Source organism: Mugil cephalus, chromosome 3 (genome assembly GCF_022458985.1).
Source record: "Mugil cephalus isolate CIBA_MC_2020 chromosome 3, CIBA_Mcephalus_1.1, whole genome shotgun sequence".
Lineage (NCBI taxonomy): Eukaryota > Metazoa > Chordata > Actinopteri > Mugiliformes > Mugilidae > Mugil > Mugil cephalus.
The window spans coordinates 19891851-19953807 of NC_061772.1; the positions used below are offsets into that span (position 1 = coordinate 19891851).

Here is a 61957-nt window from a genome sequence, read left to right on the forward strand (position 1 = left end):
TATGAAGGAAATCTTTTTCTCATTATTCTGCTTATGAACTGCCATGTATTGTGTGTACCCCTAGTGATGGATACCCTCTTAGGTATGAGTCAAAAAGGTCAGTTTTATTCACAGACTACAGGCCTCAGCGATTTATTATTTTTTTTGAAATATGAAGTGGTTATTGACGCCTACACATTTGATGCTTGAAAAACATTTGAAAGATTCCAAAAAATCATTACTTAAAAGGAGAGACTGAGACTTTCTCAATTAAAAACAAAAAAAAAAAAACTTGCCGTGTACTCTGCATTTGGAAACTAAATGCCCAAAGGATTCTCAGCACAGTCACAGCCTCTTCCTTGAAGCCAGTGAGCTGCTTCACAGTTAAGGAGTAAGAGCTGCTCTGAGCCATTTTGTGGTGTTCTTTATTGATTCATTTTTCAAGATTTTTCAGCCTTTCTACTTGACAAGTCTGTTTTTTTTCTCTCTCTCTTGCAGAGCTTTGATTTTTCCTCCCTGATTGCAGCCCAACTTGACCTGGCAAGATCATACCATGCCTGTGACATCCTGCTTCTCAGCAATCTGTTTATGCACAGCAGCTCTCCAAAACAGTTACCACCTGAGAAAGTGACCACGTCCTCGCAAATCTCAGGTATGTCACATACAAGACTCGGGATCTGACTCACGCGGTGACAATTCATGCTCATCAAATGGTAAATGAAGTCAGTTTAAACGCAGTCGAGAATAGTTCACATGGGACCGGGCTCGACTATTTTGGAATCAACCGAAACTCGTCGCCATCTATACCCAATTACGCCCCCGCGAATTATGAGTCAACTGCAGTACCTAACATACAGCTGCTCTCCTAAATCTGCATTAAGAGCACTAGCAACCACATCACTATGCAGTCCGTTTGAGCCTGCTGACTCATAGCTGCAGAACTAGTAAAGCTGCAGTAGTGAGGAGGACACACTGTTTTTTTCTTTTTTTGTGCAAATCAGCTGTGCAAGGATTTGAGACTAATATTAAATAAATGATTGCAGCATTTCCACTGGAAGCTTTTGAAAGAAAAAGATTTCTCACTGGCACAAAGATACATTTCCATTAAGGGAAAAAGAAAAAAAAATGCACAGGAAAAATGTTCTTTGGGCTCTATTAGCCGGTGCAAGAATAGGAGATGCATTAAAAAATGTACACGGACAAGACGGTATAGTTGTAGGGACCTGGAAGACAGAGTGGATGAAAATAAGTTCAGTATTCCACAGTGGATAAAAAAAAGCATTTATACATTTTACGTAAGATCAGAAAAGGCATTTCTAAGAAAGAACAGGAGTTTTTGAGAAACCCATCCCACCCATGACTGGTTAAAAACTCAAAAATACAACATAACAATAAGAGAAAGGATTCTAAGTCATTTCTAAACAGCGTTATATGACTTGCTATTTTGTTTCTCCTTTCCCTTTTATTTTTATAACATTTTCTTGTCGTGGTTATAGTGACGTTGAGGTTTCCAAAAGGCACTTATAAATAAATGTATTATAGTTTTTTCATTATATTTTGCAATAATTCTGTTCTCTGTTGTAAAAAAAAAAAAAAAAAAAAAAAAAAAAAGACTTTGACAGTGTTTTTACTGTTTCCATCTTCAACAAATACCAGTGAGGTCAAACCAACCGTGCTATATTCCTGCTAATATGCATGACTAAATAAAGGTTTGTGTTACATCTCTCTCTCATCGTGCTGCCTGAGAGTGCCTGAACAACCTTTTCTCCACTGTGATCACGTTTTTCATCTTCAAGAGCACCTTAAGGCTTCCTGGATTCAAAGAAAGTCACAGTGAGCACTAGGTCTCCTCTTTTGTCCTAGTACCAAAAAAAGAACTGTTTGATACGCAGGCTTATTCGCTCTGAATAATTACCTAATAATATTCAAGAAGTTTCCTGGAGGGGGGATGAGAGTTGCCACTCATTTTAGATAGCGGTGATGTTGGTGGTCTTCACTTGGCATGCTTCCAATTAACAAATCGCAGTCAATTGCTAATCTAATGGTCTTTTACAAAATAAACAGCTGTTCGGCCAAAACGCGCTTTTGGCACACATCAAAACTGAGGTTTCTAATGATAAATAATTATGAGACCAGCTAATCTACCATGTTGATGTATACTGACGTACATGGGAGCCATTAGACTTACAAGAACAGAAAGCACAGAAATGTCAAAAATGTGTCTGAGACAATTTAGAAATATTGGCCCCAGATTTTCCAACCATAAGATGTCCCACACCATAAAATATATTTACAGATACAGAAAAAAAAATCCAAGAGTCTCAATATGAATCCTTCATATTGAGATTTATTTATTGGTTTGTTTAACACACACATGTTAAGGTAATGTTCAAGAAACATAATGGCACATAAAAGCACCATGGATACAAGGTTAACAGAAAAAAAAATGACTGGTGACCACTGTTACATTGGTCATGTCCAGAAACCTAAAACTGAGCTGAACTGGGAAAATAAGAAAAACTACAGCCTACAGCCTACAACCCAAACCAGACAAAAAGTGATGGTTTATATCATAGACTGTATAAATATGGCCACTTCTTGAAGTCTTGACATCACCCCTCAATTTGTTCAATACCAAGTATGTGAAGTACGGGGACACGGCCAATTCTTTCTGTATTACATCTGGTAAGAAAGAATGAAACAACAATTCATTTTCCTTTTTTTTTTTTTTTTTTAATTTTGGGTTGTCAGTGGAGTATCAAATGAACAAATGATACATGGGGCCAGTTATCCTTTTACTTAGAACATTTACTCACCGGCCACTTTATTAGGTGCAGATTGCTAGTAAAAGGTTGGACCCCCTTTTGCCTTCAGAACTGCTTTAAATCTTCGTGGCATACTTTCAACAAGGTGTTGGAAACATTCTTCAGAGATTTTGGTCCATATTGACATTATAGCACCACGCATTTGCTGCAGATTTGTCGGCTGCACATCTATGATGAGAATCTCCCGTTCCACCGCATCCCAAAGGTGCTCTACTGGATTGAGATCTGGTGACTGTGGAGGCCATTTGAGTACAGTGAACTCATTGTCATGTTCAAGAAACCAGTTTGAGATGATATGAGCTTTGTGACATGGTGCATTATCCTGCTGGAAGTGGCCGTCAGAAGATGGTACACTGTGGTCATAAAGGGATGGACGTGGTCAGCAACAATACTCAGGTAGGCTGTGGCCTTTAAACCATGCTCAATTTGTACTAAGGGGCCCAAAGTGTGCCAAGAAAATATCCCCCACACCATTACACCACCAGCAGCCTGAACCGCTGATACAAGGCAGGATGGATCCATGCTTTCATGTTGTTTACGCCAAATTCTGACCCTGACATCCGAATGTAGCAGCTGTAATCAAGACTCGTTAGACCAGGCAATGTTTTTTTTCCAATCTTCTATTGTCCGGTGTGGTCTTCTGCTGCTGTAGTCCATCTTCTTCAATGTAATGTGCATTCAGAGATGGTATTCTGCATTCCTTGGTTGTAACGAGTGGTTATTTGAGTTACTGTTGCCTTTCTATCATCTCTAACCAGCCCATTCTCCTCTGACCTCTCACATCAACAAGGCATTTTTGTTCACACAACTGCCGCTCACTGGATATTTTCTCTTTTTCAGACCATTCTCTGCAAACCCTAGAGATGGTTGTGCGTGAAAATCCCAGTAGATCAGCAGTTTCTGAAATACTCAGACCAGCCTGTCTGGCACCAACAACCACACCACATTCAAAGTCACTTAAATCCCCTTTCTTCCCCATTCTGATGCTCGGTTTGAACTTCAGCGAGTTGTCTCGATCCCCTCTACTTTACCTTGTCTGGCTTTAATTTAGAGCTTTGTGACTGTGTCCCCCTGCTAGTGCACATGGCCAGAGACTGGTGGGCCACTCAGGACATCAGTCTGGTGCTTCACCCATTTTGCCAAATTTTCTTGTAAACAGTACACAGAGCATTGTCCATCAAATTAGCTGACTCACCTTTCTTATTAGTTCTGAGCTCAGAATAGTCTAAACCAGGGACAAGACTTCCTGTCTTCATCACATTAAATGTACCATATAAATTGAAGTGTATGTTTTTTATGGTGCTGAAAATCATATCTTTTGCATGAGTGTGATATACCTTAATACTGTGAAACCCTCAGTGTCTGTTCAACGTTCTTCAGCTTCACAGACGCAGTCCTGAAATACACACTCTGGATAAATACTATGTGGGAACCATCTGCCCCAAAATAGAATCTAATTTGATGCAATCTTTCGAGTGCCAATCAGTCTTAACAGCAAAGTGCCTGTACAGGGGTTTCTGTTAACATCAAACGTCCCCTCATTCCATACTATGAGTTTTTTTTTTGTTGTTTTTTTTTTTTTTTTTTTTTACCACTTGCTGAGTTTCCAATCTTTTCACTCTGCCACAACGCTAAGTGAGCACTCTCTTGCCAGGAAGAGAAGCCTGTAGGGTGTGTGTATATGCGTCTTGTGTGTGTGTGTGTGTGTGTGTGTGTGTGTGTGTGTGAACGTGCGTTGAGGGCGCATTTGTTTGTGTTGCACATGAGGGAGCATGCTGTCTTTCTCAAAGGACCTCCCAGTTTAATGGAATTGTGTGCGGTGAATGTGAGACAAGACCAAGAAATGAGCCATAAGCAACCCCACGGGTATCACTTTTCCTTTCACTGAGCTGTGTGTGGAGACAAAACCAAATATAAATGTGAAATGCCGCTTTTGTGAAATGGCACTAAAGCAGAAGCTTGCTCATTTTCTATCAAAAGATAACAAAAAAAATATATAAATTTGTACCTTATGTTTCCAGTCAATGCAGTCACATCACAATTGTGACACTTGGAAAACGTGAAAGGATAAACGATATACACCGCTTCTACGTTTCACATAATGTATAGATAATGGTAGCATTCATCCTGAAACACTTACAGGGCAATTTAAAGGTTGTATTGTAGTTATAAATCGATGCATATGATGCCAAATAAAGAAACATCTATAGCAATTGACGTCATAGCAAGCACTGGGGTCAACTCCCACTGTTTTGTGTCACAACTCTTTCAAAATTCAAGGAAAAAATCCACAGTAGATGAGTAGATCTCCACTGACACTGACTTTAACAGAGATATTGCAAATAATAAAAATACAATATGGCCACTCGACACTTTAGTAAGGGGCTTGGCTTGACTTCAAGAACGTGTAGGCGAGTCAGTTATATCACACACACCCACCTTTGATTGAAATGAATAAATTCATGCCCCCTTTTCTGCAGGACATTCAGTAATTTTTGGCGACAAAAGAAATCACAAAGTGATAGAAATCTATCAGCCAGGTCAAGGGGAGGTTTTTGCGCCGCAAAATTAAATTACAAATTTAATCACTTCGTCTCAAAAGTAAATCAAGAAGTTCATTGAATATCTCGAGGAGGTGAACTTTGTCAGAGTCTGCGGGGGTTGATTTCTCATTTTATAGGCAAATAACCGCAGGGGCAATAGCAGTTGCTGCTTTGCTAATGGATTAATGAACACTGCTTTTGTGAGGCATTACGGCGAGGAAAGTGGTGACATCCTCTCTGTGAAATCACAATAGATTTCACTCCAAGTCATATAAACCTACACTACTCGAATAATCTCATCTCATCTTCCGTACCACTTAATCCTCACTAGGGTCGCGAGGGTTGCTGGAGCCTTTCCCAGCTGGCATCGGGTGAGAGGCAGGGTACACCCTAGATGGGTCGCCACTACTCATAATAACTAATAATAATAATAATAATAAATAATGAATAAGTAGATGAGTTTGGAGCCAAACACTATCTGTAATGTGGACACACCTGTCCATTCAAAGAGTATTCCCTATTCAATTTCAACCATACTAAAAACAAACTTTAAAGAACCATACAGAATTGTGTACACTGTAAAAAGTGTATTTGTGTAGTAGTTGACGTAATGTAATGTTTTGCATGAGTCTCGCTCAGTTTTCTGCTTTAGTCATGACAGTGTACTCTTGTGGATTACATCAACTTAAAATTACACTTTGTTCAAATAGCCTACTATTCTTATTCAAGTTAATGTGTGTGACTTAAGTTTCTCTAGGTTTTCTTTTTTGTGCGTCTGACGTCATCATTATTTGTTTGAATTTTTTCCTCAAAGTCATAAATACATCAATTTATTTGGTTTAAAAGAATTTTTGCCTCATTAGATTAATATACTGAACATAATTTTCAAACACACTTTATAGACACTACAATTGCTCCTTTGGGCCAAGAAATGGCAATGTGCCATGTTATGGAAGCACATGGAGCGTGTAAATTGACTTTTTTGGATATTGGACCTTTGGACCTCCAGGTACTCCAGGTTTCCTCTCACCTCCAAAGACATGTTTGTAAATTGACTTTTTTGGATATTGGACCTTTGGACCTCCAGGTACTCCAGGTTTCCTCTCACCTCCAAAGACATGTTTGTTAGATTGACTGGTGATTCTAAATTGACCATAGACGTGAGTGTGAATGGGTGTCTCTGTGACGGACTGGTGACCTGTGCAGGGTGAAGCCTGCCACTCGCCGGATGACTATAAAAGCTACCTTTCCTGAAACCATACTATTAGGTTGTTAAGCAATAGCATTTTACATTTGGGTAAAGCAAATAATTGAGTTGAAAATTAAAAAGTTCTAAGTGGATGTGCTTCAAATTTAAGTTGCATTAATGTAAACTGCTGGTTTCAAAGCACTCGGATTATTAACTGTATCTGTATCAAATCAATTGTGTTAATCTAACTCAAATTTAAGTTGAAACTGTGTGTTACCAATTGTGCAGCAGCTCATAACCTTTTTAAGAAAACCTCCACAAGAAAACAGGTACAGACGAGAATTCATGTTGACCAATACCCACAAAGAAGGTGAACTGGCGGTACTTGTATGTGCGGTTCCTAATGCGGAGCATGCAGGGGAAGCTGTGATGGAGTGGGAGCCAGCATGGCAACCAACATCCAGCAAGAGACCAGCATTTATAGTAATTCATGAATGAATTTCATTTCATTCCTCCCATCATTTCATTTTCGAGATATATATTTTTAAAATGTGACTGATAAGACTCCAAAGCCTCCAAGCTTGTGTTTCTGACTCCATTTATTAGTATGAAAAACCGCATTCATTCATATCTCCGTGCCTGGTAAATTCTGCACATATCTTGCAAAACAGGAATGATTGTGCATGAATAACAAAGGGCAGTGTAACAACATGCAAACACACACAATTGCTGCGGTGGATTATAGTTAAATGGAGGGACACACTTCAACAGAATCTGCTCTCCTTGGGTTTATGAAACATTCTCCCTCTCTAAAGCATCTTGTTTTCTTACGTGGGCTCCTATTCTGTATTTAATCATCTGCTATATTGGAATGTTTGTGCACTAATGTCTGCAAACACAATGAAATCCCGTTCTCGTTGATGATAAACTCCCGATGCCGGTTGTATACAATCTAATAAAAAAATCTCCTCAAATGAAGTGACTCTGCCAACCAGTGCATCCGTCTCATTCTGCCACTGTGCTGTCTGCTAAAGAAGCGCTTGCTTGGGAGCACAATTAATTACACCATGGTATTTTTCTAGAGGGAAAAGCCGAAATAAAGTTTTCTGTGTGAATGACACCACCTCTAATTTGTTATGACCTATGGGCATGGAGCATTTAGAAATGTAGGCTTCATGGCCGCTGAGCATTGTTATGAATCAGTTTGGCGGACATGTTAAGGCTTGATGACTTTATATAGTTTCACATTAAACTATTCATGGGACGGATTTGTCGCTGTGTAATGACGGCGGCAACAACGACGACGTCTGAAGCTGCATGTGACATTTTCGGTCACATGCACGGAAAATACTTTAAATCGCCAAGTATCAGACGTGGCTCACGTGTATTCTCGGACTGTGGGCAAGACAAATGGCAATTGCTGGGTTTCTGGTGTCAAAGGCCACTGTTTACTGTTTTAATAGTTTATTAAGAGAGTACGAAAGGAACTAAATGTGATAGGGCTTAAGTCACTTAACCTCGGAATGATTTAATGACGGGCACGAACTGCAGAACAGCCATCATTTCTTCGGGTCATTATGCCGCAGTACTTGCAATACCTGCTACGTGTTCTGTTGTCAGGTCCACTGCACAATGTTCCCTGTCTGGTTTTCTTGTTTATCGTCTACCACCATAAATTAAACAGAACAACTACTACTATTACTACATGCATGTGAAGTCTGTACAATAAATGACACTGTTTTGCATTTCTGTACATTAATATGCTCATGAATGGATGGATATAATATAGATTAAGGCTGAAGATGGGTGCTGGGGTAGTTTATGAACTCTCAGCAAGCAATGCAACAATGCCACTGACATAATGTTTGACTGGATTGTATGCCAGTATTTTAGACTCAGTCCTCAGTCCTAATGCAACAAAAAACGGTTTGGGAAATTACATTTTTTGACATCTATGTGCAATACCTCAAGCCAAAGCAAAGCCACTAGCGTGCTTCCACACATTAGAGACTGAGACTCATCCAATCCACAAGATAAATCACCTCAGCATGTTCTAAATAGCTTGTGTAATTTCACAGCTTTCACTACCTTTTACACTGTCATTTAACTCCATATGTGAAGTGAATAACGGATAAGAGCTGGTGTGGTTGGTCCAGGAGGCTACTTCCTGTGTTTGGAAAGACTAATATAAAAAAGGATATTTATTTGGAAAGCTGTAGGATGCCATGGAAAAAGTACACCTGGCTGAAAGGAACTGGAATTATCCTTTAACCACCGTAATTTCAGAAATACCCTTTGTGAGAGCGAAGTGATTGACACACTCAACAGTAGCTAAACGTATCCGAAATATGGGATTAAAAGGCCTCTGCTAAAAGGCCAGTCGTTGAGCGTATTGCATGTATTTGCAGTATCTCAGACTGACACCTGAGACACTCTTACTGAGTGTCTGAGGAAAAGTCAAGAGACCTTCAAAGTCATTAAGTGAGGCTAGTAAAAATTGCAAGTTAATGAATCACAGTAACTGCAAATTAGCAGCCTGCAATGTTACAGGTATTTCCCTTCACAACAGTTACTGGCATGTTTATTGCATACATAAGTAGTTTTTTCAATTTTAAGTATAAACGCCAATAAAATACAAACTATGGCAACAGAAAAATCGGTGGAGAGATGAAACTGCGTGGTGCGAGTCACTTACACGTACCATAAGATTCTCAATCTATATAAAATATTTTCCGGGGCTGCATAAGGAAAATGATTTTCTATTTACGAACACCACACTGCCATTACAGATGAGAGCATTATTGTTTCATTATTGTGTGTGTCACAAACTGAATGCTGCAGATCACCTTAACTGATTATAAATCACCAAATGGCTCTGTTATCACCGAAACCCTTTGGTGGATTTAATTGGACCGAATTACCCTGCACCCTTTTCTACACGTTGTCCACTTTTCCTTGCCCCATTTCCTTCTGTCTTTCTCCACTGACAATGATCCAATAAAAGGAACGAAAGGCCTATAACCAAATGACATAGTAAATCTGCAAAGTCATTGTAGTTGGCCGCAGATGGTCGTTGTTTTAAGAAAAAATAAAAGCTCTAAAACCCCACTGTACACTACCTGCTCTGGACCAAACCGGCCATAGCCAGTGAACAAAGTGGAGCATTTAACAGCTAAAGGGGCAGTTGCTTCCCTAAAGTGTTGGTAGGGAGCCAAAACGGAGCTAGAGAAAAATACATTCATCTCCTGGTCAAAAACAACACCGGCGTAGTCAGTGAATTTACCATATCTATGTAAAATACTCAATTGTGTGGTAAAATCCCTACAGCCCACACTCCCATCTCATTAGTGTCATCGCAGGAAACCACACCAAATGCTTTAATTTGCTTTTAACCATAGTGTGTTAAATGGAGTGCACGCGTTAATATTGTGAGACTATTGCCAAATTGGTTTGTTTGCTTGGGCGCATTATTTTTTTCAGCCTTTGAGTTACCCTTCCTGATGAGAGAGGTCATGACCATGGGTGGAGCAGTCATAACTGGTGGAGCCGGCTCGTCAGGCTACCCCTTTATTTAAGCTCCCTTGTGTGTCATTGGTGTTAGGTCAGTTTACTTAACTCACACCTTGTTTTGTTGCTTTAATTTTAGTATATTTGTTGACTTCTTTTATTGGCCTTTTACTGTTTTTGTTAAAGGTAAATAAAACCCACTTCCTGAATCAAAAACTCCAAGCTACCTCCCTGAGTGATGCCCAGAACTACAGGTCAGGTCAAAGTTGAGGCCCACAGATTGTTTCTGTTGCTGAAAGAGGAAACTGCTGACCTAATACCAACCTGGTGACGACATAAACCGAGGCTCTATTGACCATCAGTACCTATAGAACAGCGATTCTCTGTATCAGCAGAAGCAGGGAGGGATGACAGAGGAAAGTATGAAGGATGGCAGAGAGTAGTTTATTGTATATACTGGGTCTAAAAAAATCAGTGAAGAAAAGATGCTTTATGTGGCAAATAATGAATACAAATGTATAGTTATTCTAATGGTTTCTGGAGCCTGGGATGGTGTGTATATATAAGGTGATTTGGTGTGGTCAGTTATTATAGAAGCCTACACATTAGATAGATAGATAGATAGATAGATAGATAGATAGATAGATAGATAGATAGATAGATAGATAGATAGATAGATAGATAGATAGATAGATAGATAGATAGATAGATAGATAGATAGATAGATAGATAGATAAATAGATTTCCATTTTTGTTGTGGCTGATACAGATAAGTTAACCACTGATCTGTGAAGTGAATTAACTGCAATTATCTTGCCGCAATCACATTCAAGTCCATTTTTGGATTGATGTTTATTGCAAAGTAATTTCCTCCCACCGTCGAAAATTAAATGGATACAGTGATTCAAACTGTAGGAGAACATCTGCTGTCTCCTTAGCGTATTTACACAGTGGTACTCAAGCTTGAAACATCTGTGTATGCGCATCCTCCACCCACGCTTTGAATTCCTCTGGCATTTAAAATAAGCTTTAAGTGTTTTGAATTAGATTTAGAGCAATGCCATTGATATTTTTCAGATCTGATTTTAGCACCTCAAAAATGTGCCTGTAAAAAGTTTACTTTTACAGACAATTTATGAAACTTAGCTGAAATTTTTATTCCCATCTCCTGCGCCCAATTTACAACTCTAAATGGCACCTTCCTCTCTCGCGGTGCCTAATATCACAGCGATTTCTTCGTGACTGTTTTAAGACAGTAAACCTATTTCGGCTGATGAAAGTTCTGGCCTTGAGGTGCTCATGCGTAAAATTATCGCTGCTGAACCCACTTTTTGTGGTTATCCTCCAACCCACCTAAATTCCCCTGCATATTATTCAAGCTAAATCCCTCAAATGGGTTATAGGGTCCGTGGGGCTCTGGTTTACTCTCTATTGTGAATGACTTCCCCTTCACTGATGGCATTCCTGATTATTTGAAGAAGTATTTGGCCTTGGTCTCAGAAAAACAAAAAAAAGCAGCCTCTATCAGCCTTGATCTTGTAACTTCATAATAACTTGACACCTTTTACCCATTTTATCTTAAAAGCTTCGGACAGAGTAATACAAAGCAATGTCAGAAGGTGATGGGATGAAACAAAAAAAAAGGAGTAAAAACACCTTTTTCCTGTCAAGAAGATAAAACATCCCGGCCTGCATTGTAACATGAGTTGCTCTTTTCTCATTCGGTGTGTATCCTGTCTCCAGTAAAAATGGTTGAAGTTTGCCATTTCAAAGTGAATTTCAACCATGGCATTGACAAGTAGCTTCTAGCTTCTGTCTACTTTGGCCAAAAGTAAACTACTAACGCGAAGGTCACCGCCTTTAAACACAACAAATGTAGCTTCTTCTATAATATTATGATTCAGGACTATATATCCTTGACTACATCAAATAGAAAGCTTCCCTCATAATAAGACAGCAACCGTACTCCACTTTACTAGAGCTCAGCACATTGATCGCTTAGTCACGCCTGACTTTGCAGAGACTCACCCATTCAGTTCTTTCCCCAACTTACTTAATTTGGTTCAACATATATTACTCAACATCAAGCTACAAAATGCTCCACGTGGATGTATTCAGTATTGATGCAGCTCCGTTCACGCTTGGAGGAAGCTTTATCCTCACACAGTGTTTTAGCTCACAATCTCCCACTGAGAATCACTTCGGTATTTCAATTAATGTAAACCATTAGTTTTCTTTTGTAGAGTCAAACAGATTTACTGGCATTTCCTGAGCGTTATAAAGAAATGTCTTTGGTTTTTATAAACACGCTAATGGTTTGAAGCAAAAGAAAAGAAATGCTTGCTGGAGGATTTCGGTTTTACAGCAGGATTGCTTTTCTTGCGGTTAAAAACAACAACTGTTCAGACCATAGAATGTATCTAAATATGGACAATGCATCCCCACTTCTTTGCATTGGCCAAACTGGCGCTCTTTTTCCAGGGATACGGGCAGCACCATCTTGTGACTTTGGAGCCAGAGTGTGCGCCGTGGAGACACACTTCTGCCAGACTCCCTCGCATTTTTGTTTATTTAATACTGAGCTCTGCTCTACCTCCACCAGTTACAAGGAAAAGTTGGATTATTCACTGTACTCATTTTTTATTTTTATTTTTAATGGAGAGGTTGGTATGGCAACTGGTAGACATCACATCCTGTTTCTACATCAAATAACTAGAATAAATAACTGACACTTGAACATGCATCAGCATTATATTAACTACTTAAAATGACTGAAACTTTGAAAAAAAAATTAATAAAATGACGTGTATTTTAGTGTTTTAGTTTGACCCAGTCCCATCCATGGTCATCGAGGAGGTGGAGCTTATGACCTGCACTGCAGCCAGTCACTAGGGGGAGCTCTACTTGCTTTGGTTTCACTTTTGGGGAGAAGTTCTGTTATCTGGTACAAGCAAATAACAAAGATGCACCGGTACAGTTTCTCAGTCTGTATTATATTTTAAAAGTTAAAATTAGGCTTGAAGTGTTACATAAAACAAAAAAAAAAAACAGAAAGATTGAAAAAAAAAAAATACAAATCATATTTTATACGTATCCTTCCCTTTCCTCAACAACTGCAGTGCAGTATATTTGTTTGTTTTGAAACCTCTTATCGTGATCTGAAAATGTGGTCTTCAAGAATTCAGCAGCCCTGTGAATACATGCAATTGGATTGTTCTTCAGAGTAACCAATGGTTACATACGATTTGAAATGCCCACAACTGCGTGGTCAAATCTAAGAAAGGTCATAAATTAGTCATCAGTGAAAGAACCGACCTAAACAAGTGCACATACACTATGTATCCACCCAGGGCCGCGTAGAGACCTCTGAAGGGGCAGGTGCTCAAAGTTAAAAGTCGGTAGATTGGAGCACAAATTTGAATTGCAGCAACCCATATTAATATTGAATGTACGATGTAATCACAACATACCATATAACTGTCCATACCCCATATCTTTGTTAAAGTGCAGTGCAAAGCAGAAGTAGTCTTTGCCTTTCAGAGCCTCACGCAGCTCCTTTTTCTTTCAACCTCCTCCCCTTACGAGGTATCTCTGCAAAATGAAATGTGACTGATAAGCTAGAAGAATTACACTGCATATCCATGAATCTAGCCATCAGTAAAAAAAATAATTAAATTATATATAAATAATGTATTCAAATGTATTTGTGCTTTTATTCAGTTTCACTATCCACTTTGCGCAAGACAGCAAGGTTATTTAAAAGTTATATATTAATGCACATTGTATTTAATTTGTGTGTACTGTATATATACACGTTATTAATAAGTACTGATATGTTTAATGAGAGGTTGAGAAAATCATAATTCAAATTCTCATAATTACTATTGTTGTTATCTTTATACTGTAATAGTCGACAATTATGTGAATATGCATGCATATTTCATAGTTTTAGTGAAATAACATAACCTATGCCTCATTGCCTCTGGAAACAGAAAAAACACAGCGACTTGCTTGACAGCAAGATGATACATCCTCCTAATGCACTTTGCCCACGACCAAAGAAACATATAGAAACAAAAAGAAGTCTGAGATACTTTTTTCCCCTCAGCACACTGTGTGTGGTTAATGACAAGATTTATTAACGAACTTATGAGAGGTATGTGCAGAATCAGACGCACAACAGCACACACAGGAAGGATGCTCATTTCACATTGTCAGTCGTTGTACTACAATACACCGTGCACAAATGAATACTGCTGAAAAACCTACTCACCGGGACCTCACTTTTTAAATTATGGCGTCTTATTCACTAGCTAGAGGGCACTTTGATAAAAGGGCAATAGATCAATGTTAAGGACATCGCAAGTTGATCCTTAGACTTGGGGCAATGCTGGCATGATTCAGTGGATTGAAATACAGCAACTCTGTGAAGGCTTTGCTCCAAATATTAAGAGCGTGTGTGATTACGCGATTAACAACCAATGTGGTGGATGTGGTATTGTCATGGTTCCGACTTGGTTGATAGTCGTGATTTCGAACATGTAAGTAATGAAAATAAAGCTGAAAAAAAAGTATAAGAAAGAAGAAAATGAAAGTGAAAAATCAAAAACCAGAACAGGTGGACTTAATAAGTAGACAAATAAATCAAATGCAAAAACTGTTTCCACATGCTCGATATTTGGTGCGCTGAAGGATGGCCGAGTCTCACCACGATCGGTTTTGGTCTCTCGCCTCCAGGCTTCCCTGTACAATAAGCCCTCTCCATCTCAATCTCTTGTTTTAGCTACAGCTTTTCAGTTAGCATCTTCTTCACCTTTTCCTCTGACTGTTGCGTCTGAACTGTCCCTCCAGATACTCCATGTTATCCGTGACAGTCAAACAGACTGTCACACATTTTGTACACGTCTGCCTGGGTCGTGTGGCAGCGTTCGTCTCGTTTGGCATTATGGATTTTAACGTCATTCACATCTTTCTGAGTGTACTGCAGGCTTGTCTCAATGTTCTGCAGTTCCCTTCATCTAATCGTTTGTTAGTCGAGTCCATAATGTCTTTCACAAATCCTCTGAAATTGTCGCTTTGTTGCTGTAACAGCACCATGAAGATCTATTTCTGCTGGAGCAGTAGGTCGCTCGCGAGAGAGAGGGGAACGTGCTCCTCATCCATTGTCGTCCCTGCCTTTGACCCTTTCACTGTAATTTTTACTTAGGATCATTTGCCAGCCAAGTGAGCAAGTTATTTGAAGTTGATGCGGCAGTTGCTGTCTGCTGAACAGCATTTAGCTCATCAGCTGTTTGCACTGCTGTTAGCTCCGTTGTTTTGCTAACACCAGTGAGTCTGGAGGAAGTGTGGCTGGGGCATGGGGCTTGGTTTTTCTTATTGTCTGTTTTATTTCAAAATGGTGTCTTTCAGAGAGTTGTACTTCCTGTCTTCTTTGTTTCCTCTGGAATTATTTGCTTCTGCCAGACGGGGTCATCCCTATGTTCCCCACTTTGTATGTGACCGGGGAGCATAGGACCCTTTTTTTAAAAAAGGGTTTTGGGTTAGGGTCCGTGCCAAATTCGTATCACCTGTGCCTGGTTGCTTGTGGTTGATTATGCAATTTGTAATTCAAATTCTGTGAGAAAATAAGGATCGCTTAAACCAAAAAAATGAACAAGTGAGAAGCCTGAAAATATCAATACATGGTTTTTGGTCCATATTACCCAGCTCTGATCCTGAACCCAAACAGTAAAGCTAGGGCCAGGACAGCTAAGGCATGGGTCATTTGATGCAATGTTATCTTAAAAAGAATGGTTCAGATAAAGAAGCTTTAAAATAATAAGAGCAATATCCACAATTTAAATGCCGGTCTCAAGACAATAGATATAGTTACTTAGGGGTCCATTATATTACAGTTTTTGTCATTGTCATTGTCATTGCTCCTGTAGAATGTTCCCATATTCTGTGGTATTACACAACCATACAGAAAGACATCATAATGAACCAAGGCAAATGACTGCCCATATAAAAACTATTACACCTCCAGCATGTGCATCCATAAATGCATTCTCCGGGAAAACTGAATTTTGCTCCAAATATTACCCTCACGCAAATATCAATTTGCGGCATGCTGTTTTTACACCGATAAAGAGGTTATTGGAGGAAGAAAAAGGAGCTGAAGTAGCTGCGACAAAAATGTGCCGTAATGATAATAATCACACAAGCAAGAGAAGGTGGTCAGTGGAGAAAGACGGCACGCAGCAATTAACGGAGATAAGAAACTGAGCATTCAGACGATAACAGAATGCAGCACACAGATAGCATAAAATGAAATATAAGACCATAACTGATTTGAAACCCTGTGAACCTCTGATGAAATTAAAAAGTAAAGCATGGCGCATGTATTGTCGGTGGCGTAAGTGTGTTTATTAGCATCTGATCCTCTTCCAAATTAATTTGCTTTTCATGTTTATCTGGAAATCTTTTATTCATCCTCAGCCCTTTGAGATTTCACAACAGACCTGTTTTGGTTTTGATTTTGCCGCAGGTTTGACTAAACAGGTGAACGCCACAGCAACACATGAGTGAGAATGAACTTCACAAAAACGCATTATCGCGGTGGTGGGTTTCGGGAGGGTGGAAGCAGCGGAGTTCGAAAAAGGAACTGTCTCAGAGGTGTTAAATCAAATGGACTAAAAGGAAAACAAGAGATCTAATCAAAATGTCGTGGGAGATGACCTTGGTAGATGTGAGAGACAGGAAGGCTGGAGCTTCTCTGGACGTCTCTGAGTTTGATTGTAGGGAGGAGGATTCTGCCAATGCAGACTTTAACTAATCACTTTTAGTCTGTTATATTGTTATCATTGCCCACAGTATAGCTAGTGGCCTATCTTTAATGGTTATTCTATTCCATTTGTTTTATGCTCTGACTATAAATAACTTTTTACTTCTATCTGACCCTGATTACCCTGGTCATGAATTGTGTCTTTCGGTGGGCCTGCCCAAATTTCTAAAAAAAAAAATTACTGCTACTGAGTGAATGACTCACATGGCCTCTGGGAAATATACAGTAATTCACTTATTTACTTGCACTGAAACTGTGGCTAACAAATTGTCCTTGTCGAGTGTTATCAGCTCTAATGGCCTGTGTGTCAACCTAAAGCTGAACCCCCCTCAAATACTATGTCTGTGATTAATCAGATTTGTTTTTATTATTACTAACTGCGTGCCTTCTATACGTTTGTGAAAAACATGCTATTTAAAATGCATTAAAAGTAATGTCTTCAAACCGCTGCTCATTTCATTTAGTATCGTGCGAGACGAGCAGCAAATCATCACTTTTGAGAAACTGGCGCCAGTGAATGTTTGGAATTTGCGCTGGAAAATGACTCGAGCAATTAATTGATTATCATAATCATTCCTCGTAATTTTTCTATTCAATGTGTTCTTCCAGCTCCCGACCCAGTAAACCAAGGCTGATTACCAAAATGCTGGAAAGCACACTGTAGCGTGCCAGGCCAGTGTTCCAGATAACCACTGCTTTGGGAACGGCTCTGAAACGGCACTGCCAGCGCTGTATGACTGAACAGATTGACTAATCAATTAATGACAACTCTGGACTTACCCGAACGATATTTTAATCCCGTTTTTGGGAGAGACCCCAGCCTGTCTATTCATCAAACACAGAGAGACAAACCAAACACCAATCCTCTCAACCCCTGGTAAATCAGTAAGACCGCCGCAGTGTTGATATACTTAGCTTCTAAAATATGTTAACCATCTAAAATATTATTATTAGGTAAATACAGGCTGAAAAATGTTCCATATTTTATTTTTTTTAACTATGCTCTAACTGGTTTGTTATATAGTAATATTTCTCAGCTCAGCTCAGCGAAACAAAAACCAAGAAACCAAAGAAATATTTAGAAAATCAAAGTTCGCGACTAACAAGCACGGCGCCGCTCACCACCAAAGAATCCCAGCCACCAGTGAGACGCGGGGACACCAGAGCGGCCCGCTTTTGACAAGCATTTAGTTTCCGTAATTGCACACAAGTCTCCTCAGTTTCGCTCTGCAGAGGGAAGGAGACACAGACCTGAGAATGGATTTGACCGCAAGAAAACGAGGTAAGGTAAGCAGCAGCGGCAGCGACTCCCCTCTACACAAGCAGACAATTTGCACTTGACGCTTCTTACGTTACCGTCTCACAGATGACGGTCTTAGGAAGCCGTTGAGAGGGATAAAGTCAAATGTTTAGTTTTTTGTGGAAATGCTCACATTCTTGCACGTTTCTTTCCAGTAATAGTGTGTTTTGTGTAAATAACACCCAAACTACTTTTAGTTAGGGAAAAAAAAAGGTTATCAATACCTAATATCTCCTAACCTATTAAGACTCTAGAGATCAGTTCAAAAAGGCTAAATGGTGACCTGTAACACTGGGCATTACATCAGTACAGGGTTGATTTATTGTTCATTGCCAGAACCACATCCTGAGTTTATATTCTTTGTCCTATTTTTGCACCATTGGTGTAAACACAGATGTACAAAGAGCTTTGAAAAATGACCAACCCAGATGTCCCATACAGTATGTAGATACGCCGCAATAATAGTTAATAATATTACATGTTGAACAGCTTTATCCCCAATCCACTATTTAGCGCCTTAATTCCGGCAAATACAATCTAATCCCTCTGAGGAAAAATGCTGAACACCAGGGCAGAGTTAACTGAAGAGACAACACAGCATCCGTCACTTCCTCTGTCATAATCCGTCCCCCCCACGTTTGAGGTTACAGTGGATTTAAACTCAAATAACATTCACTACCATTCTCTCCATCCCAAGCCTGTGCATCACCATTAGGGTAATGGCGTTGAGCTCATATGCACGCTTTAACAAAAAAAAAAAAAAAAAAAAAAAAAAAAGGATTTAAGATCCATTAGCTTATTAGGTGCAAAATGACATTATCTTCTCACAATGTGAACTCCGTCACAGCCATTTGGAGATAAATCATATGCCACAGCAACACCCTCCTGATCTGTCAATCAATCCTGTTATCAGTTTGTCTTGCCTGGGGATAGCAATTGCCCATTTATCGCAGGATTACAATAAAAGTAAGTGCAGTGGCCGAGTGTTTGTGGAACGGTTCACGTCACATTAAGAAAATTCTGCAGATGAAAGTCTTGCAGAAGCTGCACAGACTATGGACTGTGAACTCACTTGCCAAAACATTAGGTACTCTAGTGAAAATATGCATGATCATTTCGGAGGATGCAGGCTGCAAAAAGCGTTTCTGTTCAGTCAGCCTAGCCCACTGATTACACTGGGCTTGTCAAAGCAATTGAAACGCGTGTCGGTACAACACAATACAGCAGCTCTCACAGTTATTTTTAACCAAACAAAAAGCAACGCAAAATGTTTAGAGTGGACCATTTTCACTAGCGTACCTAATGAAGTGGCACGCGAGTGTATTTTCGTCCTTACAGTGTTCCCCATGCAATCAGCACACGCCCAGAAAGCTAATATCTCATCACGATTTTGCTCTTTTGTTGAAAATGTAATTAGGATTAGTCAATTTCTTTGTCTGAATACGTGGAACTGCTTTTTCATTGCCGAAAGTTATTCATGATACAGTTGCTCACATAATTGTTTCAGCCCTGGCGAGTATACAATACATAATATGCTGTATATAAATTGCTCCCAGACACTGGAAGTTTGTTATTATTATTATGTTTTAACTACTTTGGTTACGCATTCACTACTTAAATCTTTACATTTTGATGATAGTCACACTATAGCTTCCAGTGTGGTCTGAGGAAGATAAATTAGGAATGAAATGGTGTGTCTCTGAAGGGTTAGCCGTACACAAATCTAGAATCTCTCCCCTCTTCGCTTCATTATCACGACTTTCTCTTTGTGCCTGCTTGGAGGCTAATTAAGAGGGGGGAGTGGAGGGTGGAGGAGGGGGGGCAGAGAGAGAGCAAATGAACAAGACCCCACTGATGGAGATCAAATGAGAAGGACAGGAATGGGAGAATAGAGGAATCATCGGCCGTCTGATGACTGCTTACAGTGCTCTTGATGAATGGCGCCAGTGCCGCTGTTAGAGGAGAGGCAAGCAAGACAAGTGGCAGGGACAAACTAGAATTTGTTCTTGCAAGAAAAAAAAAAAAGCTGACTGTTGGAAGAACCAAGTGTAAGTAGAATCAACTTAATTTACCGGCTTGTGTCTTAATTGTGCCCCCTGCTTCCTCACAGACAGACCACATAGCACAAATTAACTTGCCAGGATTAATTCGCTCTCCTTTCTTGCAGTTTACGCTGCTGAAGTTTGTAGGCCTGCCTACTCTTCTCTTTCAGTGTCCAGTGCACATAGCTTTAACCTCACCTGTAAGTTATCGCAGTTCATGATTAACGGGATCTTTTCCAAACGATGCTCCAACTTGACGCGACTTAAAAAAAAAAAAAAAGGGAAGCAAGTCGGACCTGAGGAGCCAGAAGTTAGCTGTCATTTCGAGCTTGAAAATGAATAGTCAGTTATGAAAGTAGCAGATGATTCATTTTCTGTCAACTGACAAATAATAATTTATTAACTAATGGTTTCCGCTCCACATAGTTTAACGGCTCAGACAGACAGACGGTTTGTGCCTCTCCTCCTCCGTCTCCCCTACTCTGGGAGGTCAATCAATCACTTTGAGTTTCCTTTAAATCCTTTGTGGCAAGTGACCTTGCAAAATAGCTTTTGTCAACATCTCTGCATTGTAATTCATGCTAAACGACAGAGCTATGACTGTGCCAGTGCAGCATCATTCAAATTGGTCATCTAATCTAATACAAAAGTCCACTTTATTAAATAAGCCATGCCCCATGCCATGTCTGAACGGAATAAATTCTCTAAAGCCGAAGGAAAGTAAAAGTCAGGTCATAAGTGGGAGAAATCTTTTTGTCTGTGGGCAGTGCTCTGACTGGACTGGGTATTAGTTTCCCACTGGGCCGACGTGAGGCAGGTGGGCATTTACCTTCCTCGATAGGCTATAATTTTAGAGTATGCTTCCTTTTGATTGAGATTTAGATGGATGTGCCCGATTCTGTTCTTGTAAGCATTCCTAGACATGACTAACACGCAGTCATGGCAAAAGCGTGGCAAGTCCATTTCAGAACCTCAATTTAGTCAGCATCTGATTTGATAATGAATTTGAACCATGTGGAGGAAAAGGATGCAGTGTGTAGATTTGGAGGGTAATTGCTCCAGGTTGAACTATGGGAAATAGGAGGGCTTATTTATCTATTTATTTTTTTCCAAATCAGAATGAGGACAAGAAAAAGTCCACATCACAAATGTTCCCTCTTCAGAGGTATACCTGGCCTGCCAACAATTTAGCTGGGAGCATGCAGTTTTGATAGTGTTACCGTTTGTGAAACGCGACTTTACAAAACCATCACCACCACCGCTCAAGAATAGACGACTGTCTTGAAGATACAAAGAGCTCCCGCGCTCCATAGGGAAAACATGGGTTATATATGAAGGCAAAATAATTCACACTGTCACGCGATGCACTGAGCACCACGGTGGTTGACAAAAAAATGTGTTAAATTATGCTTCGCGCACATGTATAACCTTTACAAATGCTGTATAATACTGCTAATAAAAACTGTGTCAGTGTGCATGCTCTTTTACGGACAGATTTAAGACACAAAAACTGAGGGAGTGAACGAAATGTGTAGCTCAGATTAAAATAGAAATACATTTTTTTTTTCTATGAAAGACAAGATGACAGAAAACATGAGAAATGTGGATCCCACGAAAACAAAACAAACACAAAAGACAGCTTTATCTAAGAAGGATTGCTGGGTCTTTGCTAAATGTGACTCCATAAAGGAAGTACTTAACTGACTGTCTGCATTTATTCAATTTTTTCCAACGTATATTATATTCTAAATTATTATCTCTGAATTAGGTTTCCTTTGTTACTAAATAGGACAAAGAAAAATAATAAAAAAAAGAAAAAAACAGCTGCTGTGCAGTTTCTTGCCAATAGAGCTTGGGCATGTTGAGTGATTCTTATCTGTTTGGCAGGCAAACAGCTTCTACTCCGCATCATGTCTTTACATAATCTCAACAATCACAGTGAGGGGGATTTGTATAAATGTATATCTGACTGTGCCCTAATATGTGCACAAGTACATTGATTCATTTAGTTGTCTTTTGAGCATATAAAAAGACTATAAATGGAAATTATACTTTCATATGTCCCAAACAGCCTATGAATATCTTTAAAGTACCCGACGAGAAAACCTACGACTCTGTGACAGTCGATAACAAAATAGAAAATATACAACGGGAATAGCGCCTCACATCCTCTTGGCGACCAAAAGTGGCGAGACTGGCAGTGACAAGAAGCCATGAATTAAAGGCAATGTTGATTAAAGCTGGTAAACAAAAAGAAAATGTTGGCAGAGTGAGCGGGAACCAAGTTGGAGAAATCTCATATTTGAGGTGACGACCGGTATGAGACACTGATATACTGATATATGACATCAGTACTGCGAGGAGACTCCGTCCATGACTTTGGTCCCTACCGTCAAATTCCCCAGGCTTGCAGTATTGGGTGAACCAAGATGATCAAGGGGGTTTTGGCAAACTCAAAGAAAGAGTGGTGACAGCAACAAAAGCCGCTTCTTGCCTGTTTATGTCCCGCTTCTTCTAAACATCTGGAGTGGAGAAGGCAACCAGAGCCTGGAACGTCCATGAGCTACTGGCTGCTGGCAGCTCCATCGAAATCAATGAAATATTTTATTCATACAGCAGCAAATTGTCTCGAGACACTTTACAGAACCTAGAGCCTGATATGCATGTTACATGAGAGATTGATCATGACTATAAAGAATGGATAGAGCAGGCATTCAAATTATTCAGTTTCCAGTTACGACAAAGAGATGGGTGACGAGTGAATCCCTTTATGTGCGTCTTTTTTATGTTGTGTTCTGCAGCCAGAACAATTCAGCAAAGCTCCTAGCATGACGGAACAGAGTGTATCTGCAAAAACGACATGGAGAAATGATCATTTCTTATTCTCATTTCTTATGCCTTTTTAATCGAATAAATTGGAAAAACGGCATTCCTGCAGAGCCTGATTCTCATGATTATTAAAAAGGATTCAGTAATGAAATATGCAAAGCGTTTAAATACCAACTCCTTTTGCATTACTAGAGCCTTTTTTAATCCAACAATACAGGAAGTTTGGTCAGGCTCTGTGGACGGGGGCAACATGAGTGGTTGTTTATTATTTCCCATAAAGAATAAAGATTTTCCATTACAACCCTATCTTGACCTTCAACAAATACCATTTAATCAATATCACAATCGTTTCTTAAGCTTAATGGAGTGGTTTTGGTCCCTGAGACAGACTAAAACATAAGCATTGTTGCATTGCAAAATATATTTTCTCATTTTGCTTGCAGACCAAACGGACAGTGTACCAACTACAGATGTTCATATATAGACAGGTGAATTATCATTTGTCTACCCAATGAGTTGAGACTACCTTAAGTGACTCGATCTGGAGCTTATGCTTGCATTTAGTTTCACTAAGGCACAAAAACTGCTCCATCAGACTGAGATTGCATTATCATTGCAATTGCAACGGCTGTACGGACGGCTACTTAGATGACCCATTAGAAAAAGAAAAAGAAAAAGAAATAAATATATATATATATATATATATATATATATATATATATATATATATATATATATATATATATATATACACACACATGCACACACACATATATATATTCTGACAGCTAAAATGGACACAGATGCAGGGATACGTGGGATAAATTATGAGCTGAACACCAAGTACGAAATTGTTATGATCAAGATTTTTACTGTCTCATAGCACATAATGATGATCATTTGTCTGGGAGAGGATGACAGGTTTGATCAGCATCAATGACTCAACAGTTACTTTGCCAGCAGCTGATATTTCTGGCTTCTAAACCTCCATTTTAGAACCTGTGCAGAAAGATAAAAGTGTTTATGTCTGAGTGGAAAGCAGATTGCTAAAACTTAAAAACTGGCATGAATCAGAGTGAACATAGAAGTTGAGTAAGGAACTTAATGCATCTTAAAGATATATCATCGAGGCCATTTTAAATCCAACAGTCACAACTAAAACAAAAGAACCTGGGGTTTAATTGCTGGTAAATTTACCACGTGTTGTGGTGCCCTTGAGAAAGACACTCGAGGTACTCCCAGTGCTCAGAACTGGTGTGTGAATGAATGGGCAGATAGGCGCTATTTAAATACAAGACCATTTTCTCTAGCAATCCACTAATATCCAGGGACTAGGACTAAAGGTAGGAAACTTTTAGGTGACACATGTTAAGATTTTGTTGTAAATGGGTGATAAATGATATCGTAGGTGGACTGTTGAATCATGAGCTGATAGCTGGCTCTCCTGTGTTCATCCATGCGTTTGAGAGTCATCGATAGAGATTAGAGAATCAGCTTTGGGACCGTAACGTCAAAAGTTCGCAACCCTATATGTCCGTGACCAAAGTGCGTTGAGCAAGAACCAAACCCCCAAAACTCACCCACGCAAGGCAGCCCAAAGCTTCACGCAGCAGTGTGAAGGAACTAATGGGTTAAACGCAGAGAAAGAATTTCCCCACGATGGATCAATAAGGAATCAATAAAGAGAGGTTTTTTTTTGTGTCTGTGCATTCCTCACTGCACTGAACTGTATAAACTGCACTGCTCTGTTTCTGGCTCGGTGCTTTGTCTTTGGTCTGAACAAGTTTCTGCCTCAAAGGGTGCAGGGGTATTTATTGAAACACCCCCTTGAGTATCTCTGATACTCCTGCCACATAAGGGATAACAATGTTTTTCCTTTTGTTGTGCCTTTGGCCGTTAATGGGTCTTTAGAAAACCACTGACTGTGAAAAAAAAAAAGGACCAAAACAAAATCCTCCAATTACAGGTGAGTATCTATTGTATCTATCATGAACAGATCCCAGTCATGTGAGATGTCAGGTGGGCACCACCTTCACATAGTTTCTGATTGTAGAACTGAAGAAGTGGCAAAAGATCTACGGGAAAATCCAGTGAGTCCAGTTTTCGTAGTTTTTGTTCAAATTCTTGGATATACTACCACCTTGATTAGCAAGAACCTTAACAGATATACGCCTTTAAGCCCTTGCCATTGCATTGGAATACAGAGCAGTTCATAGTTTGGTGGTATCTCTGCATGTTCGATGGAAGCAAATTGCAGATTAGATTATAATACCTGAGGGAAGAAATTTGCAATTAGACATTTTCCCAGAAAATGTTCAGTTCTTACATGGACAGAATTAGTTCACATGTAATAAATGGTTTCGTTTGAAGTATTTATTGCTTTATTCTGGATCCTCCAACCATTGTCGCTCATTATTGTCACAGTGAAAGTGAAGAGTTCATATGCTGAGCCGACAGCTGGCTGTAATGTGTTCATCCATGCGTTTGAGAGCCATCGATAGAGATTAGAGAATCAGCTCTGGGACCGCAACGTCTGTCCAGTTCCTAAATGGACAGAATTAGTTTACAAGTAGTAAATGGCATTGTTTTATTTATTTATTCCTTCATTCTGGATCCCCCAACCATTGTCGCTCATTATTTTCACCGTGAAAGTGAAGAGCTCATATTAAAATTTAGGGTTGTCGTTATAGTTAATGAGGTCACATCAAGTGAATTGTGGCACAGATCACCATCTCTGCCTTGTTCAGATGTGCAATATCTAATGGTAAAATACCTTCAACCCTTTTATCCGCCTTTAGCCTGGTGTGTGAATTCATCCACCTCACTGTGACAGATCGAGTGTTTTGTCTTGATTTTTTTTTTTTCTTAATAACATAACCTGCTGAGTTGAATCAGACGGAGAGGCAGAGTATCTCTGTCAGAAAATCCCCTTATAAACCGAGTTAACTAAGCCTTTCTTTAGTGTTTCTAGAAATGCTGAGGGTTTTTTGTGTCGCCCATTCAAGCAGAAATCCCTAATTTCTCTCCTATTCTCAAGAAGCCATTATTACAAAAGGAAACACTGCATGGGACTATTCTAAATGAGGGAAAAAAGGATAGTAAAGCATTATTTTAGAAGCCTGGAACATTGTTAAAACCTCTGTTCCTTTAGACAATAAATTCCTTTTCAGTTTTCGTGTTTTGTTCCACTTACAAGCCTTACAGTTCTATTAGATTACTCGCCTCTCTCCTTTCATCCAACAAAAAAGAATGGCTGATTGCTTTGGGGCGGGCGAAGTCCCACAGAGTAGCTCAATTATTGACTTTGCTAAGTCAACCTTTAACGTACAAATCCTGCTCAGACTCTCGTCCTTGTGGTGGCCAAGGGCCCACTGAAGGCATGCATTCAGCTCACAGTCCACCAGACATTAATTCCTCTCAATCTTCACACTCAATTTAGTCTTGAATGTTCCTGCCAATATGGCTGAGCCTCGGAATTAGAAGTGGTAAATTATACAAATAACCCCTTAATAGCATGCCGTGCCCGAATGAAGTGAACCCGCCAACATGGCAGCGATTTGCTGCGTGGAAGGGCAAGTCCAATCATGTACGTACACGTGCTTGGCGGGCACACTACAGTGAGATAATGAGGACTGGTGTCCGCCACACCCAAGTATCTGTCCACAGTGTCTGGTTGTTTGTTATTGTTTGAGGCTCTGCATCCTCACAAAGCAGCGAGTAGCAGAATTGTATGTAGTTAGCGCTGAGAGACTAACACAAAATGCGCCCGCGGGGACAGGGGAATATTATAGTATGAGAAGATTGACTCAAAGGGAGTTGAAATGTAGGTCATGTGGTTACAACAAAAGTTCTTGTCAATACGGAGAAAAAAGGGTATCTAAACAAGATAAGCCCAGTAAAAATGGACAGCATAAGACCTGGGAATATGGGAATATAAGCTGCTTAAGACGCACAAAAACATGCATACGTTTTTTTTCCAAACAACTATCTCACACAGACCATTGCACAAATAAAGAGTTGATAGTTGTTGACAGACTCCGAGCTCATCGTCACCAAAGCCTACAGGTGGATGCTGGGGGGGACAATGGGCTTTATGAAATGCTGTAAGAGAGCAGCTGTGGCGGCTGAAACCTTCTGAAGGAGGGTTTCTGCGGCATCAAATACCATGTCGCCATTTCCCTGCTGGCCACCTGAAACCACTAGGGGAATATACTTTTAATAAAGTGAGATGGGATAAATCTTAAGCCATCAATCCATCTGATACGCTGGCTGAGACACATCAGCTCTGCAGAAATGATGAACTTAGACGTATTAAAAACGAGACCCCAGACTTGGGGCGCACAGTGTCGTCGCACAAAATATGGTGACGAGCAGCTGATGACCACCGGTACACAGATAAAAGGCAGACAATGAATAAAGCAGCGGTGAAAGAGGTGGAAGAGGACACAGTGGGTTAAGATGTAATTAAGATATGAGGAACAGTATAGAAAGGTGTCTGTGAACCTATTTTGAATATTAATATACCGGACACTGAATTTGGAATCTATGGAGAAATTACAAATAGGATTTTTCAGGGGCAAAAAAGCTTTCCCACAAGACAGATATTACTTGTGATAGTCAGTGTCCAGACTTGCAAAGCTAAAGGACATGAAAAGTGTGTGCAGAAAGAGAAAAAAGCAAACGTTCCAAAAAGAACAGAAACAAACAGTTCAGCGGGAAAGATGAAAATAATTATTAATTATAATTTCTACCCCAAATATAGTCTAGTTATTCAAATTTTGTTATTAAGTTGATTCAGCAGTATGAAAGACAAAAAAAAACAGAGATAAAAGTAAAATGTAATGATACGGATGCGAAATCACAAGCAGCCAGAAGCTCAGTAGAGCTGAGCCTTTAGCTTCACCCTTGCAGTGTTGCAGAAAGTGCCAAAATGGACACAAAATCACTCAAAATATTAAACTGATATTTCATTTTGTACTTGAAGTTTGTACAAAAAAACAAACAAAACAAAACAATGTAGGTGAATCACCACAACTGTGGTCATGTAATCTACAGCTAGAACTATGGAGCACCTCTCTATGCTTCAGAATCCAGCTCAGACAATACACATTCAGTGTGCTCAAACACACATGGATGTTTGCACAATCTTGTGAAGAGTAAAACACACATTGGCTTTGTTTAAAGCCGGCATTAGATAACAGTTCAAAGAAAAGATCCTAAACCGGTCCAAACGTCCTTCACACTGCTGAATGTCGTGAATTTTATTTTGAAGGTGAAAATATGGAGACAGTACATGTATGCGTGTGTCTTGTGCAAAGAGGAAGATGCCTTTTATACTGTCAGGTGCCTGTCTTCACATGACAAGCAGTGTTTACAAAGTGGCAGCTCCAACAACTGTACCAAAGAGTAGAGAAGGATTAGGCCTATCAGTGGAGAGCATGACGTCATCAGATGACTTTGTAGTCGCTGGATGTGAGTAGCTGTTGTGCTTCGCTGCAGTAGTTTGGTGCTGCTTGACATATACAGTATGACTACGCTTCAAGTACATTTCTTCTTATAATAGGCTACCATAAAAAAAAAAAACCTGTGTGGTTAAAGCAAATATCTAAATATCTGTCTAATAGTATGTGTGGTTTTGTGCCAGCAACACTTCACAAAGCACACATTCAAAGAGAACTTAACTTGGTGGAGATCTTACGAGGCCCCTCGGGAGGATATGAAAACTTTCTCCCCTATTTAAACCTCAACTTCCCACTAGTCTCTCAGAACTGAAGAAGCTACTCGGATGAGTGGCGAAACGTCTTCAAGAAAATTCTACAAGTCCAGTTGCCCTTATGCAACGCCTTTTGGATTTCTCCCCAGGATTAACTGTCCAGTAAAGTCAGCAAACAGTTCATGTAGCACAGATACTATAAAGAGCACAACTGAACGTCACTGAACATGGCAGCAACTACTGGAGCACAAACAGAACTATTCCTACGAATACAGCCAGTGTTAAAATAAGCAATGTTTGTTCTGCATGGGGATAAAAAGCTGACACAGAGCTGCATTTGAGGTCGTGTTAACAGCTGTAAAATGTGTCATGTGTGAATGAAGCTGCCACTTAACTCACATTAATCACTTAACGCGCATCGTTTGAGGCACAAAGATGACACCTCATCACTGGCCTGTGGAAATAACAGTTACAGAAAAAAAATTGCAACTAACTGGATTCAAATTATCGTTAACATTGTTGTTGTGTGTCTGACAATAAATAAAAACGTATTTGTTTAATGTTTATTTGCATAGAAACAGGTATGAAGCATGAAACAGACAAAAGCATTTCTAGTCTAATACTAACAGACAGTACTATACACAACAATAATCATTGAAAGACACAAACTGTGATGCATAAAAAGCACCATAAAACAAAAAAGTATCCAATCATAACTTATGCCTCACTTAAAGCCTTTTAAAACTGAGATAATATATTGTTTGGAGTTTAGTTGTGACATTTGTGCTCCAGTAGGCTACTCACTATATAAACTATAGTGCCATGCTACGGAAAAGGTCCGTCCCACAGGGTTTGGCAACATTACTGCACCTATTCATTAGCCTAGATAAGAATACCTGTAGTCATCTTTCTTGAAAGACATTGCTGCACATTATGCATGCATCTCAAGGGAAGAAAAGTACATTTAAAGGAAATCTTACAAGGGCACACACTAAACCAAGTGAGCTATCGTTGTGCCCCGTAAACTGAGGCTATGGGCCTCATCACCACAGTGGTGCAGGTGTGATTCCAGCCATGCACCCTTCGCTGCTTCGTTCACCCAATCACTACCTCTCTCTCACTTCTATGTATGCACATACATAAAAGCCTCCAAAACTAAAAAGAGTCAATCCTTCCTGCAAACGTAAGTGTATATAATGCAGCGTCTACTTTGTCTACTACTGCAGTTTTAAATATGAACGTAAAGATGTTTACAATAACCAATAACAAATGTGAGTAATATAAATGTGTTTCACTTTATCTTAGTTTTAACAAATTCCATTTAATTTTATTGATTCTTATAGGATCATTAAACACTAAATCATTAAACAACACAACCTGAAGCCTTAAACCCCCAGAGCAAGCACTAAAGTGTAGTTTATGCCTCCGTGCGACATGAACGCCACAGTCTTTGCCTATTTTAGCCATGTGGTCATTTATACTTGTGCCTCGTCAGCATAAACCACGCATGAGTCAAAGGCAGCAAAGAAAAACTCCCTTTTAACAGGAAGGAGCCTTGAGCAGAAACCGACTCATCTTGGGAAACACGTTTTCTTGAGGCCAGCCAGGTAGAAGAAAGAAAATGAAAGAGAAGATTTACACTGTAAACATAGATTTTGAACAACTCAATATCATCAAGTTTTGCCTGTTACTATAGCAATGCATTGACGTCACTGCCACCCGGGGCCAGGCCCCCCCTGAGTGACATAAATGCAGTGAAATGTATCAGTAAATACAGCGAGACTGGAAAAAATGTGGATAACCAGATCAAATTAAGGGTAATTGGGCTGGACAATGATCCATATGAGCTAGTATGGATTTGGTAAAATAGATTTGCCTCAGTTTCAGTTTCAGTCAGTTTCAGTTTAAGTTACTGTCGGCTGTAAATGCACCAAAACAACATCGACAAACTTATCTGGCACCCCTCCAACACGTAACTTAAGAAGTAACTGAAGGTATGACTTCATCAAAAAATACAGCATACATTGATATTACCTGACACTAAATGAGAACTACAACACTTGCAGGTCTCGGTGCCTGGATTCCAGTTGTTTCTTCTTATTGCGGTGATGTATTTACTTCTTGGGAGATATCTGTAAAAATATATTTCCGACTGCTTTTCAAATCTGTTGGTACAGTCGATCGCACAACAGTTCCCATTTTTTAAATTAATTTTACAATTTAGATTCAAACTAATGTGGCTATTCTCCATGCCCTACTGTCACTTTTTGCCATTCAGTGGTGTAACCATGGAGACTTGCTGTGACGTCACGTGCATACCACCCATAGAAGTATCTTTGCATACCACCAGTTTTGGCATCGATGAGCTCTGAACATTTTGAGCAAGCAAGTTGTTTGACCCACTTGTTTCAGCCATGAAACGGTAAGTTGAAACCTGGCAATGGTTGGTTGGTTGCATGCCATTGCAGTCCCGACTGCTACCTAACTTACTTTTAAATAAAACTTAGCCAGTTATCAACAACCTAGCATGGTTGCTAACCATTTTCTTATTGAACGTTTTTATGATACTCTGAGTTACAAAAAGGCTGCTTTATACTGAGTGAATAATATCTAACCAGTAAACTCTGCCGTACACTTTCTTGCTAATGTTACCTCTGTTCACTGGTAACGTTAGCTAGCGCCAGTAACACAAATTTTATGTTGCTCGCAGACAGCTAACGCAAGTTCAGCTTAACCACGAACCAGCGAACGTCCCGGTAAATTGGCGCAGATCCCAACTGCCGTGCTAAAGCGGAGTCCATTGTGTGACACAGAGAGCGCAAAGTCTGCCCGGTAATAAAACTTAAGCATGGCGCCAAAGTGAGATAAATTTGTACATAGTTATATCCGGGTAAATAAATATGACGGCAGGGCGATAAAACTGTCAGTGACAATTAGTTCTGTAACACGTGAATTGGCATGCATGATGTATGAATATATGTGGGATCATAATCCTGCCCTGCATCAGTCATCTCTCAAAAAGGGCAGAATACAATTTATTACATTTACAAAACAGCCTGTTTGAAACTGAGAGTAATTCAACATAGCTCTACAGTAAGAGAAAAATCCCTTATCAAAAGAAAACGTTAGCAGTTTTCTTCCAGTTCCCTAATCTGGGAAATTCTAGCGGGACAGAGAGTTCAAAAACCCAGCAGCTTGCAGCGTGGGTTAGTGTGTGTGTGTGTGTGTGTGTGTGTGTGTGTGTGTGTGTGTGTGTGTGTGTGTGTGTGTGTGTGTGTGTGTGGAGAGATTTAGGGTAGCAGGATGTCTCAGAATGCTGAACAAAAAAAAAATAAATTTCTGAAATGCTTCAATAAACTCAATATTTGTCATGTCACCTCCCGACAAGAATGTCCCGATTCTGAAAGGAGCTGTCTCTCTGTACAGTTTGCATGTTGGCCCTATATATGTGTGGGCTTCCTCCTCCCAGCAGTACAGCTACATACAGGTCAGCAACTCTAAATTGCCTATAGATGTGTGTGTAAGTGCGGCTGCCTTTCTGCGTTAACCTTGTAACAGACTGGTGACTTGTCCCAGGGTAGACTTCAACATCCTCAGTGTAGGCTATGCCTATACAGAGTTGGATGATGGTGAAAAATACCACAGCGGAGAAAAGCCAGTCTTACCAAACTCCACCACCTCTTAGATTTATTATGTCAGTGAGATACGTCAGGCATAGCATTATGAAAATTGACAGGTGAAGTGAATACCACTGATTATCTTTTCTTCATGGCACCTGTTAGTGGGTGGGATACAATAGATAAAATTCTGCTCAAAGCTGATGAGTTAGAAGATGGTAAAATGGGCAAGAGTAAGGATTTGAGCGAGTTTGACAAGAGCCAAATTGTGATGATTAGACAGTTGAGTCAGAGCATTTCTAAAACTGCAGCTTTTCTGGGGTGTTCCTTGTCTGTAGTGTAAGTGGTCCAAGGAACAAACTGTTGTGAGCCAGCAACGGTGTCATGGCTGGATGTGTTGAGCAAAGGCTAGCCCATGTCATCTGATCCAGTGGTTGAACTACTCTAGCTCAAATTGCTGAAGAAGTTAATGCTGGTTCTGATAGAAAGGTGTCAGAATGCACAGCACATTGAAGTTTGTTGCGTACGGGGCTGCATAGCCACAGAAGGTGACCATGCTGATCCTTGTCTACTGCCAAAAGCACCAACAATGGGCATGTGAACATCAGAACTGGATAATGGAGCAATGGAAGAAGGTGGCCTGGTTTGATGAATCCTGTTTTTGTATATGTCACATGGTGGCCGGGTGTGTGTGCTTAGCTTACCTGGGGCAACACATGGCACCAGGATGCACTATGGGAAGAAGGCAAGCCGGCGGAGGCAGTGTGTTGTTTTGGGCCATGGTGGGAGACCTTGGTTCCTGCCAACCATGTGGATGTTACTTTGATATGTGCCACCTACTTAAGGGATTGGTATGGTATTCCCTAATAACTGGAGCCTCATTTACCAGGAGAACGCACCCTGCCACAAAGAAAAAATGGTTCAGGAATGGTTTGTTAATGGTTAACAAGTCTGAGGGGTGGATTTGGCCTCCAAATTCCCCAGATCTCAATCCAGTCAAGAATCTGTAGGATGTGCTGGACAGACAAGCGGAGAGCCCACCTCACAACTTACAGGAATTAAAGGATCTGTTAACATCTTGGTGACGGATACCACAGAACGTCTTCAGGGGTCTACTGGAGTCCATGCAGATATGGATCAGGGCTCTTTTGCTAAAACAAGAGGGAACAATGCAGTATTAGGTCATAATAGTCTGACCAGTGTAGCATTCAAGTATTTTTAATTAACCTTGAGTGCATAATAGAAGTGTTCCGAGTTTCAACTTTTTATATAAAATTAACCAAAGCTCATTTGCATTTGTTTTAAAATGCAGGGTTACTTATGCGTTATTAACATTTTGGGTTTGTTAGAAATATAGTGTGGTACCTGACTTCAGCATCACTGCAGCGATCACTGAGTTAACTCAATGTGAAATGTTAACGAGTTGTTTCCTTGCAAAAATGTTCTCCTCACAAAGAAGCAGATAGCAGGCTCCAGATGGCATTGAGTATCTTTAACTGGATTCATATTTGGAGCTGGCATCTGCAGAGCATGTTTTTCAAAAACTTTTTTCTTTTCTATTTTCTGAAAATCACTTCTGAAAATATAATGTAGAAAATGCAATCGAACATTGATACCCATTCTGTAACAGCTGCTTCGTAATTGTTTGTTTCTGCCTTTTGTTTCTGCCTTTCTTTTCAGACGGAAAATGATCACATTTCCAAGTGTGCAAAGATGATGCAAAGAGCTCGACAATGTCCACACCGGTAAGAGTAAAGCTTTGGAAAATTTTTCCAATAGCTGTGTTTGGACTTTATTTCTCAAAGACAAATCAAATGTAAAATAAGTTAATGGTTGAATTAAATCAGAACTGTGACAGGTAACCTAAAAATGGTGCCAACAGACGTCAGACTGTTGTGTACAATATACTTTGTGCCATTTAGCTCAAAAAAGTGTATCAATAGTGCCACCATATGGAAAGCCCTGAAATACTCTGATGGCTTATTGCAAGTCCATGTTTGCCTTTAGAACATTGCTTTTGGTAATAACAGTAATAGGAAAATAGATGTATGAAGTGCATCGTCATCATCACATATTTCAGATTTGTTTCATTCATCTAAGTAATTATATAGAAAATAGAACGTGAGATCAATATTGGAACATAAGCTTTATATTAGATGCAAAATGAAAGCAGCAGGCAATGTGAACATTAACAGAAAGAAATACAATTGTGTGCATAATAAAATAAGATTTGGACAAGATGAAAGCGAAATCGCTATGCGCCATATTAAAATATAGATCAAATGTAAATGCTGTTTTGCTGCCAGCACCAGCTCACTGAAACAAGGCATCCTTCAAAATTCTCAGTGTCTTGACTCAGTCTCTTATATCGCCATATATGTTCTCCACATGTGATGGCAGTTTCACAGAAATATCACCACCCACAGAGGATTTATGTCAGCACACTGCCTCCATAACACTGCAGACATCTGCTGGTTTCCACACTGGTTGCAATTACGCCAGATAGGTCAAACATGTCACAGTCGGGCTGTAACTTCCTCCGGAGGAGTTCATCTGGTACTCCTCCTCAGGCTCTCCACGGTCTGCAGGAATGAGCGCAGGGCCTGGTCCTCCTCTAAGGTGGAGCAGTCCTCCTCCTCCTCCTCGATGATGCCACACTGCACGCAGCGGAGGCGGGGCTCACGTTGTCCGGCTCTGCAGACACAAGCTGTGGCCAGGGACTGGGGGAACTCCTCCATCACCAAAGGCAGCAGATGGGCAGGGAGCGTGTCCATGCTGGTCGCCATGGTGAGCGGTGGCCCAAATGTGAGGACGATGAGCTGTTGACAGGGAAGCTCTAGAGGAAGATGTGGCGCAGCGATGTAGGATTTAAAACCCTTTGTGCGACGCTGATAAGCTGTCTCGACGGTTTCGAGACAGTCAACGCAAAAAGAAAATTACAGAAATTTGTAAATGTATAAAGTGCTCAATCAGTAAGAGCTGTTCAACGTGTCCCTGAGGGTTCTGCTTGATAAGATGATTTGAGAGATCCTGTTATGCTCCTTTTCCAATCTGTTCTCCGCTCTGAAACTCTACTGTGAAATCACCAAGTGCGCGTGTGTGTGTGTGTGCAGGTCTGAGTGAGCCGTGGAGACTGAGCGCCACTCGGCCCTCCTTTATATACATCCCTGCAACCCACTCGCTTCTTCCTTTGGGCATCCCTCCACACACACAGCTCCTCTCCCCTCCTACATTCTCAGTGATGACACATTTCCGCAGCTTCCATACCAGTGCACCGGAATAATGTCCCAGTAACCGTTGGCATGGGAACCGGACAGTGATGACTGGGAGGGAAGAGGCAGAACAGTAAGAAAGGCAACAGATTTGCATGGGCTGTGAAAATGACCAACATTGGTCACGTTATTTAAGGAAGTTGGTGGATAGTTTCAACAAGAATATGATAAAATATGGGCATGTAAAATGTTATTTTGTCAGAGAAAAATAGTTTTTACGCTGTATTTTGAGTGTGTGATACCATTTGTTACTATATATAATCACTTGTTACATACAGTCTCTTTATAGAGTTAACAATCCCAAAAGAGAATATTAAAACTACAACCACTCTCTTATAAGGACTTAGAAATGTAGATGTAGATATTGATGGAAACATAGTTTGAAATAAAGCAAAACAAAAAAAAAAACAGTTGTCCACAAAATATCACAGTGACATGATTTAAAGTACAAACAACAAGAAAGGTGAAACCAGACATGATGTTGTCGAAGTTCAAAAAGCATATTTATTGATGGCTGGAAGGACAAATGGAATGTCATTTTCTCTCGTCAGTACACAACAACGATGCCCAGGCTATTCTGAATGATACGGATCCAAGATAATGCCACTGCCCTTGAGAAAAGCACTAGCTTTAAAGCTGAAGTTACTCTTCGACTGCTGCACTTAAACGGTTAGTATTACTGAAATGATAAGTACTTTTTTCTTTTTTTACTAACCCAGAATTAAAAAACGAAATGAGACTAACACCATGTGAACACAATAAACATGACATTTGGTAGGAAGAATGTCAAAGAAATGTTTTTGTACATTTGGTACTCACTGTCACACATACACAAGGAAACAGCCTTTTCATTGTCATTCCTTTCATAACCGCTTTAACATGTACACAAAATACACATTTTAATATTTAATACACAGCTTCTCCCTACAGGTAAAAGACTGTTTAATGACAGAAATGTCTAGCTAAATAAAGCCAAGTTCTTGAATCATTTTGTGTTAGTATTAATAAAAAAAAAAATAAAAAATGGAAATCTGCGCTTTGAAAATTAGAAAAAGGGGAATTAAGGAAGCTATTAATATCGGTATGCTTGACGAAAATCCACCCCCCTTCACAATAAATCTTGATAAGTGCTTTTGTAGGTAAATACCTCCTCCAGTGTTTAATTGAATAGCGTGAAGCTAGTCCCACATCCACATACAGAGGCCTCGTAGACAAATTCTAGCTTCTCATTCTCTTGTAAACTTCACTGTTAATTTGCAGACGTTTAGTTTTGGGAGTTGATTTTAGTTTCCGTGTTAGTGTATCATCCATTAAAGCTGTTTACTCAGCGAAGAGCACCACTTTGATCAATATTTTGTACTGTGTGGATTGAGTTATGTGCTCAGATACGGCCGCACATCATCTATGACTGGAAATATCAGAGGGAGGGAAACTGTTGCCCAGAAACTGTCACACTTTCTCCGCTCGGTCCATGGTGATGATGATGGTAGTCGGACGAGTCATTAACGCAGCTGGTCCCCTCTGTCTGCCGCCGCCGCAGCTCCCGGCCTCCGCTGAGCCGCCTACCCCTGCTTCTGCTTCTTGAGGTAACGAGCGCGCTGGGACAAGCCCATCCCCATCACGTAGCTGTTGAGGATCTTGGCTGGGAGCAGAGCTGTAGTCACCCAACCCTACAGAGGGAAATTACATGGTCAGCTGGTGGCATTTGCAAATAACAGATTAGGATTCATTACTAATTTCCAACAAACAGGAGCAACAACTGTGGCAGGCACATTTGTACACAGGGAAATTCAAGCAATTGTGACAATGAACTACATAGCTGTGTTGCATTTCTCATTCTCATGTTTCTATTTCCGTCATTTAAACATCATCTCACTGATCACCTTTCTTTTTAACAGTTGTAAAATATGGTCTCTCTCGGGACTCCATGGATAAATGTGTTAAATGCTTCGATACGACACCGTGTGCAGTTCAAATTACAGCAATGTGATATTTTATAATTTAGCCATTAAGTTAGTTAACTCACCTAGACAAGAGTATCACAGCTGAAGCAGCAGCTTTTGTTTCTGGGCAAACGTCCAACGTGCGATGCTCCTCTCAAGTAAGGAGCAGTTTTAATAATTGTTAGCCTTTTTTTTTTTTAGATTTACTCTAAACATATTCAAATAATTTCCTGTGCTTGAATTGAATATTAATATACAAAAGGGATATGTTTTAAAGATTAAAAAAAAAAATAATTCCTAAACTGATTTACTGTTACATGAGAGGTGGCTGCTGGGTCAAGTTGATTGAGGTTTGCTGGCTCACACCAGTCGAAAGTTGAAAACGGTGACATGGATTTCATCATGGGACGTTTTCCAGTAGAGAAAAAAATAATACCAGTATATCGGATACTGTAGATCAGTAGTTTCCAAAAGAAGGACTTTAGAAAACTTACCAAACAATAAAATTTATTTTGGTCTGTCTTTTGCGTTACCTACGACATAATGAAACTTAATTTGAAATATTTCTGATTAGACCTGTGTGAACTTGAGCATGTACACATGTTTAACTGACAACAACAGATAAGGAAGTCAGTTGAGCTCATGTAGTAACTAAGGAGCATGACAGAGTGTTTTTTGTTGTTTGTGAACATGCAGAGGGTTGCAGATTGCAGCTTTACAGCGGTCTAAATAGGCGGCAAATTGTAGCTTATTATTGTGAAATGTGCAGAGCTGCAGCACACAACTGAAGTGAGAGGGATTATCAAACAATCACAACAACTCTACTCATCTGCTGCCAGTGATTTAGTGAAATATGGTGGCTGATGGCAGGAAAGATCTGTGCTAAATTCACGTTATCTGCACAAAAAACGCCGACTGCACAGGATTAAAATGAGCTTATCCACAGCGAATGTGATTTATTGACCACCTGTTCGCTTTAATAGATGGCGTTGTTATTTAAATGCAGGTCGATGAACGTGAACATTGATATTCAGGTCGGGGAGTTCACCGGCGTGCAGCACGGGAAAGGGGGACCGCTCTCTTTGACCTCTGCTAAGATGAACACACCTCCTGAAAAACTGGAACGAGATTTGTGCTTCCATCTCATTTCTGCTGCCCGCGTTGCTACAGAGTAATTACAGTGTTAGGATGCAGACAATGCGGAAAGGTAGTGGAGCATCCACTCCATTATTTCAGAGGATGTTTACCTTTTGACAGATGCTCTGGCAACTGTTGACACAACATTAATTTAGGGAGCGAAAATGAGCTGGGAGGAGGAAGTGAAACTGCAGCCTGATGATGAGGTTTTTGGTTTGGTCGCCATGTCATATGATGGACTGTGACTATGACTACGCTCAATATGATTTTTCTGATGATTATGCTGCACCAGATCCATCACTTAAACTACACGGAAAGCACCTGTGTTAAAATGGCATCAATTTTATGAGCTCCAGCTGCGCTCCATAATCTTTTACTACCATTTACACGGCCAGATATTCTTCAAAGTGCATTTCAATTGTTTGTGTTTAAACGCACTCCAGTGGCCTGCAGCTCGATTTTGTTTCCGCAGATTGACAGTTTTCAGTAGTCATTTGATTGTCACTGACCTTTGACTATAAAGAGCGTCTATGTGAAGTTAACAGACTTTAAGGGCGGGACCCTTATACTCCACGCTCTCCAGTGGAAAGGCTTTAGGACGTCAGGCGAGGTAGAATAAAGGGCGACAAGGATCATGGTGGAGGGTGATGGATGAGTCCAACACTGGACTTTCCCGCTGTGGAACAGGATTCATGTTCCATTTGCGTAACTTATTATACAGTTTTTGTGTGTTGTATTATTTTTTCCATAAACTCTTCAACGTTTGTTTTATAATGCACAAAGGAGCACAAAAAAGTGTCTCTGCAGAAGCCTGAAACGTCTTGAATACTTCCTCAAAGACTATTTTGTCACTGGAAGAGAATATGATTCTTTCAAACTTTCAAAAGATTCTTATATAGCGGATATATTTTGGAGAAACTCACTATTTTTGAATATCAAAATGAAGCCTAATGCATGCAATTTTTTAAGAAGTTTCTTGCTTCTGTTTTATTCACCCACGCTTACCATTATAGCATGGGGTAGGTAGCCATTGGTCTGGGTCTGAAGCCCCACGGTGCTGAGCTCGGCTGCAACGTAGCGCTCTGGACTGGGCTTGTCCAACGTAGGCCTTCGGATTTTACTCAGCTTGGTCGCAACAAAAAATGGCAAAACACTCTGCAAGGTGAGGGAAAACACAGCGATTAGAAAAAGCAACAATGTTGTGGTCTCATAGCTTGAGAAATAAAATCACACACGGTATTGAGAGACAAATTTCCTCTTTAATCTTCCACAAAACCTTGCTTTGCTCGGAACAGATAAACTAATTCTGGGGCATGATTTACCTGAATGATGATCCCTTTGCTTTTGTATTCAGCTTGCAGCCCTCGTGAAAAGAAGTCCACAAATGCCTGGATAAAATAAAATCATTAAGATGAAATCTACAAAGGTGGTGTCAAATAGTAATATTTCATTATCTAAAGTTAATGGATTATAATTTAATTAAGTGATAACTTAAAGCTTCAGCATAGATTGATTTTAGTAGGATTTCTGAACTTGCACTGGAGAACCTGGGATTTACTGGATCAACGTGACCCAGCATTAAGACGCCAGCAAATCAAGCCAGTGGAAACTGTGAGCGGCAGGCTTTTTTTAAACACATGAGACTATTCCAAAACATAATGACACCCCATGCTCCTTTAAACATTTTTAATTAGTGTGCTACTTCTGGACCCGAGTTAGTCACGACATACATTTTATATTCAATAATTAAAAGTACCAAAATGTGACAAGACAATTTATCTGTACATCTGAATAACTGTGTGAGTGACTACTATCGTCATCATTAGATGCGGCTTCGCCCCTGTGTACGTTGCTGGATGAGATGGAATAATTCATAAGATGAGAACAAAGATTTCTCCTCAAGGGCTGCGGTACATGGTAAACTGTTTATGAAGCTGAGATGTGTCCATGTAACACTTCAGTTAACATTTGATGAAAAGGTCAGAAACTGTGTACTGTAATTACCTTGGAGGCAGAATAGACAGTGAGCAGAGGAACAGGGTACATCCCGCTTGCAGAAGAGACGTTGAGGATGGCCCCCTTCTTCCTGGAAACAGGAGTGTAAGCAAATGCTGTTTAACACCAAAAAGAAATTCAAAAGAGAAGAAGGGGTGCAGTTCAACAAACACTTCAGCCTAAAATCAATCCCAGGATGATAAAAGAATATGAAAGTTTGTGTAGCTGCATGCTGGGCCCCAACTGCTCCCATAGTACATCAAAGTAGAGCTGGTAGATACGGATCAGATCAAAGATACCGAAGATACAGTAACATCAAAACTTAAATGTTTACAGTCTGATATCTTCTCCAGCCTCTGGTGTCTTCATACAATGATTTATATAAAAATGATGGATGGCCTCCTGAGGAGAAATACCCCAGCTTTATTACTGTGACAGGTAATTTGCATGACCCATACATCATCAAATTATTCAGCCACAACACTCAAGCTACATTCAACCTACATTCATGTACCCATTTCACCAGCATCTAACAGCATAACATATGAACATACACACACACAGAGTATCCCAGGGCATATTCAATAATGGTAAGAAAAAACAGATGTGAAAGTAGTATTAAACAAATATAAGCCATCATTTGCAAAGCTAGACACAATCTGAATTCATTTGTAAAACCACTGGGCAGCCTTGACATTAAAACCACTGACAGGTGAAGTGAATAACACTGAAGATCTCGTTACAACGCAATGTTCTTCTGGGAAACCTTTGGACCTGGCATTTATATGGATGTTACTTGTGGATAGGCACGTACCACCCATCTAAACATTGTTGCTGACATTGTTAGCAAATAGCAACAACACTACCTGGCAGCAGCAGCCATCCCCAGCAGGACAGTGACGACTGCCACAGCGAAAAATAAAATACAAAAAAAACTTAGAAAGGGCTGAAAAAAACAGAAATAATAGCCCAAGGCAAACTCTCCAGATGACAAGCTGATTGAGCATCTGCGGGATGCACTGGGACAAGCCTGATCCACCGAGACCTCACCCTTCAACCCATCAGTCCTAAAGGCTCACACTACCGATGCCCTGGTGACACCGCAGGACGCTGTCAGGAGGCCTATGTCCATTATTTGATGAGTCACAACTGCTTTGGAGGCACAAGGGAGACCTACACGATAGTGGTTTGTGGCTGATAAGTAAATTCTCTATTCTGGCAACTGTAAATGAGGGTCATCGTAAATCATTTCACTGGTTTCGGGTTACAAGGGTTTGAAAATCCAGATGTTGAAATCAGGCTTCAATCACGCATTTAAGGAGAAATTTCACCAGATTCTTCGCTCTAATCTCAAACCTGCACCAATTAAGAGGATTTCAAAATAACACTGCAGTACGCACACTTCATGCTAGCAGATTGTGGAGTATTGAATGTGAACAAAACGTAGAATGTGGTGCATCAACTTTCTGTAAACCTACTGATCCGCCCTCCAGTCTTGTAGGTGATTAACCTCTGTGTCTATTCTTCAGCAAGAACTGAAGATGAGTTTTAACTGTAAGTTTTCATTTCTGTCCTTAGTGTTTAACCCTTTAACATTCCACATGGGTCATATGCGGGAAAGCAGTAGCTTTTTGAACCAGTCAGAGTTCTAAACACGAGTTGTGTTTGAGTAAATGCTGCAAGCACTTTTTTCAAAACAAATTCAGACGCACCGAACAACTTCTTATTTGTGTACCAACTTTGATTACTCCAGAACAATACCAGTTAGAGCGACTGACTTTTATAGATAGAAACATCGGAGTCTTGGCTTTCAAAGGAGACCAAGACCATGTGTGAGCTCCAAAATGTTCATGAACAACATTCAGTTTCATTTTGAGTATGTACTAAATAGTTTTTTGCAAAAAGGCCGGAATGATAAGAGGCTAACATCTGAGCCAGAGGCTAACGTTAGCTAACGTGCTACTATCAGCCGGTGCTTGACCCTGTGTTTTTCTCCATTGTCACTGTGAAAATCATCCAGATTTTAAGTCCTGAATAACAATGATGTGTGATTCTAATTAGTGCGAGATTAGTCTTTTCGGAGCATCATTCAGACCCCATTTCCCCACTGGTTGTAGGAGGGGAGAATAAACTAAAACCACAAATCAACCCAGAACTCCTGTAGGCTAAGCCCAGACTCATTCTGCGATTGCATCTCACAGTTTTAAAAAATGTCTTATTGCCCTTAGACAAATTATGCAGTTTATTCAAGAAAACCAGTTCTGGCTTTAGCAAGATTTACTCTGCCTGTGTTTATTTGAATATTTAAACCAGATTGGGATTTAAATTGCTCCACTTCCCTGTTTGATATTTGGAAATAATTTCCTATAAATCCACAATAATGATTTCAGACGCCTGTTTGTAGCAAACAGAAAAAATAACTAATCAAATATGTCACAATGCAATCTCACATCAGTTGAAGCCCAAAACCATAATATAAAGATATATTCCAACTTTTTGTTTTTAAAGCGTTTATATCTCTGTATTCCTAAAACACACTTTGCTTTTTCTTATTTGTTTTCTTTGACAAATATTCACAGGCATAATTGAAGTACGCTTCGGTCACACAAACGTACCTCTCCACCATTCCCGGTAAAATGAGGCGGGTCATCTGGAGAAGCAATGAAGAGGAAAAGAGGGAGAGAGGAGGTTACAAGTGTGTGGTGCAGAATAAAAGCATCAGACAGACAAAAAAAAGGTTGTGTATGGAGGTGTGCGTATGCATTTGATAATACGCGTGTGCGTGGGAGGGTGGTGTGTGAAGAGGTGGTCAGGGAGTGAGAGCGAATAATGATGATAGTGAAGGGAGCAGTTTAAAGGAATATTAAATAACATAAATTAAGAGTAAAGAGAGTGGGCGGACTTAAGCTGTTACTCTGGGAACTGCTGCACACGAAGATCAGAAACGGAAGTGACTGACTACGTTTTATGTCATTGTTGTGTGTGAGTGTGTGTAAGCCTCCAGGGGTCTGTGGGACTACCTAACAGTGAATCTCAAAGTGTCTTCAGCCATTTGAATCCATTTGAAAACACTTAATTACTCAAATACAGCCAAGGTTCCACAGGGAGACATTTGACAAACATTTATAAATCAGAGTTTACACAGTCGGGATTGAACAGACTGGAACTGAGCCAGCCGTTTAACATCATCTCTGCTGCTGCTGCTCTCCAAGCGGACCGTATAAGTAGGAGACTTCAAACACTACTGCATTCTGACATTTTTAACTTATTTTTAGGGGAAAAAAAGGCCCAAAGCAGATCAATCTGTTTCTACAAGGCTCAAGAGTGTAATTACGCCAAAGGTGACACGACTAAACGGCGCCTTGGAGGCAGAAAACATTTGCTGCAATCATGATATTATTCACTTTTTGGGTAATTAGGTTTTTGTTTTTCCACATTGACATTTCAAAAAGTTTATCCCTGTTAATCTGTTCACAACACGATTGTTTCCACACTCACCTGGCACACTGACATTATGTTAATGTTGACCATGGTGTCGATGAACTGAAACAAGAAGAACACAAACATTACTACAGCCCAACACATTTTTAAAAAAACAGAGATGCAAAGAAATTACGGTCATTTTATTATTTTTAAGTCTCTATCAGCTGTTATGGCAGCAGAATATACATTTTATATTACCTTAAAAAGACACTATAAATGAGTAAATGTTATACAAGTTCTTTTTTATGACGAAATTTAAGGGAAACACACAGTTGGCTTTTCTTGTTTTACATCTGTTCTGAATATTCAGACAAATAACTGCAGACTGTTACACGGTGTGTAACTCTTCCTAGTTTCCCCAACATCCCTGACAATACTAGCTCCTCCGGTTTTACCTTTTGAATGACGAACGCAAACTATGGTCACTTGCTGTTACTGTGAATTATTTCCTTTCATTCAGGCACAGAACGTGACACAGGCATCATAACTCAGTTTGTTGTATCTCTATCTTAAGAGGCACCTACAATGATTTGAAAAGCTACACAACTTCATGAAATCTATTCAACAGTTTTAAGAGGCAAAAAAACAAAAACAAAAACAAACTTCTGAGTCAACCAATATATCGACCCTCTTTTAAGTGGGGCTCAAGTGAATCAGCCTCAAAAAACAAACAAACCAAAAAAGAACAGTGAGCTGATCTGCAGTTATACACGCAGAATTTAGATGTTAGGGAATCTATACACAGTTTACAGAAATCAGAGGTGCATTAAGTACTGTATATGCTGTTGGATATATCATCATAATCTTTAAATAATGTTGCACACACATGTACAAATGTACTGTACACGCTCACGAGTTAAACACGAAAAACATGATAATCCTAAAACTCTGAACTTACAGTGTCGAGATTGGGCACACTGAGGAAGAATTCAGGGTAAGAATAGGATATTCCAACATTGTTCACTGTTAACAAAAGAGAAACAACAGCGGTGTGAAATACGAACAAATAACAAACCATTTAAGAAAAGATTAACACACAATTAACATTTATTTTTTTAATATGAGTGTTATTCTCCCATTTTGTCTTGAGAGGGCAGCAAAGGGCTAATGAAATGAACCTTTATGAATCCATGAAAAAGTTTCTTTTACAACAACGGCTCATTCAGCATTCACGTTGCCTGCAAGCCCCGATTCAGATTTAATTTGCTGTCTCATGTGATTAGCTAATTGAGTTACGTGAAGAGTGAGTTTGTAGACTTACCCAATACACCAATCTCCAGTCCTGCAAGTCCATCTTCAATCTTAGAGTAGATATCGACGGCACTGAAGTCGGCTGAAATCGTTTTGGTCTCCACGCCGCACTTGCTGGCTGTGGGTACAAATATGCATTTTAATTTACTATCTCTGTATGAGGACCAAAGAAAGATGCCAGAAATCATTACTCACTAACATAAAGCATTTATGAATGCTATCAAATAGTCACTTGGAAAGGAAAGAGCAGAGCAGAGAAAAAAAAAATACTATTTAATGCCTGAAATATTCATCAATGAGGACATCCCTCCCTTAAGAGGAAGCTTTCGTTTAATTGGACGGATTTACTTCTAGCACCAGCAGGAAGCTTTACTGCCTAATAACCAAGAGCATAAGAGTCCTACCGATTCTCCACTCAATAAAAGATCACCTGTGCGAAACCCATGAGTCAGAACGATATCATTTAGCGACTAGATTTACATTTAAATTCGGATGTAACATTTCAGTTTCAGGATGTAAGCGGCTGCACAGCTGCACAGGTCGTTAAGTCTCAACCACAGTCATGCTGCTGTTATACTTAACATATTGAACAACAATAGTTTTGTATTTTATACCACAGGTATTGTTATTTCCCACGACTCCAAGATGTGATGGATTAAATAAAGAAATATTCAACTGCATTCTATATTTGCCGCGATGTTAAATGTTTAAAATAAGAGATATTTAAAAATCAGGCGTATTTCTCACCAATTGCTTTGGATACGTCATCCAGCTTGTCCTGAGAGCGGCTGATCAGCACGATGCAAAAGCCTTTGCGAGCCAGCTGCAAACATAATAATGCAAAACGTTACTTCGGTCTGAAGTGATTATCAGCCTGCATTTGGCCAAAAATCTTCTTAAAACAATTTGCATCTAGCAGAATATGTTTATAGACAGCAGAGAGGTGGGAAAGTCATGTTTTATGCAATTTGTTTGCATAAAAATTAACTTATAAGTATAGATACGTGTATGCAATTCTGAAAATACTTTGTCACTGTAATTCTGTGAACTTTTACATGTAATTTTCACTTAATGAACCGAACTGAGATTACAGTGACAAAATATCATGTTTCAAGCAGACTATTAAAAATAAAAAAAATATATAGTTTAATGTTTAAATTTACTAAACAAACATATTTGTACATTTCCAGGGAAAACTTACCTCCTCTGCATACGCTTTCCCAATGCCGTCTGTAGCTCCTGTCACAACTGAAATAGAAAAAGGGGCAGATAAAGACGGAATTAGCTCAATTCTTTCCAGTAACCTCAAGTTGGCTCAACTGGCTGCTTCATTTAGTGCCAAAAAGAAACTGCACTGTTTAGTGACAAGTGTAGTAGACGTTAGGGATGATAATGCTTTTTAACTGGGCATTTATTATTTTGCAGTAAAGAGCGTGATTAACAATTCAATTGGAGACAACTCAAGGCTGCAGCTGCATTACCCTCAACTTCTCATTAATGAGACGCAACAACTGTTATTGAATTTAAGTTTTGTTTTTTTGTCTTGTGGTCTAGTCGAAGGCATCTCTGCCAGCCAAGACACCGTCTTTTAAAACATTTGCTTGTAGTAAACACATCCTGATATGTGTAAATAGTGGCAATGAAGGTTGCGCTTCAAGACAACTCAGAAATTTCATTGTCATTATAAAAACTCATAGAGGAATTTATTGCTTTTATGGACTACAATTACAATAAATAGAATTTGATTAAGCACCAAAAAACTGACATTTCTTTTCAACAGACTTTGTGCACAGAGCCACTGCTATGATTGAGCAGGAGGGGCCTTTTCTCAAACTGTCGCAACATTAGTCTAATTACACCACTGTTCAAATATTACTAAATGCTGTAGCAGTCACAAAATCAGACAATTGTACTTTGCCAGGGAATTCCTAGACATTTACACTAGTAGATAAATAAGGCATTGCATATATCAATATTTACTGTTAAACTTGTGGCCATGAGCCTGCCCTCCAGTGTGTGAAATCAGTGTCACACCATACTTCACAATCAGAGTTCAGTGTAGCCTCAAATGTGCTGCGTTAGCTGGAGCAGCAAGAGCTGATTAGATGAAATATTTCCACAAAAGAAAATATTTTTTTAAATCTGAGGACTGTGATGCCTTGACTCTTTAACTGCAGACTCACTGTGTGTCTGTCTTTCAATAGTGTGTGAAAGCAGGAGGAATAAAAAAAAAAAAAGAGAAACTAATTTTGACACAGCGAACATTGTGCCGATGTATAAAGCACCACAGGTGAACAGACAAAGACTGCCACCTGCAGGAACTTTATCACAATAAAGATAAAATGGTAAAGAGGGCAGACTGTATTACTGACAAATGATGCCCAGAAAAATACAATGCAAAAACTGCAAACACGGCCAAGAACAAAAAGCTTTAAAAAAAAAAACAAAAAAAACAGTAATTCACTTTTCAATGGTGAAGTGCTGTCAGCGGAGATATATGTACTGCAGGACGAGGTACACGGAGAACAGCTGAGGTGACTAAGGAGGACAAAGGGAGAAAGAGACACAGAGGGAGAGAGGAAAAGTGAGGTCCTCTATGTCATCAGTGGCAGTCGAGCGAGCAGATGCCCTGGAACTGCCTGGCACAAACAGCAGCAACAGCAGGAGCCTATTTATAGCAATCCCCGTCTTTCAGAAGGAACTATTCATCACACCTCTGGCTAAATATAACAAAAAGGGGATGGGGAGTGAGATGGAAAGTCAGGGTGTTACAATATGTCCCCGTGTAACCTGCAAGGCCCTGCTTAAAGAGGAATACACATTCATAACTGTTATTTTCTTTAACATTCTTGTGCTTTTGTTGTTTTTTTTTTTTTTTGCTCCTTTCTGTGTGTTGCATTTTAGCCCTATGTTTGAGAGTGTAGATCTCTCGAGATACTCGTGTGTTGGTAAGGTCAAACCACATCAGTTTGGTTGGGTGAACTAAACAGGTCAGCCTCTTGGGTGTGCTAACAGAGCTTTTAGATGTTTGGGCTCGATTAGTGCTACATGCCATGTGCACCGACACAACTGCAACCTATGTTAAAAACGAACTTTAGTACCTGAAATCAGTGTTTGCCAACAAAAGATTAAAGCGCCATTGAAAAAGTTCACTCGTGGCTCTGTAAAATTCATCGTTTTACACTCGTGTTTCATCAGATTGTTTTTTCACATGCTTAAACATCAAATTCGTCATCCATCTGGTGGCAAGAGTTAAACTGGGGCAAACTGTTGTAGCATTTGTAACATGAATTTCACTTTGCTCATCTCAAGCTTTGGGGCTGAAAATTTAAGGTGGTGTAGGAGTGTTGATTTTTTACATAACTCTTTTAAATTACATCAAGGCTTAAGTGACAAAAGTGTGCTCTAACGGGTTGCCTTTATGGATGTCTACTTCAGCACCGCTTACACGCTACCCTCTTTGCCCATTTTTCAATTTGCCCTGGAGTTGGGCGTAGTCACACCCTGCCAAGATGGCCACCACACTGAGCTTCACAACTTGACAAAAATCTTATCGAGGTTTTGCAGATTTTCAAATTGAGTCTATGGCCAAAAACAGCAAGCAACCCACAGCATTTGAAATTACCTTTTTCAGACACGGAAATGGGTATAAAAGGTTATTGGATGGAGTAACAGTCACAGAAATAATCCTCTGTCTCAAAAATTAGCCGTCTGATTGTTACCATTATCAAAACAGGCAGCTGATGCAACGCCTAATAGAAATACAACTGCAAAGATATGACAATTCATTTTGAGCATGATTTTTTTTTTTTTGTCATTTGAACAATGAACTCGTTCCTTCTCTTACATGTCCATCCATCTCCCCTTTGATGCCGCTGAGATGCCAAGCATCCTCTAGGTCTGCAGCAGAGCCAAACAGAAGGGAGTGGAGGAGGAAAAAGAGGAGAGAAAATGACAAACACGAACATGGGGGATCCTGGGGGCAACTAAAAATAGCACAGACAAGTGTCTGCAGGCACAGTGATGAGGGAAACATAGGCTGGGTTATTTTTGGTTGTTTTAAGAATGAACTGTTTTGCAGTCAGAAGAGGGGGGAGGGAAAGATTTCACAGCTGAGTGCATGTTCCCTTCACTCAAATAAAATAAGGTCTACTTAAGGTGGGGTCAGAATTTAGACTGAACAGCATGAATCCACAGTGGCATATTTGTTTGGGGAATACCAGCCACGGTTGCTGCTGTTGACTGGGTCCATTAATGTGTTCAATTTACCATCTCCTAATAGCTACTTCCAGCGAAATCATGCACAAAGTCTCAAAGCAAAGGGCAAATTGGTTTGGCAAACATAACAGTTAGTTCAGTACTGACCAGACTCTCACGAAATTAATCAAACTATGCACCTTTGGGATGTTTGTTGTTTGTCAGCAGGAATAGTGCTGCTGACAAACAGAGGAAAGAAGAAGCAAAATCCCAAACAACTTGTTGATGCAAAGACACAAAAACTGGCTGTTTGACAACAAAGCGGGGCCCTGCTCAGTATTACCATAGTGTTCTTAATTAAATGCTAGAGATGGTGGATGGGCCTCATCAGATGTCATTAAACAAGCATAATGGGATGATAATAAAAAAAATAAATCAGCTGTAAGCTTCCTTTTAGATAAATTTTATTTTCTTGTAAATTAGATTTACAATAACCATCTACATTATTACTACAATATAATAAAGCAGCTATGTTATTAATAACTGAGCCGTTGTCTCAGATAGTAAGCACACCATTTGATTACGATACCACTAGAGTGACTCTCAGTAAGATTATCGCAGTTTCTCTCCCCCTCACACACGAGTTAAATGTAGGCACCAGTGAACCAGAATCCCGAGGACCCTGCGCCTCATGTGAACCTTATTTATGACGGCTCTGCTGCCATTATATAATCAGGCCGTCCCCTCAATCAAGCCCACTTCAGCGAGACAAAGTCTGTGAATGAAAGTAGCAGCCGAGGCTAACGCGCTCTTTTGCCTCACTGCATATTTCGAATCGTTTTGCATGTGTAATCCAAAAATAAAAAGCGCTCTGATGCGTTTCCATTTTTAGCCGCACACAAAAAGATCAAAGTGAACTTCGTGATGTGGCTGCCCCAAATTTGCAATTAAGTTATAATACTGACATTTGTGACACAGTACAAAGGTCAATACAAATAATCCTTTATCTTACTGTCCATGACAGGCAGTGGAAATCAGACGACTAAAAACTAATTTGCTTCCTCTTTTCAACTGACACTGCGATGTGTTAAACTGTGATAGGTTTTCAGCTTTTCTAGAGTCACTATTACTATTCAGAAAATCTCAACTACTTAAGCTTAAGGTGTGTAAAGATGTGACCTTTGACCGCTAGATTTGCCAACATTAGAGCAATCCGTTCAAATTTCAAGGTTCAGTCAGTGAGCAGTCTGGCCAGATGGACAGCCTGCAGTCTGACTCGATAATCCACCGGTCATAATCCAATCATACCACTTACTATAGTTTACAACCGATGACTAAGGGCTGATCAATTCATGCCCACTGGCTAATACTGTAGTTTTCTGCAATATAGTTAAAACATGGTTATGTGACACAGCCAGAACAGCATTGTACAATAGACAAATAACTTATTTCATTAATGAGAATGTGCCTAATGCGTGTTGTATAGCCTACATTCTGTTTAAAGTGCTGTTTAAATGTAACAGCTTTCCTATGAATTCTACCTTCATAATATGTTGCTCTGTTCTATAATATCTGTAGTTTCTAATTTTCGTCCTTTACACACTATATTATCACCTATGATACTAAATGACGCTTTCAAATTGAGGCTTTAATATGGGAGTGCCTAATTTGACTGTGCAAATTTATGAATATATTGTATATTATATGTGTTGAGAGCAGTAAGTCATTCTTAAATGCAGTTCTCCTGGGAGGTTGCATACATTGCTCACTGGCTTGTTATCTAGAATATAAAAGAGATTTGTGGGGATCGAGGAACATAACACACATATTAAAAGCTATTAAATATAAATTTTATATATAGGAAATATAAAAGTGCCACTGTCAAAGTGAACTGGAGACTGGAGGTTGTTTCTAGAGGTGGTCGAAGGTGCGGCAGACGACAACTTTCAGCCAGAAGAGGTCAGTAACAGCACTTTTAACAACCTGAAAGTCTTCCATTCATATCAACACAAACCCTTTTTGCAATGAATGTATGTATATTAATGTTAAACAGGTGTGATAAGGTTAAAAAGTTAAACAAAAAAAAAAAAACAGACATACATGTGCGGGCATCAGTTTAGTCTTGTTTTTCAATGGTTAATCCAGACATTTTCATGGATTTAATTTTTAGTGGTTAATACTATGGGAAGTAAAACACAGGAAGACATCCAACTGGCTCAAGAGAGATTATATTTTATCTATATCGCAATACAAAATCAAAAAGAATCTTTTATATAAGGTATCTTTTATAATAGAAACTAATGTGGAATTTAAGAGGGTTTCACCAGGAAATAGTTATCCATCATTGATACTCTTTTAAAAAAGTTACTTAAAATACGGATAATAATGAGTCAAATCACTTTTAGATTAAACAATGGAAAAAAAGTCTGTTCTGTGAATATGGGAAACAGTTTCTTTTTGTGTGACTATTTCTTTAACAGTATGAAACACCTACACGTCTTCTTATTTTATCTGATCATTGGTGATATGGTCTGTTTAATTTTTATTTGTCTTCTTTTTTCAAACTTTGTTTTAGAATTAAAAATAAAACACTTAAAAATAAGAAGCTAAAAGTCGACAGACCCGGTAAGGTTTAGGCTACTGAGGCCCTCACAGTTCCTCACCTGCCCATTTCCCCAGTTGGTTGGGGGACACCAGCCGTCCGTTGCCCAGCGCCCACACCCTGAGCCCGGACAGCAGCCGGTACACGGAGCACACGGACAGCCAGGCCGCGGTCACAGCACCGAGCCAAAACAGCGGCGTCTCCAAGGCCCGCAACACGGCTTCTCCGCTGGACGACATACCGGCACCACAAACACACAAGCCCCCGTCTGCACTGTGAGGTCAAACTAACGCACGGGTTCGTTTTATTCTCTGCAGAATAACGGCAGCACAAAGTGCAAACGCTCACGTCAAACAAGGTTCAAGATAGTTCAGGACACTTCCGCATCGCTGTACCGCTCTCTGATTGGCTCCTCTTCTTCTTCGTCGTCACTGTCTGCCGATTGAATGACACACTGCACCAAATCAAACCAACACTGCCGCCTACTGTTAAACTGCAGCAAGTCATGAGTCCCGTATTCTTGTTACGATTAAAGCACAGCATGCGTGACATTTCTTGAGCTTTTGTCATAAAATAAAAACATAACAATATCACACTAGAAAGTCATATAGTCAATTTAAAAAAATATATTTGAATTCTTTTATATAGTATAATCACACATTAGAGGTTATTATTTTTCTTTCCTCATTTTTACATGGCTTACCAGTAATGTTTTGTTGCTTCTTCTTGAGAGACTTTAAAACTCTTAATTAATTCTCTGTACTTCATCAGTATAAATATCCTCAGTTTGGATTCCCAAACCTCTTCCACTGGCATTGTTCTACACCTTGAGGACAGGAACTTTATGCATCATATGTAAATCATTATTATTATTGTTGTTATTTTATCCAATATATAATTGCTGCACATGCACCAATTATCCAGCAATTTCAGTTGCTTTGAAGCCGAGACTGTAAATTTCTGTATTCAGTTTTAAAAAGAGTATTGCATATTGGTTTCTTACAAAACAGCCAAATTGTTAACTGTGTATGAAGTGGTACAGACTGATTTATGGATCACAGTGATGTGAGCAGTTTTCATATTCTTCATAGGCTGTTAAAATGTGGTAATCTTTTAGTTGTTTTGTTTTAGTTAATTTTCTGTGTTGATGTATTCAGTGAAATTTGAACAAGCAGCGACAAAAATACAACTTTTATGATTGTGGATATAATTTCATCAGCTAGTTTTCAATTAAAGAATGTATTGTTTAAATTTAAAACTCACTACGTGTTGAATGTTACATCTCTAGTGTGTTTTAGTAGATTCTGTATTTGTTCTCACGTTTCAACAGTTTTGATTTCATTCATGTTTCTTAATTTTTTTATTGAAATAAAAAGAACACACATTTAAATAATAATATTTAATATATCAGTTTAGTGATAATATGTAGAATCAATAAAATATACCTTGAGTATTTAGAGGATTTCACTGACACAACACCGTATCTAAGGTATACGGAAGTTTTTTTTTTAATATAATTTGCAGGTACTGTCTTAGGGTCCCTGATCGCAGCTACGTATATGACAGACACCGAGCCCTAAATCTGTTTTTCTTTCTCTTTGATTTTTATTTCATTCTGCTTCACAGAAATTGCAAAACATGATTTAGTTCAACTTAGGACACACACACACACACACACACACACACACATACATGGAGCACAATTCAGCCAAGTGGGGCAGACAGCAGCGGTCCATAATGTGAATGTGAGCGTTACATAAGAGCATTGCATCTAAAAATAGAGATGCAGCAATTGTAAACAGGACTCTAAACTGTTGGCTCGAAGCTTTCAAAGGAACCTGAATGAAATGTTGATTAAAGCTTCATCTCGGACACAAACGGACCAGCAGTAAATCGTGAGCACGAGGGCCCGCGAGCAACTATGTCCACATTTGAGTGAATGAGTGAGTGCGGATGAGGCTGAGTGCAGTTCTGCTGATGAACTAACGGGGAAAGACAAAAAAACACCAAAACAAAACAAAAAAACCTCTTTATTAATATGTCAGGCATAAAAATATAGGGATGTGTTTTAAACACTACAGTTACTTATTCAGAACCACATACTGATTGATAAAACACTCACCAAGATGTAATTTATTGTCCCTGGTATTTTTTAATAATGGACGTCGTTATTAAAAGACACAATTTTGACTAGATTTATGTTCATTTGTTAATAACAGTCTGACTATTAGTGGACTAACACACTTTAAAACACAAATTCACGACTGTTACAAACGGCCTTTTGTGTATTACACAGGACGACAGTACATCTTTATTGCACGTGTCAGATTCTTCTCAAACACACAAAGAAGAAAAACACAGCAGATCATTTTCAGATTTTTATTCCATTTTATTCCCATCACAAAGGCACATGCTGATTATTAATCCACTAAAAATCACACACGTACATCAGTCAATCAGGGCACATGAGAGGATTTCACACAACTTTTATTGTAAATCAAACTATGTGTAAACAGCTTAAAGCATAATTGAAACATTTGGAAAAAGAAAACATGTACAGGTACCATACACATTTGTTCATAATTAGAAAAAAAGACGTCTTCCTGTTTTGATGCACAGACATTTTAAACACCGTGGGAAACATGATAAGACAGCACAGAATGAGTCCAAATGTAAAATGAAATTGTAATAATTTGGGGAAATACAAACAAAGATATATGTGGAGAGAGGAGACGTGTGTAAAGCAACGAACAACACACACGCCTACATCTCACAGCAAGGATGCGCACATGTGTCACGTCTGCCAAAAAATAGAAAAATTAAAATAAATGGACGTTAGAGAGACTTTAAGACAGTGGAAAATGCTTGAAACTCTTAATGTGAGGGAGTTGTTGGATGCACTGGTGGAGACGGCATCCTATGAAGCTACGCTCCGTAGACTGAAACGCAAAATGAAGACGGGATGAGCTCATGGGAACTTTTTCTTTTGCGGTCACACAAAGCAGACCCTGGACTAAATGCAGCACCTTGCATCTTTTATTTTGTAATCTGGATTTTTTGTGTAATAATTGTTTGGATTTTATAATCCCATTCCCATTTTCTATGACATGCCAGAGGATGTCTACACTAAAAACAAAATCAACACCTGTATCTTGACCCTGCACTCATTTCTATGTTTTTTCAGTGAAAATTTAAATGACAAACATGAGTTGAGTTAAATGTCACACAGTGTTAAAGGGAGTTTGATATTTATTTGCTTTTGGAGACTCAGCAACGTCTGTGTGATCAAGTGGCTGCTTTGAGATGCTTTCTTTTTTTTATTTACTGGACACATTCATTTCTGCCTAATGCAAAACGCAGGAGCGGACAGTGTGGCTTTCTGCTCCTCCGTGTCGTGTCACCAGAGTGATCACAAAACTTGTAACCTGCTGCGAGAAGTTTTTGAGTCTGAAGACACGACGCATGCATGCTGTCACATCCGGATGCATGCACGCTCCTGCATCTGCAGCATGAAACGAATGTATATATGTACACACTGTTCTACGCGTCATGTTAAAATCAGTAATTAAACGTGTCCTGATTTGTGAATAAAGAGTAACGCAATAACACACAAATGAATGCATGAATATAAAGAAAGAAAAATGAAGAGATGCCCACGTTCAGACTTGTTGGACTTTAAATCAAGTTAAAAATAATCCCCTGATTTCAAGTCTGTGACAAAAGTGTCTTTAGTGAGACATAAAGCAACCCTTTTTTTAACCCTAATGTAATCTCTAGGGTCTGGATATAAACTCTGTGCGATTCCCAACACATCATTTCTCTTTGATTCCTCTAAAACAGGACTTGTGTCCTGTTTTAATCTATGCATCTATACATTTTCTTGTATTCCTGTCTTTCTGTCTCACTGGGTTCACCAGGAGAGCTTCAGACTTTTGCCTTCTGACCAGCGTGTGTCCCAACTCCTTTAAACAGGTAAGCTGATTAAAAAGAAGATGCCCCACAGGGAAAATTGCAAGGTGAGTGAGTGTGTGTGTGTGTGTGAGTGCAGGAGGCAAAAACATGTTCTCACTCTCCAAAACCGGGAGCTTCCCCGCTCCATGAGCTGCTGGACAGCCGTCACCCCTCTCTCATCAGCATGGATGAGACCTTTGGCTCTGAGCTCAGCTGTAGACAAAGAGGCCCCAACTGTTCATGACCAAAGAAAATCACATTTGAGTAGTTATAAGAAAAATTTTTAAAAGAAGAAGGCCATCAAATCTTGTGATTTATAGTGACACTGTAAAGAGAAGATTCTACAGATGTGTGGACATTGGACGAGTCTTTTGGATACCTTATCGTCAGTCAGATTTGATGTCATGTTGCGCCTCCTTGTTTTGGTGCTGAGGCTAAATGGGCAATCGTCTGATGTGATCGCATTCACAAACTGTTACGTGAGCTCACTTTTGAATCGGAAGCCTTTCACTTCAACTTAATCGTTTAAGTAAAAGGCTGCAAACAAAAAGTAAATAAATATCTGCAATTATCATGACATTTGCTGATGAACAATGATAAGACAAAGACAAATGAAGAAGAAGAAGAAGAAGAAGAAGAAGAAGAAGAAGAAGAAGAAGAAGAAGAAGAAGAAGAAGAAGAAGAAGAGGAGGAGGTAGAGGAGGTGGAAAAAGGAGATGAAAAAATTTAACAGGACGCAAGATAAATGCAGTGTGTGTGTGTGTGTGTGTGTCACTGGGTGCGTGTGGATTCATCTTTGCTGCTCGAAGATGTCACAGCATATGATTCATATAAACGTACATACATATACATATTTCTTTTTATTTTTACTTCCCTTTTTACAGTTTTACTCAGTGGCATCCATCCGCTGACCTCGGTGTGGTTTGGTCACCGCTGTGGTCTCTTAGTGCAGTGGGTGTGTGTGTCTGTGACGTGGATAACCTTTGAGTTCAAAAGGCATTAAAAAAAACACACACATAAGAAACAGAAAACTGTTTTTTTCCCTTCTTTTTCTTGGTTAATTAATGCTTCAGACCGGAAAATGATCTGAAAATGGTTCACACTGGTTTGTGGTGAGTGTGACGGGGAAATACAAACATCAGAAATAGACAAAGCAGCATCTCTATAGTGTGTGGAATCGATATACATGGGAAGTCTTGCAATTTTCAGCCTGCACGTTGCTAAGTGCGAGTTAGTTTGACGGACCCACAGGCAGGTGTATATGAATATAATATAAATATGAAACTGACTGTCGTGACAGCATCTTCTATCTGTCCTCTCTGCAGCTGGGTCCTGATTTCAGGTGACAGAGTTAAGCAACTTTTAAACGTGCTTATTGTTGAAAAAAATAAAATGAAATGCCTCAACTACACCCTCCACTAACTCCTTTTCTGTACATCACAAAAAGGAAATCCTTACAGTTTGCACTCCCTGACCTGTGTCTCTCTCTAATTCTCAGTTTACATCCCCATATGTTCACTTATGAAAATCAAAACAATTGCTCCTTCAATAAAAGTTGCACGTTTCCTTGCATATCAGATGAGCTGGAATTTCATGTCCAGATCAAATTGTGATTTAATTCTGGTGAACAATAAAAAAAATGACTATTGTTGTAGAACATTCAGATAAATCTTGTACATCTGATCCTATTTCAGATCCTTTTTTGAATAACACGGAGACGAACATTGTGCACAACGATGCAAATTACGAATGTAACATAAAAACGGTCCTAGGTCTGCTGAGTAAGGTTGAGACACTCCTTATTTTTGTATTTGTCTCTCCCTCGGTCACTTCACCGTGAATTATGATTAACATTTGATTCCGTTTCCACGTTTCTGAGCACCCTTTACCTCTGTGTGTGTGTGTGCGTGCTGTCAGCATGTGTCACACTTGTACACTGTGAGTCCAGACCTCGGTGTTACAACACACCACAGGTCCTCTCTTGACAGCTAACCGTGTGACTTCTCGGTCCAAACAACGACGCTTATATCCTCCACAAATGCTTTTTGGGGTAAGGGCTTCCCAGATTCATGTACGCACAGCAAGCCCAGACCGCAAAAAGATTCGTGACGGACAGCTCCCATATCCACGTTCACTCTCCAGCTCTTCATCCTCAAAGTGTTTTTTTTTCTTTTCTTTTTTCTAAGAGAAACCCCTCTCTCATGTGTGTGTGTGTGCTTTTGCACAAATGGCCCAGCTGCGTGGTTTATCACCCGTCGAAGATGTGGCGGCCAAAAACTGAAATCCACTGGATTGGCATTGCTTTGCAGCAGCGCGCAGCCTTGTTATTAAAAAGAGCGGCGGTGAAGAGAGGCGGCATCTCGTCGCCGTTATAGACTTTAACACGCAGCTCAAGAATGGCTGCGATCTCATTGGACGGGACGACTCGTCATCTGCCAATAGCCACGCGAAGGAAAAGAGCACCTAAGCAGGAGACTAAAGCACCTGCAGTTTCTTGACTTGCATTATATGGACACCATATCCAGCGACTTCATACAAAAAGAAAATAATAATAATAAGGATGTTGATGAAAAGCATGGCAACATCGTGATCTGGTGGCTATTCCTTTTGCGCGGCAATCCTTTTTACGCATAAAAAAAAAAAAACGCGTGGCGCAAACTATCCACTTTCATTAATAATAAAGTTGCCTTTATTTGCAAAGGGTTAATTTGGCTCCAAACCTCGAGCTGCCGAAGCAAGGGGCCCCACCCTCGCTTCGTTTTCATTGGGCCGTCCAGCCTTTCATTCGTGGACGCGTCTCCCAGCCGGTCACGATTCCCCCCATCTGTCTCGAGCGCACCGGAGCCAGACGCCACTGACGCAGCACGCGCCTTACTCACTTTTAGCAGTCACGACTCAAGACTCGTCGCGCACAAAGGGGAGAGAAAAAAAAAATCTGCAAACGACGATCAAACCGTAAAGGTGGTGCTGATTCTGAAACGGAGAGATGCTCGCCCTTCAGAGTCTGCATAGGGACAAAAAGAAAAAAAAAAAAAAGAAGAAAAAAAAATTCCCAAAATCGGCGCTCTCCCCTGCCTTATATTTAGAAAGAGTAGGCACAGAACCCCCCACCCCCTCCCCCCCAAAGGCGTGAAGATGTTTATGTGAAATCTGGTGCATCAGACTTATCAGAAAAATGCCCACAGTGGTGTTGTAAGGGCGCTTCGTGCAAAAGAGCAAAGGCAGTCTTAAAACACTTCAGCACCACAACCAGAGGACAGCTCCCCCTCCTCTCCCTCTGCCTGAAATCATCTCTGACTGCAAAATAATCCAAAAAAGAAAATATATATTTCTAATCTTAAGGTTGGCAGAGCAACAGTGATAAGTAGAAGTCACCGACAAAAGACACATCCACCCATTCTCAAACTGAGGGTGATCCCCATGTAGCTGCAAAGGTTTGATATTCCTTCAAGCATGATGCAAAAAAAAGCAGAAATCCACACAAAACACTCATGACATCGCGTTTTTTCCCCCATCCGCGCGCGTCCTAATCAAACAGCCACATTTGCAGCCGCAGCACGATGAATAAAATAATACATTTATAGCAAAAGCACAGAGAGGAGGAGAAAATGAAACAGATGCAGCCAGAGAAAGGTTTACACAACTCACCCTTGTAGCGGCGGAGCGTTCCTTTAAAAAAAAAATAAATAAATAAAATAAAATTAACAAAAGTAGCACAAAAACAGGGGACAAAAAACATCTTTCTCTATAAAATATGCTCCGGCTTTCCGCTTCTTCACTGTACTCTTGAATGGTGTGCCTTTTATAGGAGTGATGCCCCCTATCTATTTCTGGATCACGATCCAACCCCGTTTCTATTTTTAGCCCGCGCGTGATGAAAAAAGAAAAGCTCGCAGAGGTTCCTTGGAGGAATTTCGAGCGTGCGGCGTTTGAGAGCTGGCGCGGGCTCCCGCTTATCCGTGCCGTGCACATGCGCACGCGCGTGCACGCCAGCATCTCCCTATAATGATAATAATAATAACAATAATAATAATAACGACGACGATGATGATGATGATGCTGTGGAGGAGAAAAACAAAAAGACTGCACGGCCGGGCTGAATGATGAAAGTGTGCACAATTTGGGCTTTTTATTAATTCATGATTTGCTGCTGAAAGCCACGGCCACCTCTCCGCCACACGCGCGCGCAGACGCAGACGCCCCCACCCTTATCAAGTGAGCCTATAAATATGTGACTAAAAATGCTCACACAAACCCGTGATTCTGTATTCCTTTTGGCACATGAGATTATTTTTACGCGCCCGGTTTTATATTTAACGCCACAAACAAAGGGATAAGGAAATCAGACTTCCTTCTCCTGCGGGCTGCGTCAGTCACTAAGCATTGACGTCAGGTGGAGAATCTCCCACTTTGAAGGTGGATGCAGGAGCCTCCTTGCCCGTTAACGTTTCTAAAAATCCAGGGAAGGTCCAAAGAATCATGATCTGAAAATGTGAAATAGTAAAGAATATGCTTAAGAAGGGGCATCCGCCTGTTCCTTCTCCTCCAATCTTGAAGAGCCGGTGTTAGCTACCTGCCAAACCTTCATGTTTCTGGCAGCAAAGCTTGAATAAAACAGGGATAGGAAACTATGGGCTCCGCCGGTCACCGTTAACCACCAAACGTCCTACTTTACGCACAAATTGGCTCATATTTCAAATCATGAGGCTTGGTTAGAGTGACTCCCGGTTGGGTTTACCCTTTCAGCAGAACCACAAGTGGCCCTGAGTGTGATGATGCGGAGCTGCACAGAGAGGTGGAAGGCTGCCGCGGTCTCCGTCCTGCAGACTCCCCCTGCACAGGGCAGAATGCTGAAACGCGTAGTAACGGAGCGCCGCTTGGCCGACCGATGATGCTATTTTTAACTCTCATACTCAACATGCCTGGCGCTGCGGGTTTCTCTGCTCAAGGTAGCTTACTACTGTACGACGGGCACAATATAAACACGGGGCAGCTTCCCGGAGGGGGGTTGGGGTGGGGTGTGGGGGGGTTGGATCGGACTAGATAGATAAACCGCATCCCTCTTTCGACTCCACGGTGGGGAAATTTGTTGTCGTTGCGCGTTTAAGCAAAGAGCAGCGAGCACACTGATGGGCAGCCGCTGCGCGGAGCAGCTTCAGAGGTGCTAGGTGGTTTCCTCGTGGGCAATACAGCCACGGACGTAGGTGGGATTCGAACCAGCGACTCTACAGCCGGCTTCTCTAACAAACAAAAAACAATCTGATAAAAAAATAACATGTAGAGAAATAACCCTCCTCAAATGATCCGATGGTTTGTTTTCATCTATCAGTGTATCTCTTTAAGAATGACACGCTGTCTCATTCATTAAAGCTGCAACCTGTAGGATGTTCAGGCCATTACACTTCAACTTACGTTTCATTTTCTGTGTCTATGTGAGTTTTGGGGTAGATGTAGGATAAACTAACACTTCATTTACACATTTAGGTTTAGCTTTTCAGATTTATCTTTGAATTAAAATGATGAAGCAAGCTCAAACAGCCACATCAGACACACCACATATCAGGCACACCAGTCCAATCCTTCAGATTTAACAAGTATATATATATATATCTTGTTCCAGTTGAGTGAGAAATCAAACATTTATTGATAGCAGGCATTTTTTTTTAAAAAAAAAGTGATCCTCAGTATTGTCCACAAAATATTGTGAAAAACAGATCAAGTCAATTGTTATGTTCCAGACACATAAAGTGCATTTTGTT

At 39.9% G+C, this 61957-nt stretch overlaps 1 protein-coding gene across 1 annotated transcript; it reads right to left on the reverse strand.

Annotated features, from left to right (window-relative positions):
- Positions 1-36120: 36120 nt before the first annotated feature.
- Positions 36121-52637, reverse strand: hsd17b12b (hydroxysteroid (17-beta) dehydrogenase 12b). Its single transcript, XM_047580965.1, has 11 exons — positions 52309-52637; positions 46650-46696; positions 46196-46271; positions 45459-45566; positions 45096-45160; positions 44213-44257; positions 43330-43364; positions 40724-40805; positions 40042-40107; positions 39725-39874; positions 36121-37309 (listed from the first exon to the last, which is right to left on the reverse strand). The coding sequence occupies exons 1-11, from the start codon at positions 52484-52486 to the stop codon at positions 37202-37204; spliced, it is 960 nt and encodes a 319-aa protein (XP_047436921.1). The 5' UTR covers positions 52487-52637; the 3' UTR covers positions 36121-37201.
- Between the last annotated feature and the right edge of the window lie 9320 nt (positions 52638-61957).

Bases quoted from the DNA above. Each gene is read 5' to 3' on its own strand.
- hsd17b12b (XM_047580965.1), bottom strand. From the start codon at position 52,486: ATGTCGTCCAGCGGAGAAGCCGTGTTGCGGGCCTTGGAGACGCCGCTG. The intron at 44,258-45,095 runs GTAAGTTCAGAG...TTCTTGTTTCAG, and splicing joins GTGTGCCCAATCTCGACACT to TTCATCGACACCATGGTCAA. The intron at 37,310-39,724 runs GTAAGCGTGGGT...TTCCCTCTGTAG, and splicing joins ACCTACCCCATGCTATAATG to GGTTGGGTGACTACAGCTCT.